This window comes from Barbus barbus (assembly GCF_936440315.1).
Source record: "Barbus barbus genome assembly, chromosome: 12".
NCBI classification, from domain to species: Eukaryota; Metazoa; Chordata; class Actinopteri; order Cypriniformes; family Cyprinidae; genus Barbus; species Barbus barbus.
Window position 1 is genome coordinate 5,659,508 of NC_136740.1, and position 72,089 is coordinate 5,731,596.

At 36.6% G+C, this 72,089-nt stretch overlaps 3 protein-coding genes across 4 annotated transcripts; 2 read left to right on the forward strand and 1 right to left on the reverse strand.

Moving 5' to 3' along the window:
* The first annotated feature begins 6,830 nt into the window (after window positions 1–6,830).
* LOC306877832 (PR domain zinc finger protein 1-like) lies at window positions 6,831–16,979 on the forward strand. Its single transcript, XM_079429817.1, has 7 exons — window positions 6,831–6,872; window positions 8,378–8,629; window positions 10,366–10,485; window positions 11,585–11,837; window positions 13,764–14,728; window positions 14,832–14,960; window positions 15,072–16,979. Exons 1-7 carry the CDS (start codon window positions 6,846–6,848, stop codon window positions 15,657–15,659), a joined length of 2,334 nt encoding a protein of 777 aa, XP_079285943.1. The 5' UTR covers window positions 6,831–6,845; the 3' UTR covers window positions 15,660–16,979.
* A 3,427-nt stretch (window positions 16,980–20,406) lies between these two features.
* LOC306877522 (autophagy protein 5-like) lies at window positions 20,407–54,515 on the reverse strand. The gene is made up of 8 exons (XM_079429315.1): window positions 54,435–54,515; window positions 53,229–53,382; window positions 53,012–53,139; window positions 52,267–52,345; window positions 52,031–52,193; window positions 47,290–47,384; window positions 44,236–44,353; window positions 20,407–22,387 (listed from the first exon to the last, which is right to left on the reverse strand). The coding sequence occupies exons 2-8, from the start codon at window positions 53,340–53,342 to the stop codon at window positions 22,251–22,253; spliced, it is 834 nt and encodes a 277-aa protein (XP_079285441.1). The 5' UTR covers window positions 53,343–53,382; window positions 54,435–54,515; the 3' UTR covers window positions 20,407–22,250.
* Window positions 54,516–61,427: 6,912 nt separating this feature from the next.
* LOC306877524 (mediator of RNA polymerase II transcription subunit 18) lies at window positions 61,428–68,766 on the forward strand. Of its 2 annotated transcripts, XM_079429326.1 has the most exons (3): window positions 61,428–61,491; window positions 61,579–61,733; window positions 68,059–68,766. In XM_079429326.1, exons 2-3 carry the CDS (start codon window positions 61,661–61,663, stop codon window positions 68,610–68,612), a joined length of 627 nt encoding a protein of 208 aa, XP_079285452.1. In that variant the 5' UTR covers window positions 61,428–61,491; window positions 61,579–61,660; the 3' UTR covers window positions 68,613–68,766. The 2 variants fall into 2 exon arrangements, with proteins under 2 accessions (XP_079285452.1, XP_079285453.1); XM_079429327.1 differs by having other exon boundaries at window positions 61,433–61,733; window positions 68,059–68,742.
* The last annotated feature ends 3,323 nt before the right edge of the window (window positions 68,767–72,089 follow it).

The following is a 72,089-nucleotide window of genomic DNA, read 5'->3' on the forward strand; positions in this document are numbered from 1 at the left end:
TACTCAGCTCAATATTTCTTTGCGGCCCAGTGAAACGCACCAAATTGAGAAACTAACGGAATGCATAGCCGATATAAAAAACTGGATGACGAGTAACTTCTTACTGCTAAATTCTGAAAAAACAGAGGTGTTAATTATCAGACCTAAAAACCCCACATGTAATAACCTAGAACACTATCTAGCACTTGACGGCTGCTCTGTCAATTCTTCTTCATCAGCCTAGGTGTGCTGTTCGATAGCAATCTTTCATTTGAAAGCCATGTTTCTAGCATCTGTAAAACTGTGTTTTTCCATCTCAAAAACATATCTAAATTGCGACCTATGCTCTCAACGTCAAATGCAGAAATACTAATTCATGCGTTTATGACCTCAAGGTTAGACTATTGTAATGCTTTATTGGGTGGTTGTTCTGCACGCTTGATCAACAAATTACAAAATGCAGTAGCTAGAGTTCTTACTAGAACCAGGATGTATGACCATATTAGCCCGGTTCTGTCAACACTGCATTGGCTCCCCATCAAACATTTAAAATCTTGTTAATTACTTATAAAGCCCTGAATGGCTTAGCTCCTCAGTACTTGAGCGAGCTCTTATCACATTATAGTCCTCCACGTCTGCGGCGTTCTCAAAACTCTGGCCATTTGATAATACCTAGAATATCAAAATCGACTGCGGGTGGCAGATCATTTTCCTATTTAGCACCCAAACTCTGGAACAATCTACCTAATACTGTTCGAAAGGCAGACACACTCTGTCAGTTTAAATCTAGATTAAAGACACATTTCTTTAACCTGGTTTACACATAACTTAACACACTAATACACTTCTATTATTCAAATCCGTTAAAGGATTGTTAGGCTGCATTAATTAGATCAACCGGAACCGGAAACAGTCCCCATAACACATGATGTACTCGTTACATCATAAGAAGAATGGCATCTACGCTAATATTTGTCTGTTTCTATTCTGTTTCTCAGTCCGTGTCCGGATCAGATGGTGGATCGGCGCCGGGAGATGATGTATGTGGCCCTAATCGTCGGCGGAGGCCGGACACCTGGATGAGCCCCGGGGACATATCCCCAGTCACCGTAGCCACCCAATCCTGTCCGTATCCAGCCCAGATGGTCACTGCAGTCACCAGATCCAGTCCGTATCCAGATCAGATGGTGGATCAGCACCCAGAGACGACCTCTACAGCCCTGAACGTCAGAGGAGACCAGCACACTGAGATGAGCGCCAGAGACAGATCCCCAGTGAGGACCCCGCCACTTAGACAGCCATCGGGAAAGACCACTGGAACCAGTTGAGCCTTTACAATCAGACTTTGCTGCAGTTGGAATTGAACTGCTGGTTCGTTTGGCCAGAGGAGAACTGGCCCCCCAGACTGAGCCTGGTTTCTCCCAAGGTTTTTTTCTCCATTCTGTCACCGATGGAGTTTTGGTTTCTTGCCGCTGTCGCCTCTGGCTTGCTTAGTTGGGGACACTTCATTTCCAGCGATATCGTCGACCTGATTGCACAGATACTATTTAAACTGAACTGAGCTGGATGATGACATCACTGAATTCAATAATGAAATGCTGAAAACTGAAAATCTTTTTTTTTTATCTTTTCATTTTACATTATTGACACACTATTTTCCTTTTTTTGATATTGTGCAGTTGCTTTGGCACATTTTACATTGTTAAAAGCGCTATATAAATAAAGGTGACTTGACTTGACTAACACACAATTCTGATCCCAAAAACTCATCATATGTCATTTTAAGGTGATTAAGGCTATCCACACCACTATCTACACCAGAAGAGTTATGTCAACAGTTATAAGCGTGAAAAAAAGAAGAAGGTACGCATCAGGTGCAAGATCAAAAAGTCGGATCAGAAGAAGTAGAAGAAAGATCTGCACACTGTTAATCCCTTTATTTTAAATGTTTAAAAAGCAACGTTTCGGTCAGAAGACCGTCATCAGGCAAACACATACAAACAGTTATAAACGTGACATTTATCATTAAACAGTCAGCATATTGAACGCAACACAATGCTAGGAGTTTCATTCAGAACATGTAGAGCTATTTTGCACTATACAACGTATTTGTGACAGTTTCTAAAATTAAAACTGTCTGGTAAGCAGGAATACTCAAATAATCATAAGTATGAAAACTGCAGTACTTTAAAAACCTTTACTGATTTGTAACCATAATCCATCATATTTGGTTATCATGAGGATTTGTCTCAAGGCACCCGATCCATATAATAAGTGATGTGTGTTTTCTCACACATGGATCTATTATTTGAGCTACAATAAACAGTCAGTGACCCTGAATCTTTTAAAAGTCAAATAGCTTCATTATAGTTACTGTACCTCGCCCTGATGTCCTATCTGATGCTCTCGTTTTCATATATCCAATACAGGTCACTTCACAATACTTCCTGTAATACACCTGTTATTATATTTATTTTAGATTAATTCTGTTGTTCTTAATTGCTATTTTTAATAGATTGCATATGTTTCTTTTTTTTTTTTGAGAATTAATTTCACTGCATGTCGCAGGTGGAGGTGTGCAGACTTCTGGCAGTTTTTTGCGAGACTCAAACTAGAGACTGTGAGATTCAAACTAAATATTTCCTAACATTCTCATACACACATTCACAGTACTTCACAGCATGCTGATGGGCCAAAGGGCTCCCCTACTCACTGTATGTGTGTGTTGAGATAAATAATAGGAGATAACAGCAGTTCTTTTTCTGATCATCTTTTGCAAATCAGGTTAAATGTTTTTCTTAAAGCATTTTCCCCTGAATGCTGATGAAGCCACTGGAGAGTAAAGAGAAGAGCATATGTGTCTGACTTTGTTCATCCTACACACTTTTCTCTGCTGCTTTGATGGTAAGATGTTTGAGTGTGTGTGTGTGTCAGGGGGTGGTCAGGAACACTATGTCTGTTTTGTGTAAAGATCTGAGATGCAGAGAGGAGGGGAACTGTGCCGGTGGGGCAAACTCATTCAACATGGACACTATTATCAGCTCAGCATAACGCTGCAGTTAATGCCTGTGCGAATGTTTGTGTGTCTACAACAAACTAATTTCAGTTAACTACAGTCAAACCCAAATGTCTGGCCGGATTTAAATAAGCTCTCATCATAACAACGATAAAATTGAAAATGTATGCAAAAGTTGAGGCAAAAATGTAACATTATATAATGTTTAATTCATTATACCAAGTATTGATGAGATTTTGATTATTGTTTTCTCTGGAGCTGAATGGGAAGTTAAATACTTCAAACTTTTGCTTTATCTTGAATTTTGTTCTCCTGCTGAATTGTTTGCTTTCTTAATGTCTTCAGTTAATCCTAATGAGGCTGCTTTGGGTGGAGGTGTGTGTGTGTGTGTGTGAACAGAGATGTCTGAACCTGTGTGTATATCTGTAGGATTAAACCATCGCTATCATTCACAGACGTTTATGGAAGCCAGCAGGTAAAACAAACAGATTGTCATTTATTATAAATGTACTTAAAATGTATATATCTATATTTCATTTAATTATTGTATCTAGTCAACAAACTAATCATATTAAATTTAATCTTCAGTAAGTCATGATATGGACACTTTTTATTTTCTTGATTTGTTAGCACCAAAACTGATCATATTTTCATCACTTAAGATGTCTATAACAAGTCTATGGTCTATAACAAGTTTTTCACAAGTGTGGACACAATTCTAATACATTATTAATTTGTTTTAATACATTATTGTATTTCTTGCTGAAAATATTTTGATATAAATGTCACTAAATAAGTGAATGTCCAGTCTTAATTTTGTAATGATTCTTGATGCATGGTATTTATGACTTTTAAAACTTTAGCAATTTCTTTGAATTTTCAATTCAGTTTAAATTTTTCAGTAAAAGAAGAAAAAAGAAGTTGACAATTTATTTTAAGGTGTCCTTGTAAGAGTGTAATTATGCATTTAAGTACTGAGTAATATTAATAAACTACATGTACTTACTATATGGTTAAGGTTAGGGTTAGGGTTTGGCTTAGGGTTACTTGCAATTATGCATAATTTATTGTTATTATAATAGTACGTACATGTAACATGTGTAACAAGGACACCTTAAAATAAAGTGTTACCAGAAAAAAATATCAGTTTAAATTTGTTGTACTTTGTCAAATAAATTAATCAACTGCAATGATATAAAATATTGCAATTTCCATGTATATATTGCAATTGTATTAAGTGCAATAATCCTTATAGAATGAACAATATGATCAATATAAATTTAGTCATTGTCAGTTTTTGTGGAGCTGATTTCTCTCTCTCTCTCTCTCTCTCTCTCTCTCTCTCTTAAAAGCAGTAACATTTCCCTGAATTTTCATTCTTAGGTCAGAACTCTTTTCTACCTAAATGGCGTGTCATGTCAGCAAACCCTCAAGCCACTGTCACTGTAAAGGGTTTAGGTAATATAGATGAATCTTGAGAATTAATATAAACAGTTTAATAACACATGCGCCACATTTAGCATGGTCCTCTTTTAGTTTAGATAGTCTCTGTCTGTATTAATCACCTCGCCGCCCCCACTGTGGTAAATGTTGTAAGGAGACAGACATATCTCCAGATGGCTGGTTTGAGGAAGTGGAGTTGAAGCGGAGGGATTAGAGCTCTGTTGCCCCGTTACCCCACATGCAAAGGGTTGGGAGGGGTGTCATCTGCAGAACAAGCGGCACACGTGCAGATCAGCTTCTCTAACACGTGTGTACACACACACACTCGAACCTTCAGACTCGGTTCAATCCAGGTGCCATGGCTCAATATGCTTTGCTTAATATTTCAGTTGTGGTGGGATGTTCTTAGAATAACAGCCACACACACAAGCAAAGGAAATGTACACTAGCTTTCTTTTAACTAAGTATTCATTCTATTTAGAGAGAGAGAGAGCCCTGATTAAACGATTTTAAAGAAGATAACAGTGTTTACACTGTTTTAGAAGGGCTGTGTTGTTGGTTGAGAGAAAGAAATTAGATTAAAAAAACACACTGGTTTCACGTATCAGTCTCTGGCTGCAGAGGACTAGCGGCAGATTGGATGTGGTTGTCAGCAACTTCTATGTTTGCAGTTTTAAGGATGTAAGCAATTACGCTGCACAAATTTGTCTTTCCTTATTTCAAATCGGAGCATTTCTATTTATGCCGCAATAAGTTTTTGCACTGCGTATCTTCCTCTGCGGTGTAGGGATGTTATGAGCTGTCTGTAAAACTAACAGCGCTGTTGATGTTCTTCTGCCCGCTATTGTTTAACTGGTTTTCTTTCAGGCCACATTAAACCCTTTACATAGACAGTAAAAAAGTCCATTTGAATTTGACTTCAGAGTTGAGAGAGTCCTCCCTGCCCCCTGGCCTCAGCTTGTCCAGAGAAAGAGAAGGTGTCTGATCAAGCCCTTGAGGGTTCAGCCCTTTTATGGGTTTGAAGTCTCTTAAAGTGGATCTTATTGGGAATGGCCTTGGCTGAGACAAACTCTCTTCTCTCGAATCCAGCTTGCTGGCAGGTCCCAGTTTCAGCTCTTTCGTTTGAAGGTGAATTTCAGTGGTTTGGTGCTGGTGCTTCCTGGACTTCTTATTGAGTGGGTTCCAGTGGAAACAGCTGTGGACCAGATTGGGGTGGGTTGTGGGCTGAGCGGGTTCTGGGTAGCCCTTGGGGCTACAACAATCTTCTGGGTAGTCTGCTGCCAGGAAATAGTAGGCTGCGACTGATGTGGTCAGCACTTTGTCACCAGCTGAATTTCGGGTGGGTGAGAGTGTTTTTGTGTGTAATGACTGTTTTTGAGTATGTCTGCAGAGGGGCAGGCAAGAATCCTTCATTACTACTTCATATTCTCCTACTGAAAGGGAAGTGTTTACAAGAGAAGTTTCTCTGATTTTAAGATTTTGAATGATCAACATGTAAGAACCCAGAATTTGAGTTTGTAGAAGTGCTCTTAAGAATGAATAATGCACCAGAGAGGGTAAGTATTGTGGGAAAGAATGCAAAATGGGGGATAAAAGAGGAACAGGGACGTCAGTAAGCTCCCAGTAAACGGCAATAGTCATTGAGTCACCGTCACAGGACGTCCTTCCTTCACAGGATGAGAGCGAGGGGAAGACGCATCAACATGTTCACTTTCCTCTTCAAACAAGAACGTACCTCTGGGGGTTTGGGTCAAAACAGTCTTGTGTTGTGCGTCTCAATAATTCAAAGACTATTTTGTTCACTTTCTTCTTTTGTCAGAGTCTGTGTTTTGTGTATATATATATATACAAGAACATTGCATAAATTGAAATGAAATTAAAATATAGTATTATTTTTGGATTTCTGTTTTGATCATAAAAAAAAAATTATATAATATAATGAAAAAAGAAAATGCACACTGATTAAAATTTATATTTATAATATAATTATTTAAAAAGTACATTTTACTACAGTATAAACTTTTTAATAGAAGTATATTTAAAGACAAAAAGGGCACAAAAAAAGGTCAAAAGAAAGGAAATTTCAGGTGGTTAGTGCACAAGTTTTTTTATTGTTTGTTAATTATTTTCTCTTCAATAATGTGTGTGTGTAGCAGTGGAGTAATTGTTAGATCATGTACTCTGGAGGTGGAGTCAGTGACACTGAGGTGGGAGGAGATAGTGGGCAGGGCCAAAGTACCTTCAACAAGTCAGACAAACATGCTCAAGCAGTCAGTCAATCTCAGGCACTTGCAGGAGAAGTCACTTACCATCTGGACTAGCAGTGGGACAAGACAGGAGAACTGTGAGCTGCACCTGTCCCAAACATATACACACACACTCAGGGGAGAGATCACACACAGCCTCTATGTGTGGCTGGGACCAGAGCGTCCTGGTAAGTGACATTTCTCTAAACTGTGTTCTTGTGTGTTCTGCATTTATTTCTGTGTAAAGCAGAGGGTGTGTTTTACAATGGAACTGATTGTTTCTATTATTTCATAAATGAAATATTTAGTGCTTATTCAGTTATTTAGTGGTTGTTAATTCTATGTGGTGTGATTGTTTTGAGGTATAGAAAAAACGTTTTAATGGGGCTTTCTAGTTCATTATTATTATTTTTTTAAAGGTACAATTCTTGACTGTGATAATTTAGGCATTTTCATTTATTTTAGTATTTAAAATAAAAATTCGTAGAAAATAATTTCTGTATTTAATTCTTAGAAAAATATTTCTCTGTTTAACAATAGTTTATAGTTTTATTAAATTGAAACTAAACATTTAAGGATTTCACTTAAAAGTAGTATATATTTTTTTCTTATCAAACATAATATATAGTTTTATATTGTGCGTGCATATTTAGTATGCATAAATCTGATTTCCATGTTTGTTAATGTAGAGTTTTTCAGTTTCGTTATGAGTTTTGGGTCTACAGCTGTCCTACGCACAATTCTTTCTAACAAAAAAAACATAAGTATTTTCTGATCTTCTTGAAAAAAAATATAAAATGTTAGTATACTAGACAATGCTCAACTACAATTTATTTTCATCACAAATCAACTTTTATGCAAATCACTTGCAGTTTTGTACATTTCACATTACTGTCTGTTTTGAAACATAAAATGTATTAATTCTGTAAACTTTAAATTCAAATGAACTACAAACATTTGTAATTATAAGAACAAATAGTTTTAAATTAAGTTTTTAGTTTAATTTAAAATGCACTTTTAAAAATACATGAAAATAATTTTAAGAGATTTAATAAAACATTCTCAGAGAAGTTTATTTTTAGTCCTGAACAGGTAACTACATGTTTTGCCTTTTGAATTTTCGTTGAAGATTGGTTGGATCACTTTGCGTCAAAGTTTTTCCTCTTTTGTTTCCATTTCTCACACACACATTCTCTGGGATGGATTGATGGTTTCGTTGCTCTGCCACTCTGATTCCAATTTTAGCTACATTCAGATGCAGACGGGACTTCCTTCCTCTGTTTTCCTCCATTTGTGCCTATTTTTTCACTCAGGGAAGAAAACAGGGAGAGGGTAAGACGCATGTTGATAGACAGAAATGAAGAGTAGGACATGAGAAGAGAGACTGAGATCAGTTCTGACCTTACGAGCGGGTCGGGACGGCTGTTGTCTTTAATTTACTTTAAGAGCACTTCTGTTCTACGTGTAGAAAGAAACTTATTAGTTTTAATGTTGTGTAAACAATTAAGCTCTAATTTAGGCAAAAATATTTAAATTATAATTAATTATATTTTTTTACTATAAACAAATATTTGTGCATCACCGAAGTTTTAAAGAAACTAGATAATTTACGTAGTTTTACTAAGATAATATTTAGTTCTCTGGTTCTCTGATCTGACCAGTCATTTAATTCTAATGCTTTTTCCTTTCTCAGGCTGCTTCTCATCACAGCTCGGCCATGTTGACTACTGAGGGAGGACCCTACACCGTGGACAATGAGGAGCTCAAGATGGATGTAGAGGATGTAGACATGTCAAAATGGACGGAGGAAGAGTTTGAGGAGAAATGCACGTACATCGTAAAAGACCACACCTGGGAGGGTCCTCTGGAGAACACAGAACTCACCCGGGCCGAAGCGTCCTTACCCAGAAACCTGGCCTTCAAACACCCAGCAGACTCTAAAGAGGTATGACACAATGCTCACACACCATCTCATATGCATCGGCATTACGCATGATGAACTCATGGCCTCGAGGTTTCCTTTTTGAAATGTGCCACGCTATTCATCGGGTTACAACAGCAGTACTGCATGCCATCTGCTAATAATTGTTGTCTGCTTGTATGAGTGTACTGACAGTAAATCTGCAAACCTGGCTGAGAGTGTCACATTATCAAACTGCAAGGAGCGGGTTTCAGCAGAACTTCAGATGGTTGTGATTCTTGTTTAAACAGCATCTCCATAAAGCCGCACCTACTGATCACATAACTGGCATTAATCTTCTTTATCAGCACTGTCAGGCCAGTTTTTAAACTTTTGTTGAACTAAAAACGTCCCTGTCTATGTCTGTGTGCTTAATAATTTCTAGCTCACATTGTTACTCAGCTAACACAAACATCCATACATCAGAGCACCACATGACAAGCTCCTCAAGCACCCGAGTGCCATCTATCAAACCTGTTTTATCTGCAGCAGACTGCCATGTCTGTGTCCATGACAATCCACAAACACACTACTTTCCACCTTTCTAGCGCTAATGACGGCAGAAACTTTGAATAGGATTAAGCCTCTCTTATTTTGAAAGTGATTATAGATCAATAGGAACAGGGTTATAGATTTTTTCATCAGTCGCTCTGTCTGTCTTATCTCTTCCTGTGAGGTTCACGTACTTATGAGGTGATAAAGAGTTAACCCTCTTTCTTCAAGAAACACCTGAGATTCAAACAGGAAGAGAGTGAGTGAAGTCATGTGTTTCACAGAGGAAGATTATGATGATGAAAGAGTATTGATGGAGAGAACGATTAATAAGTTGAAAAGTAGAAGTTTGGGTGAGGAGATCTTTAGGTAGGAGAATGGTCGAGTTGTAGTTAAAAAAAAAAATTAATATTTTGGCTTTGATTTTAAAATTCCCATCTCTGTTTAGTACATTTACTTATGTGAATCCATTTTGCCGAATCAATTTAAACTATAAATTCAGTGTGGCCCTAAATATATTAATATTGCTATCAAATAAAGCACCTGTATGATTAAATGGTTAAGCTTTGGTGATCACCTCCTCAGAAGTGTCTGTGCGGATAATAAGAGGTGAAACGGGACAAACGAATAGTCTCTCTCAGCCTTAGGACACAACCTTGATGACCTTTAGCTTCCTGTGGCTGTCAGGAGAGGTGACGGGTGAAGAGAGGCATGGCTCCATGTCTTTCAAGTGTGCACATCTGGCTGACTGTCAATTAATTACCCCTCTCTCTCTCTCTCACACACACACACACACATGTTGGTTTCTGTGGTTTATGGGGACTCTCCATAGGCGTAATGGTTTTTATACTGAACAAACTGTGTGTGCTATTGCCTTACACCAACCCTACAGCTAAACTTAGCCCTCACAGGAGGCTTTGTGCATTTTTAGATTTTCAAAAAAACACCATTTAGTATGTTTTTTTAAGCCTTTTGAATTACGGGGACATAGGCAGTGTCCTCATAAACCACCTTCATATTGTAATACCTCTGTCATACCCATGTCATTATACAAATTTGTGTCCTCATAAACCACATAAACACACACACACACACAGTCTTGCTAATGCTGTCAAGATAATTTAATGAATTATTTTTCAGAAAATGATTGAATTGTGAACCTAAGATACTGTGCTTTCAACTTCATCTACCTCTTTTTTAACCACCTGTTTTCCTACTTTTTTAACCAGGTTATTGGTGTAGTAAGCGGAGAATACATCCCCAAAGGCACACGGTTTGGCCCCCTTGTGGGAGAAAGTTACACTGCAGAAAATGTCCCCAAAGATGCAAACAGGAAGTACTTCTGGCGGGTGAGATGTTTTGTTTCAGAATCTTTCAGTAAATTAGGAGTGGACAAGAAAAAAAAAATACCGGGTCACTTCCTGTTCCACTGACTGACTTCCTATGTGACATCATGGGCTAGATGTAGAAGCAGTGCCTTTATGTTCTTAGAGCGATCAGAAACTGCTGAGTAAAGATCTGCTGTTTTGGGAACTGCATTGCTGCACTGGTGCTGAATGACTGAGAGAGCACTGATACGTTCCATGTAGTGTAATCTTTATTTGACTGTGCAGCGCTCTGAGCGTGTGGGACAGGAAGTGCTGAATGACTCTGCAGTTCTGCTCCTGTGAATGTCTTTCTTAAGAATATGTCCGCTTTACAGATCATCTGTTTCACTGCAGTTATTTGACCAGTGAAAAAAAAGTAATCCCATTGCAACAGTTGACACTACCATTAAATGCCACTAACAATTCAAACAAAACATTTCTCTCACTCCTCTGTGACTTGCAGCTGTCGTCTACAGCTGTCGTCACGGAGAAAGTGCAAAGTCAACCCGCGCTGGTTTTGTGTTGACTTATTTTCTGTCAATTCCATATTGTTGCCAAATCGAAGATCCCCAAGTGGAACAACTCTGGTCTTTACCTACTAGACACAGCACTGATATCATTGTTTCCTGTGTTACTGTCAGCCCTTTACCATATGGTGCAGGGCAGGTGATTACAGAGTCACTGGTTAGCGTTTCAAAGCATAGAGAAAAAGGGCTATAGAGGAAGTGTGGTGTTGACGTTTCAGAGGGAAACCTTGTTTGTGACGTCTTGAAAGTGTTCCTGGAACTTGCAAGCTTAGTATAAATAACATACAGAGACAGGCGTCCCCCTACCATACTTCAGACGAGACCTAAGAATGCATCAGAGAGCTGGATGGAGATACTCTGAGACTGTGAATATTAGTGTGGGGGCGTCTGCTGACTCACTGTGAGACTTTATAAGAGCAAACCCCACTCGTCTGTCTCAAAGACACGAGAACCACACTGGAGGACTAGAGAATAGAGAATTGTAATAAAGACAAAGGAAGTTATTGTAATTTAAAAAAAGGCCTGGTTTTAAATGTCTTTATTGTATTTTCTAGATATATTCAAATGGAGAGTTCCATCATTTTGTGGACGGACTGGACGAGGAGAAGAGTAACTGGATGCGTTATGTGAATCCAGCTCATTCCCAGCAGGAACAGAACCTTGCTGCCTGCCAAAACGGCATGAACATCTATTTCTACACCGTGAAGGCCATTCCTGCAGATCAGGAGCTACTGGTCTGGTACTGCCCTGAGTTTGCCCGCCGTCTCAACTACCCTGCCTCTGGAGAGATCATGATGCAAAAACTCAGTAAGTTCACCAAAAATACATATATGTGACATCTCTCTGTTTGCCATAGACCTGGACAGATATTTGTTCCTTGTTATCTCAGTTTAAGTCAAGAAAAACATGCCCTTCCCACTATAGAGATAGATCCTGTAAGCATTGTGCAAACTCACCAGCTTCTTCCCTTTCATCTCTGTTAAGATCGGAATTCTTTGAACTACTCTGTTTCTCTCCTTTCTTCCTCCACAATGTTTTTGTTCAGACTAATTACAAAGAATAGGAGTGTAATGTTGTAGCCATTGGTGTTTGAGGAAGTTCTTTAAACATGAAAGTGCAGACTAAGGTTTGTTTTGCCCAACATACTAAATCAGCAATAAAAGTCTCTAAGCTAAAAAAAAACGAGACAGAGGGAAAGATTGATATGGAGGAGAGGGGGAGATTATAGGTAGGTGAACAGGCCAGTCAGTGTGACTCCTCTCCCCAGAGTCATGCGCATACCCTGGGGCCACTGGATGTAGCCGACCCCTTGAGCTCAACACACACACATAGACAAGTCTGTAATTACACCTACTCACTCATGTCTGCTGCCCCTGCATCTATAGCCCCTGATAGAATAATAGCCCCTGCATCTATAGCCCCTGATAGAATAATAGCCCCTGCATCTAAAAGCGGAGCAGTAGCAACCCTAAAGAAACCTGGTGTTTTTTTAAACCTCAATCTAATAGAATGGGCTGATCTGACTGACACATCCTCCCACATGAAACTGATTTAGACACTGACTTTCTATTTCACTAGTCCTGTCTGGTGTAAAATGACAGCACATTCAGCCAACATGTATCTTGAGGCCCTTCATTCCTTTGTCATCCTGCCTCAGGAGGTGTGGGAGGAACTTCTTCATTTGTTTGCCACTTTAAGAGTAAGGAGAGGCTAGTAAGAGTGCGCACGAGAGAAAAAAAAACTCCATTGACTAGTTGAACTTCCTGGCGGCAGGGCTGTGCTGACAGATTGATATCTCTGTGATCGCCGGCTGTTTGTTTTTGGCAAGCTCTCTAGGGAGGAACAGAACTGGTATCTGTGGAAGAGAGGTGGGAGGGGAAAACTGATAACCTCTCAGTTTGTTTACACGTAGCTGCCGGGACAGAAGGATAGGGGAGTAGAGAGTCTGGTACATCTTTTAAGGGATACTTATCATACACACACTCATATTCACACTTGAATTGTACACAATTAACCCTGTGAAAGTTCAGTGAACAGGAAGCAGGAAGTTATTTAATTGTTTACATCCTTTTGAAGGAGATTAACAGTGAAGTAGCCTATTTAAGATATATGGGAAAGTAATTTTCTAATTAGCATTTTTCTAATCCTTTTTTCAAATGTGAGTGGGTGGAAGGGTCAGGGTGGTTTATAATGGGTATATTTAGCCTAAATTTGAGAATTATATTACTCTATTTATCTTTTATTCATAATTCACTCTTCATCTGTTTTATTATTGTGAATTCTGCAAAAGCTTTTAAGTTTGGTGCTCTGCAGAAATTTGGGAACTCTTGTAATATCAGTCACTAAATAAAATCCATCCCTGGTCTCTGTGGACTCTAAAAGGGAGAGATCTAGGCATGTAGATCCCTATTAGTAGGATGCCATCAGTCCCCCCACACCCACTCATTGAACCCCATTAGATAGTATCAGTGCATCCATCCCACCCTGACCGGGGCGGCTGTCAGGCCTCACATCCTGTCTGTAGACCCTAACATGGGATAATTTGTCAAACTGCCACACTAAGTGAACCACTGGGGTGCTTTGTTGAAATTTACTTTAAGAAGAGCTGTGTCCTCTGGGACAATCGAACTGCTGAGTCCCTCAAAAAAAAAAACCTATCCCAAATGGACCTGTATCAGTGAATGTAAATGAGTTAGAAAATTATTAACATATTGTTTTTGTATGTGTAAACAGAGCAGAGCCTGATTGAAGCCACACAGCAAGCGACTGAAGTCAAGCACCCAGTGAAAAGAGAGCACAGCGTTTCAGAGATTTTGAAAGACGTACTGCAAGTACCCAGCAGACCACTTCCCACCCGTCCCCGCTGCCCCAACAGCCCAGACCGACCTCTTTACCCCAGTGCTGTCTATCCGCTCCGCCCTTCCCTAAACGAAGACTTTTTAAAGACTACCACAGTATTTGGCCTCCCAAACCGCTCCCGCAGACAGTGTTCAGTGAAACCCAGCCCTTCAGCACACAGCAGTCCGGAGAGCAGTCCAGAAAGCAGTCCCGCACCAGCATGCCTTGAGCCAAGAGACACCCTTCTCTCCTTTTCTCCAGCACTCTACAGTCATGGCCTGAACCACTACCCAGGCTACTCACCAGCAGGCTCCATGCCATTCTATCCTAACCCGCACTACTCACGCTACCTCATTCCCCACTACCCTGTTAGTAGTCTGAGTGGGCCACCTACTTTGGGCGGTATATTTCCACACATGTACCCCTTTTATAGCAGCTTGGTACCCCCTCATGTACCCTTCCCACCTGGCATGCTTCCGTCCGAGGGTAGTCGACAATTTCTGCTTCCACCTGACTCTCCGGCTCCCAGGGACATCCTGCTCCCAGCGGCCACCAGTGCCTTTTCTGCAGCCACCTCTCTGAAAGATAAACCAGTGCATGGGCATGGGCACCCCTACACTCCCGCTGGTGGGTCTCCAACAGCCGGCTCTGCAGCCTCTACAGGACGTGTCCCTACCAAGCCTACCTCAGCAATCCTAAATACCAGCCGCTCAGAGGATAAGGCGATCAATCTCAGCAAGATGAAACAAGGTTCTGCAGGCTACAAAAGTCTAGATTACCCACTTAAGAAGCAGAACGGGAAGATCAAGTATGAGTGCAATGTCTGCACCAAGACTTTTGGTCAACTTTCCAATCTCAAGGTAAGCAAGAAAACTGTGCCTCCTTTTTGATGAATAGCATATGTGTGCTAAACATCTGTTAGAAACTCTTGGTAGTATCTAGCTTACCTGTCTTTATTTTCAGGTGCACCTGCGAGTCCATAGTGGTGAACGACCCTTTAAGTGTCAGACCTGCAATAAAGGTTTCACTCAGCTGGCCCACCTGCAGAAACACTATTTGGTCCACACAGGAGAGAAACCCCACGAGTGCCAGGTAAATAATACCAACAGTTTCAGTAGTAACCAGTCATTTCCTTTTCTGTGTACATTTGTAAGGTGTCTGCTCCAATAAGAATGAGATCCTAAAACTGCTTTCACCTCACAGGTGTGTCACAAACGTTTCAGCAGCACTAGCAACTTGAAGACCCATTTGCGACTGCACTCTGGTGAAAAGCCCTACCAGTGCAAGATCTGCCCAGCCAAGTTTACACAGTTTGTCCACCTCAAGCTGCACAAACGGCTGCACACACGAGAACGTCCACACCAGTGCCCGCATTGCCACCACAACTACATTCACCTCAGCAGCCTGCGGCTCCATCTCAAAGGCTACTGCTTAGCGGTCTCTCCTTCTCCCAGCTGCAGCCTAGATGAACTCAACCGCATGAATGAGGAAATTGAACGCTTTGACATCAGCGATAATGCAGACAGACTGGAAGAAATGGAAGGGTTTGACGTGGAGAGCATGGTAGAGAAACAGATCTTTGGCCTGCTCTGGCAGGAAATGGATTTTAAGGCTTCTTATCACAAAGGTAGCACTGGAGGAGACCTGCACCCCCCACCACCTTCATTATCTACATATCGTCTGAACGAGCATGGCAGTGAGGCCTCTGTCATCAAGGTTCATTGCAGCAGCCCTATCCAGCTTCTACCTGTCAAGGTTAAAAAGGAGACAGAGGAGGCCATGGAAACCTAGCAAACTAGAGGCTTGCTGACCATTTGCCTGACTAGCTCTCTAGGCCAGGTTATGGACAGCCACAAGTATACATAATTCTTCTCTAAGAATCAGGCTATGACCTTTATGTTCAGGGACTTGAGTACTCAGGGCTAACAGACATCGTTCCAGTCCATCAGTGGTCCAGTATGTCCTACACAAATTAAAAAGACAATCATATTCTTTTATTAATATTATTATTGTTGTTATTAATATTATTTGCTCTTCTTGGTGTTTATTTTAGTTTGTTACGTAATCTATTTAATTTATTGTTCAATGCGTCATCCTTCACAATCAACAAGTGGAAATAATGTTTACAATGACTGGTTAAATCATTGTAATTTACTGTTTTATATATTTTCTTTTGCTTTATTCTTTTGTGGATAGTAACTGTAAATAGTGTCCCAGTTGACTGTGATTTCATGTGTGACTGCAAAGAGCTCTCCAAATTCAGGTTGATTTTTAATGTGGGCTTTGAAGTCAGAGGTAGACCTTTTTGCTGAAGGCATTTTTTTTAACTATAAGAGAGGTCAGATGTTACATATCTATGTGTACGTGTTTTACATAACATTTATTCTCTTCATGTTGAGCTCTACACAATATAATGAATACAAAAAGGGCATATTATCAACAACTGTTACCTCAAATGTCAGAGTGTGTGTGTGTGTGTGTGTGTGTGTGTGTGTGTGTATGGTCTGTGCTTGAATTGAGAGACGTCAGAGGCATATGTGATGTTTGTTTTGCTACTTGAAGAGGAAATCAAATGTCCCAATGTGCAGGTCTACATGTGGTCCAAAGAATAGCAGTCTGTCTAGCTGACACTGCATTTTCTTACTTATGTGTGGCACATTACTGAAACCAAAACGATAAAGAAATGAGAATGTGGAAATGATAACCAAAGTGAACTCTTTCATTTACTTTCAGAGATGTGTGCAAGTGCAGTGTGAGCTGCTGCAACTGTCTGCTCTGCAGGTCTGTGATGATGTTTATGGACACTCCACATCACTTTGGCCTTTGTATGCACTGATTCTTTTTTCTTTTGTCTTATGTTTGTACTTTTTTCTTTGTTTTTAATATGATTTTGTGCAGCGATATTAGTAGGACAGTTTATCAGCAACATGTGCTGTGAGGTAGTAGTAGGCTATCTCATACACTTTCTGTCCTAAAGTATGACCAAAGTCTACACCTCATCTTCAGCTTTAAATTAACGAAAAAAATACTGTCTTTGTTTACATACTGGTTTATGTAGCTATTTAAGTACATTTGACAAAATGTAAATTATAATATAAATCTTCACTGATCTTAAGCATTTTTGTCACTTGTGGGTTTTTTTTTCATATAAAACAGGGCTCATTCTTCTCTAAACCACTATATGGCACATAAACTCACCGCAGCACTTTCCTAAACATCTGAGATTCATAATTCATGTGAATATTTGTAGGATTCTTGATGTGATTGCAGGCAGCAACACAGAGATGGTTCTATGCTAATTTTACCTAATTTAAATGTTATAGATTTATAGCAGATGTGAATAGATACAATTACAGAATATATTTAGCAGCAAAGGTCCTGTTAATTATTTTCAGTTTTGTATAAAAAGTATAAGTATAAAAATGATATTTGGCAATCTTTCAATCTTCATAGAGTTTTTTTTTTTCATTATGACTTAATTTTGACAATTTTCTTTCCTCATTCATTTATATAATAATTAGCAAAAATAAAAATGTGTAAAATGTATTTACAATTAAGTGAAATAAAAAACAGCCACAAATAAATTTAATTTAGAAAATACAGAATGGTTCTAATTTTTAGGTACTTCAAAATACAACAAACTATCCTTTACGGTGCATTAAAGACTTTGGGTCTTTAGTTAGTATCACAGCAACCCAGCAATTACAAGATGCTTCAGTTGCACTTCCGATGAATAGATCCATGACTAGGCAGACAAAAGAAGCAGTCACCAAATCCAAAGTGTAAAATTCCACACCACACAAATCATGACACTGTTGGTAATACCAGCCACAACAGGCCTTTAAAATATCACACTATACACACACACACACACGCTATGGCACTACAATAATGAAATGCATATGAATATCAGCCAATTAAAATTATTCTGATTGGCTGTTAATGTGTCATGTCTTAGAAGTTTGTTGATGATTATATAAGCAAGTACTGTACAGCAGTATACTTTTCTCAAAAGAGATCAAAATCTATCATCAGTGTAAACCAGGGGTGCCCAAACTCTGTCCTGGAGGGCCGGTGTCCTGCAGAGTTTAGCTCCAACTTGCCTCAACACACCTGCCGGGACGTTTCCAGTATGCCTAGTAAGACCTTGATTAGCTGCTTCAGGTGTGTCTAATTGGGGTTGGATCTAAACTCTGCAGGACACTGGCCCTCCAGGACCGAGTCTGGGCACCCCTGGTGCAAGCGATCGTGTATGACCGTGTAGGTTAAAAAAAGGAGTCCATTTCAAAATGTTTTCGATTTAATGTAACATTTAGCCTACTAATGTAACTTTTGCTCTAAATGATCACTTCAAAAGAAATCCAGAGAGTAATACAAATGTAAAAGAAACAGTCTTGGCTGTGAAACCTGACCGTCAGAATTTGATGTTTACACTGTGTTTTCCTTGTTAAGCAGATGTGGTAATACATTGCTTATGCAGTTCTGGCTCATGCGTGTCCTCTTCCTAATCCAGTTCTGAGAACGCTGACTATATCAAATGGAATTTGATATAGTACCAAATTGTAAATTTATAGGCCCCATGTGAGCATGTGGATTATATGATAATTGGCTTTCTTCATTTCCTGCAGTAAGATGATGTCTGAATCACTGAAGCTAAAAGGAGAAACAAGCTTGTTGTCAGAACATCGACAAAAGTGAATGGACAGAAAAGCAAGTCGGAATCTACTGACGTGGTAATACTGTTTAAACCTATAAACGGATACAAATAAAAAGTAAATATGCTTATTGGAAAACTAAGCATCTACCTAATTGTTTGGGAAAAACTCCAAAAACTTATTCCACCTTAAATGAATGATAGTGGCAGGGTGCAGAAAATATTAATAAAGACTTAAAACGTGCTAACCTTCACAATATGACTACAAAACACTTTCATCATGCACGATTTGTAAACTAATACATTTTGATGTCTGCATCACGTAACTATGCTGTGTATATGCGGCTTTTCTGATGTAGAAAACTTGCTCAGTAGCTCACCCTGTACAGCAGTGCGATGTGTAGCGCTCGGCTGCGAATCCCATGACACACGAGTCACATTAAAAGAGCTAAAAAATAAACTTGTAGAAGCAAGCTAAAACGGCATGTCTTCAGTACTTGTTTTATCTCATATTTTCATTTAACAAAATGGTTCCTTATTTTCAAACACGATTGAATATTAGCCTTTTAGCGTCGCTCACCAGACATTTCATTTTCAAACTGCCGTGGAGCATAAAATTTATGTAATAAAATGTTGAACTGAACATGCTTTTAACGCCACAGTTCACTTTGAGTGTCGCAAAGCCTGCAACAAGCAAAGTAACGTCATTTTGTAGAAATGTCACCATAGATGTTTTCCCAATAAGCCTTTTTAAGTTTAAAAAATCTATAAGAAGTTTGATTGATGCTTTCAAATGGATTTTGCTTTTTTGTCAATGTGGTTTCAGTGACAATTGGAAAACAAAAACATTAATAAATGGATAAAAACATGTCAGCTAAATGTTAAGAAAAGTCTTTTGTAAAACAAATTACCATATTTTCCTTTACATAACCAGTGTGAACAAAAAACATGTAGTACATGTACCAAAAAAGTAATAGAAAAGAATTATGTGGTGGTGTGGGGGGTCATCATCATTGTCCCTTAAATGATCACATCACCTTCGGGTCCATCAGCACCTGTCCATTAGGAGCCGAGGTTAATGACAGGTTGGCTCTATGTGAGCGAGAGGGTGAAGGGGGTCTGAAGAAAATGAGAGGGCAGCTCATGTTAGAGAAGAGAGAGTTTTGTTGTCTGTTCCTCGGAGATCACACCCCTCCCTCCACTCAGTTCCAGGTGTATTCTGAGTACGACAAGGCCGTTCTGATCGGACAGAGGGGAAAGTTGTCTTCTGACACCTCATATAACTTAACAGGGCCTGACTGAGTTATGGCCTTCGAGTGGACGACACAAGAGTAATGTGGATAAAGTCTGTAAAACTGGGTGAACACATAAGAGAGAGCTGAAAGAGACATGAACCCTGTCCACTTCCTCATTAAATTAACTTCAAAGAGGGCTCACTACCTAAAACGGTCAAGTCTGCACCTACGTCCCATGGAGGAAACCAAGAAATTAAGGAAATTAAGAAATTAGTTTAAAAAAAAATCAGTACTGTTTTTACTGCTCTTAAGACATGCATCAGAACAAATGTCTGAAGGAGAGATGACAGAGGAAGACGTAGAGGAGGAGAGTGGCTCCTCTGATCTTTTAAGTGACGGGTTTACTGGAATCAGCGAGCGGGCCTAGGATAGTTCTTTATTTAATGAACACATGAAGAGTGCTCGGCTTCACTTTGATGTCCACTCTGCCGCCTACCCAGCCTTCTTCCTGTGCCTGAGAAAACTAATGGCACTCAGCCCTGCCCCCAGCTGAAGACCACGACACTGAATGAGACTGAATTCTAGGTTTAAAAAAACACGGGAGAAACTAGATACACAGGAGATTATGAACAATACAAAAAAATGATCAATTCAGAGCTATTGTTTTGCAACCCTTTAGATCTTGAGTATTATTATCATACATTTTGGTAATCTACAGACTCAAATTTCAGCATCAGTATCACAAACAATCTGGAATGCAAAGAATCAAACCTCTGTAGAACAGCATGTAGAACAACATTTGTCAAACAGTGAAGTATACAACAGTGTACAAGCATCCCACAATACAAGGCACTCAGCCAAACTGTCCATTTTCACTGTGACTAATGAACAGGATGTATGTGGAAACAAGATATTGTGCATGCAAGTTAAACATAATTAAAAACTAATCTGAATTTGGGCTTGTTGTCAATTGTAGGGGTGGGATTTAAGCAGACTAAATGATTGGATAAGTGACATATTACTGGACGATTATCACATTTTGATACAAAATTATGAGGTAGAAGTAAAAAAAAAAAAAACAGCTGAATTGTTTACAATAATATGAATTTTACAGAATACATACTGTAGCGTGAATTTTCATTTCATTCTGAAAAATGAAAGAACAACCAAACACTGCATTGCTATAAAATATTATTTTAATTAAATGCATTTTGAATTAATCTAGCAAAGACCGAAAAGCAATCACCGGAATTAAAATAACGCAAGAAAATGCACATTTGAACCATATTATTATCATTTTAACCGTGTTATTAGTAGTGAGGAGTTGCAGCATCTTTATTTCTGTAATTATTCAGTCAAACAAGGAATGATATAAACATCTGAAAGTTTGTACAGAAACAGCATTGTCTCAAGAACAGTCTGCCGAGAAGTCGCCTGGTGGTGGCGTAAGCTCTGCGGTTTTGCCCGCTGTCTCTCTGTCTCGGTCTGGGGTTAAACACTCACCGATTCCTCTAAACGAATAATGACTCTCAGCTGTGTGTCGTCTGCAGCACTGATCTACAGTCCCCACTACCCCCTAAACACAGACAGCCAGTCTGCCTACAGGTTGTAAATAAGTGAGGGAAAAAAATACTGTAAGGTTAATTTGTTGGAAACAGTGCGATATGATAATGCATTTATATGGCCTCTGACTTATGTTTTATATGATACATACCATTTCAAAGATCAAATATGTGTTTTAAAGGGATTAAAAAAACGAAAATTAGAAAGTAAACCATATCTTTAACAGTGTCCGGGAAAGAGAGCTTCGTTTGTGCTATATCCCACTAACATGTGACTGTGGGACTGTGACTAATCAGCTTGGGCATCATCACCTCCACTGAGCTGTGTGACCTCCTACACAGCTGCCAAAACCAGACATTGACGCATATAATCCAGTGAATGAAGTCACCGATATTTTTCCCTCGAATCCCATAGTCATCGTTTTTTCTGCTTTAGTTTTTATGCAAGAATTCCATCTTCATTTTACACCTCATCTGACCTGGATGCATCCATAAAACGTTGATAATCAAGCCCCATGGCGGTCGTGTAGTACGTACAGCAGTTTAGTGGCCTCATTAAACACCAAACAGGATTCCTCCTAATAATTAACAGATCTGAGAGTCTAAGCATATGTTACTCACAAATTAGAGAGTTGGAACGGGAGTGTCAAGGAGTTAACGTGGGAGTACAATCACATCAAGCTTGTGCAAATGTATGAATTTTAAAGGCAGTAAGAACACGGGACCCATCTGAGAGCTCGAAATAAACCAAGTCGCTTCGAGAGCGTCTTCATGTGAAGTGCACAGGATTCTGTTGTTTGATGACCATCACTCGATAAGGCCACTGCAGGGATGAGAATGAGAAAACAGGAAGAAATGGTGTGCCATCAGAACGTCTCTGCAGATCTTTTATCCCTAATTCTCCATCAACGGACAACTGGATCCTCTGGAATCAGTCACTTGGTGCTGGGATGATGCTGATGTGGAGAAAGTTGTCTGGGTGGCTCAAGTGTTCGCTCAACCACTGGATGGGTGTTTCCAGCAGTGGTTCAATGCCGTGAATCATAACCTGGAATCGCTTTGGCTCATCTGGAATGAGAGTGAAAGAGAGAAAAGGTCACAACTGAGCATCAAGGGAAGTACTATTTAAGTCACGTAAAAAAAATAAAAAAGTTATGTTTTATGGTACATGTTAAAACTTGTCACACAGTGGCGCTTTCTTGTGGTCTAATGGTCTAAACACACAACCGTTGCCCAAAAGTGCAGAAACTGTGTCGTTCCAAACATGTTGGTTTAACAACACAACTGTTAATGATGAAATGTAGGTGGTGAAATAACTTCTCAATTAATCAACTCGACAATCAATGTCAGATTATTGCTTTAAATAACAACATGGCAACTGAGAATAACTTTGATATTTTGTTTTTCATTGTTTTTTTATATTTACAGATATTTCATTCAATCGCACGATCCCTCTTATGTCATACTCCCAGGTTCCACCACCTTTTATTTTCTTGACAAACTAAAAGACACAATGAAATCTGCATGTACAGTATATAGAATGAAAGATATACTGTAATCTAGTTTGCTTATTTTGCTCAAGAGCATGATCTCTTTAGGTCTGCATGTCATACGAACGACATGCTTCTAAACACAGATCACATATCAGGTCTTTCTAAGTGATCAGCTGTGTCCTGTTGCATTAATTCTTCAGATATTAAAAGCAGAGAATGTGTCGTATCAGTTATATCCATTACTTCTGTATTCTGAATCTTGCATTCGATGATGACACACACAAACCAGGATGAAGATGAGGGAGCTGACTTTGAGAGAAAAGCAAGCAATTTGGATGCTAAAAAAAAAGAGGAAGTCAATTAGAGCTCTCGCAAAAACAAAGGGCATGGAGAAATCAAGAGTTTGGAAACCACCAGCAACCAACAACGACCTGATCGGCTGAGAAAACAACAGTAGCTGATGACAGACAAATCATAAAAGCTGTGAAAATGAATCCTAAAAGACGTGTCTGTTAAATCACCAACAACTTCCAGAAAGCTGGGGTGATGCTCTGACAATCTACTGTCCTCAGGAGACTTTGACATAGAATTACAGAAGCTACACAGCAAGATGCAAACCTCTGACCAGCACCGAAAATAGAAAGGCAAGATTAGAGTTTGCAAAAAAGCACAAAGGTGAGCCAGAAGAGTTCTGCAACTGTGTTTATGGACGGATGAGACAAAGATGAACCTTTAGCTAAGTGATGGGAAAGCAAAAATGCAGAGAAAAAAAAAGGGAACTGCAATGATCCCAAGCATACAGCCTCATCTGTAAAGCATGGTGGAGGTGGTGTCATGGCATGGGTATGCATGGCTGTCTCTGGAACAAGCCCACTCAACTTTACTGATGACTTAATGTATGATCACAGTAGCAGAATGAATTTGGAAGGGTACAAAACCATCTTGCCTACCAATATTCAAGAAAATGCCACCAGAGTCATTGGGAAGTGCTTCATATTGCATCAGGACAATGACCCAAAACACCCTGCAGTTCAGTCAAGGAATTTATAAGGGCTAAGAAATGGAAAGTCTTAGATTGCCCAAGTCAATCTCCAGATTTAAATCTGATTGAACATTAATTTCACCAGCTGGAGAGGAGAGTAAAGGCAGAAACTCCCCAAAACAAGCAACAATTGGAACTGGCTGCATTAAAGGCTGGGAAAAGTATTTCAAAGGATGAGACCAAGAGTCTGGTGATGTCTATGGGTCACAGACTCACTGCTGTGATTGTGTGCAAGGGATCTGCAACTAAATAATAGCTTTTAATGTTTTATATCTGCCTTATGTTCAACTGTCCCAATACTTATGCTCGTCGATGAGTGGGATGAACTCTAAAAGTGCTGTTCTTTTTATTTGGTAAAACATGTATGTGTTGAAACGGCTAATAATAAAATGTGACATTCTGTAGTTTTGTCTCATATTCATCTTTTAATCATATTTGCACATGTCTTGACTCCACAGCCAACAGAGCAATTTTGTCTTTACTGTTCCAATACTTATGGAGTGCACTGTATATGCCCACGTTCTGTTAAATTCTGCAAAATGTAAATGCTTGCATTATGACAACATAACTGTAAAAGTATTTTTTTTTTTTGTTTGTGGAATAAATCTTTGTTAACATTTATACTGATCAATGGTATTCAAGAAAATGTTAAAGGGATAGTTAACCCAAAATGAAAATTCTGTCATTAATTACTCACCCTCATGTCGTTCCAAACCTGTAAGACCTTCATTCATCTTTGGAAGACAAATTAAGATATTTTTGATGAAATCCAAGAGCTTTCTGACCCTCCATACACAGTAAAGCAACTACCACATTCAAGACTCAGAAAGGTAGTAAGGACATTGTTAAAATAGTCCATGTAACATCAGTGGTTCAGCAGTAATGTTATGAAGCTACGAGAATACTTATGCGCAAAGTAAACAAAAATATTGACTTTATTCAACAATTTCTTCTCTTCCATGTCAGTCTCCTTTTTTTCCTACCTTTCTGGGACTTGAACAAGGTAGTTGTGTTGCTGTCTATAAAGGGGCAAAAAGCTCTGTGATTTGATCAAAAACATCTTTATTTGTGTTCTGAAGATGAACAAAGGTCTTACAGGTTTAGAACGACATGAGGGTGAGTAATGAAAGAATTTTCATTTTTAGGTGAACTATCCCTTTAAAATGAAACCCAGTCACCATAATTTATAATACACCCTAGAAAATGAACATAAAACATTTTGATGGGAGACTTGTGCCCAAGAAGTGGTCAAAGGCACGAAACATCGCTGGTATGTGTAACATCTAATCGCTATTGGCACTAATTACATGATTGGATACTCCAGGAGCATTACAAAGCCACGCAAACATAATATATGTATATTAATATATGTTAAGTATTAAATTTTATTACTTACACAGCAAGTGCAAAATGATCTTGGTTTTGGACTGGTACGTTTGGAATGTCTAGTTCCTAAGATGTTACAGTATTTGAAAGATTCATAACCAGTCAAAAGTTTGGGCACACCTACTGAAACTTTTTTTTTTTTTTTTTAGATATCCATGAAATATGGCAATTTTAGATATGAGGAGAAATGTTTCTTTAAAGTAGCCACCCTTTCCATAGACTGCAGCTCTTCAGACTCAATCAAAGAGTTCCCATGTATTTTGAAGACTTTTTCTTCACATTCCACAGTTCCATTTAATTTTTGGATGGATGGATGGATGGATGGATGGATGGATGGATGGATGGATGGATGGATGGATGGATGGATGGATGGATGGATGGATGGATGGATGGATGGATGGATGGATGGATGGATGGATGGATGGATGGATGGATGGATGGATGGATGGATGGATGGATGGATGGATGGATGGATGGATGGATGGAATGGATGGATTGGATGGATGGATGGATGGATGGATGGATGGATGGATGGATGGATGGATGGATGGATGGATGGATGGATGGATGGATGGAAAAATTATAGATTTTTCTTTTATGCTAAAGACCATTAGGATATTAAGTAAAGATCATGTTCCATGAAAATATTTTGTAAACTTCCTACCGTAAATATATCAAAACTTAATTTTTGATTAGTAATATGCATTGCTAAGAACTTCATTTGGACAACTTTAAAGGCGATTTTCTCAGTATTTAGATTTTTTTTTTTTTACACCCTCAGATTCCAGATTTTCAAATAGTTGCATCTCGGCCAAATATTGTCCTATCATAACAAACCATACATCAATGGAAAGATGATGTATAAATCTCGATTTTAAAAAATGTACACTTATGACTGGTTTTATGGTCCGGGGTCACAAATATATCCAAGTATTTATTTATTTATTTTACTTTATTTTAATTTATTTATTTATTTTTGACATTTTAAAATTGTTATTCCATGAAATGTGGAAAATACATGACCAGATCTTGTGAGAGGTTCTATTGTTAGAGGAAACACAGCATGATAATTAGTTCTATTCTCCACTACTTTATCATCTCCTGCACAGAACAAATTGACCAAGTTCACGCTGTGTAGCTAGTTACATACGACTGGAAAATTGAAGGAAACGCTACAGGCAGTAACATTACCCTGTTGACCCAAGGAGGTTAAATGGCTAATGCAGTTGGAGGGAAGGAGTTTCAGTTTGACAGCAAGTGATGGTTCAGCCATCAGCATGTGCGCTTGATGACCTTCTCACACTACTGCACTGCATCATGACCTACCAGATCATTTGCATAAAAGCACATACAGAAAGCAGTTGCTTTTTGGCCTTTAAAAACTTTCAGATAAACAACACCGTATCTCCCTGAATGAATCTCCCCATGAAGAATCCTAAAGTTTCACAGTAGGACACAAAACGCACCAGTAAACTCGCTCTCAAACTCACACAAAAGCAATTCATCATGTCTACTCAACTTATTCCATTTATCATGCGTCTGATGAGCTGTAGCTCAGGGCTGGAGAGGTTGGGGACACAGAAAACATGGGCGCAGGAAGGAACTTCTCATAATAATGCATTCTTTTGTTTATTAAATGAGTGCTCAAAAAGGCATGGCCTCAGCTTTCCCTCTGACCGCTGTCAGCTCAATTATCTTTAACTAGATTCATGCATCATTTGCGCTTTCATTAGGCATAGCTGTCAATAAGGTCAAAAATACAAGTATTTTTCTATTGCTGCATGAAACAAGTAAATCTCTGAACCTTCACCTAAACTAAAGAAAATGCTTGGAGAAAATGCTTAAACTTAACTACATATCCTGTTTTTATATATATATATATATATATATATATATATATATATATACACATACACACACAGTGCCCTCCATAAGTATTGGAACAGTAAAGACAAAATTGCTCTGTTGGCTGTGGAGTCAAGACATTTACAAATAAGATTAAAAGATGAATATGAGACAAAACTACAGAATGTCACATTTTATTATTAGCCATTTCAACACACAGATGTTTTACCAGCTAATAAGAAGTTCAGCACTTTTAGAGTTTCATCCCTCTATCTGATGTGAGCATAAGTATTGGAGCAGTTGCCTCACAGGTCTTTCTAAGTGATCAGCTGTGTCCTGTTGCATTAATTCTTCAGATATTAAAAACAGGGAATGTGTCGTATCAGTTATATCCATTATCTTGAAAACCATAAATATTGAATTGGGAGGGGGGGGGGGGGGGGGTTATTATGAATGTATTTCTGAGGAGAACTGTCTTCAGAAAAGTTTTGATGGCATTTTCTTTTCCTCTTACCTCTGTAAAATACATACAGTATTAAAAAAGTGTTTATAAGCGCGGAGCTGTTTACAGCAGTGGAAACGACATATTGCTATTGCTGTTCTATAAGCGCCACCTGCTGTCAGAAAGAGAATTTGTCTTTTCATCAGAAAGAGCTTTATTGCCAAGTGTGTTTACACACACAAGGAATTTGTCGTGGTGTCAGGAGCTTCAGTGGAGAAAATATAGACATAGTGCAGACATATATAATTAAGGTAATACAACACTAATCATTTATTTGTGTATAGTCATAATAACAACAAAATTATGTGCTTTTTAAAAAATAGAGAAAATAAACAGGGTGCGTTCTCTGCCGGCTCTGTCTCTGTCACCTCTCTTCACAGACACGTAAATAAAACAACATTAATCACCGCGAATACTCGCCTCAAATACATGAGAAATATATGAATAGAAAGCTTGAAATGTCTACTTTTAAATGAAGTAAGTCACGTCCAAAACACATATTCTATGTTAAAGTGATCCGTATGAAAACAACGCGATGTCCAGTTTTCCCGTCTCAACTCATATGTATTGCGGTCACGCCCATGCGCCGCTCGCACCTTTCACATACAAACATCCACGTGAGGCGCGCGCAAATGTAAACGCTCACATCGCCTCTGCGTAAACAAACAAGTTCATCCCGGCTACTTTCTGTTTCTGGAAGAAGATCTGCTGAGAGAAGTAACCCAGAATTTCAAAATGTGTGTTTGTTTGTTTTTCCCCTTCAGAGCACATAAACTATATACACTTTGAAAATGCCCGTTTCGAAAGCTTGGAGTTAGTATATATAGAAATTAAAACTTTTATTTAATTTAGCACACAAGTGATGATAAAGACATGTATCATGTTACAAACGATGCTGTTCTTCTGAACTTTCTATTCATCAAATTTTTTTTAACTTTTCAACATAATAATAATAATAATAATAAAAAATGTTTTGATTTGTTTTTTAGCAGCAAATCAGAATATTAGAATGATTTCTGAAGCATTGTGTGACTGGAGTAATGATGCTAAAAAGTCAGCTTTGATTGATCCTAATAAAATGTTTAACTGCACTCACAAGTGAATCTCAAGTTATTTTGTGTGATAGCTAAATATATTCTTAATAAACTACAAACAAAAAAAATATTTAAATTTATTTTGTCCTCATATTCTTTCTTGTAACTCTTCCCTCTCAGTCACATACCTGCCTGAATGGCTCATTATGAAGCTCATTATGAAGCTCATTATGCGGGCCTTTGTCTCAGGTGTGAATGTGAAGGTTGACGCCTTCTCGCATAGACCCTTTTTACTCAAAAAGTGACTTAGAACATTTAAAATTGGGTTTGTTTGTTTGTTGAAGCTCAATTCCGGCTGCAGTTAAATGCACTTGCATTTTCGAATACTTTTGTACAAAATTGATGAACACACAGTCAGTTATGTTTTCAGAGCAGGACAAAACATCTGATATATCGAAATAGATCTGGGCATTAGTCTGAATGCAACCTGTTAAAGCTGCCACGGTCTATGATCTCATCAGCAATAGTCAAACGGCATAATATAATAATAGTAATATTATTGAAAACTGAGAATGTGACGCACCGTGATACTGAGTTGATGATAATCGTAATTGAATTGAATAATGAAACCAAGATTTACACCCCTACTTTTAAAATGGCAGTACTGACACACAGAGATTCCAACTATAAACAAAAAGCACAGAAACTAGTGATCGACCGATATTGATTTTTTTTTATAACCGATACCGGTACCAATTATTTGCATGTTTATGTGCCCGATAACCGATATGCAGAGCCGATATTTATTTACTGTTATAAAGTAAATAAATGACTGCGTGAAGTAAGTCCATACTTCACTTTGGTTTTTCCTCCTTTCAGTCATCTTAACAAAAAATGTTTTGAGAATTAGCAGTCTTTCATGCAGGGCTCTAGACTCATTCTTCCCACTGATCTCACTTTTGCGACTAACTTTCTCAGTTGGTCTCACGAGCACATCATTTGGTTGCAATTTGTTTGTTTTTTGGGTTGTTTTTTTTTTTTTTTTGCTACAACATTTGATTAATCAATGCATGCTGATGAACTTTTATCATAGTTTATTTATATCGTTCTTTTTTTATCAGTATTATTTGTGATTTAAATTTTGTGATCAGGAATTCCTTTTTTCGTGCGCTTTCACTTTCAAATTTGCGATCTTGGTGTCACATTTTACAAGAAAAGATCATTGTCTGTTTTGCTTATATCTACACCTTTCACTTTTTAAGACTAAAACAAAAGATGGATTCATTGTTATTCTTAATTAAAAAGCACAACAACAATAAAACAGTACGCTGACAATGACAAACTAGCTTACATAACATTTATCAACAAAAACGAATAAGACGAGGCATGGCAGGACACATCACATGCTGTATTATATACGTCTAATAAATTACAGAATGCTTAGCAAACACTGAGGAATCAAATAATAAAAATATAAAAAAATTAAGGAAAGCCTCCATAGCATAACGTGGGGTAAACAGCAAAGATAACAAGCTTTTCAAAACGAAAACAAAAAGAAAAGTAAAACTAAACTGGCTGTCGCTGACAGGACTTGCATGTTTTTTCTACAAGAACACCAGCATGTTCACCTTCTCTGGTTTAAGAAGCGGTCTTTTACAGTTTGAAAACAAAATCCTCCGTTGCGCTCCGTCCGCGACGCGCACCTTCACGCTGACGCGGCGAGTATAAACCAGGCTCTACCCTCGACGCGCTCGCGCTGAAAGCACCTCTCTTCACGTGATCAGTGAAATCTGACTCCTGCTATAATGTGCTGCGGCTGGCAGCGCGCGCTGTATGAAGCAGAGGCGTTGGAGCAGCGCAGACCATGCACTCGTACAAATGCGACCACGTCAAATTTTAACTCGCAAAAAAATACCATTTTGGTCGCAGTCTAGAGCCCTGTCATAGTAAATTTAATCTTCGTATTACAACAATAAAAAACATTTTATTTATAAAAAGCTTTAGCAGCAACACTAATATTAGCAGTAAGCTAAATAAACGTAGAATGTCTAATGTTTTCAAATGGAGAAAATAAATAAAGGACCGGAGTCATATCAACTTCATTTTTAACTACAGTTTTAGTAGGTTTATAAGCTGTTTAATAGGCTAAAGAGTGAAGAATAATTCACTGGATAATGTTAATTCACTGAATAATATTCTCTGGAATATTGGAATATAACAAGCATTGTATTTTATTGCATTTCTCAACTGGCATGCTCTAAATTATGCTGCTGACAGCGCGGTTTATCTATGCATTTACACACAACTATAGGCTACTCAAACTGCGATCGATTGCAGAGAATTTCCATAGAGTTGTATTAATTTAGATGTTTATAAACTAAATAATGGTTATATAGTAATCGTTAATACAATTTAGGGTGCTTCAAAAAAGTGAATCTTGTTAAAAGTTACATGCAGTGGCCGTGCTGAGCATTTCTTGAGCATCAACCGCTGAGTGAACTGCAATCGTCTTCACGAGACTAATGATGAGCATATAGACAACAGAGAGAGAATTAAATTCAATGCTTTTATTTCCAACATGCAATCATTCATGGCTGTATTATTTAATTCATGCAAAGTTACGTCTTTATTTGGAGAGGACTTGACGGATTATCTACGTGACTCCGACTTCACGAGACTAATAGACCACAGAGAGATAATTCAATTCAGCGCTTTTATTTCCAACATGTGCTAATTCATGGCTGTGTTATTTCAGGCAAAGTTATATCTTTATAGGGACAGGGCTTGACAGAGTATCTTATTTATCATATTTCTTAGAGCCAAGTTGCATAAACTACATATCAGGCATTTATGTAATACATCTAATTTGTGCATTAATGACTGTAATATTAAATAGTTTACTAACTACAGCAAATCAAGTACTTGCACGCCGTTGTTGTTGTCTCGTCTCCCCTCAGATGCGCTGCAATTGCGATCCTGCGCACAATTCTCAAAACACCCACAAGATGGCGGTGTTTATCGGTGAATCCGATATTACAAAACCGATATCCGATTATGGAAAGTGCTTAAATATCGGGAAAAATATCGGTAAATCAATATATCGTTCGATCTCTAACAGAAACTCCAATTTTGGTTAAAATGTAAAGTTGTAAAGATGTATTTGCACAGCAGAAGAATTAATTGGGGAAAAAATGTAGATCAAGAATCGTTTTGGAATCGGATCGTGACTCCCAGAATCGCGATCGGATCGGATCATGAAGTGCCTGAAGATTCCCACCCCTAATATATATATATATTTACTTTACTTTTAGTCATTTAGCAGACACTTTTATCCAAAGCGACTTACAAATAAGAAAAAGTAACTAAAAGTTAACACTCTGTAAATACTCTATACACACCCATTTAAGAAAATACAGAAATTAAATAAAATTGACAAATGCATTTTAAAATTAAATAAATACAAATGCCGCGGTATAATAACCTTTTTTATACCTAACAAATCACTGCTAGAATTCAGCTGAACCCACTTTCCTATTAATCACTAAAAATGGCCAAGCAAGTGCACACACTGACAAGATACGCAAAACAGTACAATACTGAGACAAGTAAATACACTTACGAGCTGATTTTAACTTCCGCTGATAGACTGCTTCTCTTAAAGACTATTTTATTACACTGCCTTCTGCTACATACACTGTAAAACTTTACTGTAAATTTACAGGCATTTTCTAACAGTATTATACTGTATTTTTATAAAACAGTAGCATTCTGTATATTTTACAGAATGTCTGTAAATATACAGAAGTTTTCTGTTTTCAGCCCGCTAAATTTGTAATACAGTACCATACTGTAAACGCATTGCATTGTGGGATATATTTATTTCGCGCTCAATTCAAATGTGATGTGATCTCCAAAGAAGACGAAATGTGAACAGTGTATTACAGGCAAACTAGATTCGTCCGCGGGAATTAATTGAACAAAATAATTATTCGCGTTATTAAGATAAGCCAGTGGTTTGTGAATCTGTGCGTAGATTTTAAGCTTTGTGAGCTTCGTTTCGTGTTTCAAGCGTTAGTGCCTGTGACGCAGCAAACAATGGACGACGCTGCCTGAGCAGACGCGGAGATAATTTGTCATCTGAATCATCTAACCTGTGCCTGAGATGATGCTAATCGACTGGAGCATGAGAAGATGGATTAATGTTCGACTAAGTATCGATACGGTAAGCTTGTCTTTTTTTCATTCACATTTCTACATTGTTTCCACGCATGGTTTGATTTTGGGAACGTTAAACTTAACTTAAATCCCGAGTTAGCAATTCACTTGGGTAAAATTGGTTTTATATTCGCACATTCACAACATTCACATATTTCCGCGTTCAATAACTTTCTAATTATCTGTGCAATAAAGTTATTTTTGCGGACTAAGCCAGAGCGCGCACACACACGTCACACACCGGATGCGTGCGCGCACTCAGATCACTTGGACATGGTTGTGTACAAGAGGTAAAAAACTGTATAAATACTGTTCATTTTCTCACACAAACCGCTCGTTTCGTGTCTTAGGCCATCAATGTGTGGTTACGATGGGGAATTGTTTAATTTGGATTTCTCTGTGCATGTTCTTTTTCCCTCTTATAGAGACCGTGACCTATACCTGCCATTATATGACTGACAAGCTAGAACGATTTGACCTAAACATATCAAAATTGGATCTACTGAAGAAAAAAAAGACACCTACATCTTGGATGCCCTTGGGGTAAGCTGATAGATACCAAATTTTAATTTCAAAGTGAACTATCCCTTTTAAGATGTTTATGCACACCTTCCTTTAATCCAACAATCAAAAACAACTTAAATAGCAAATAAGACACACATTCACATGACCTGCTTCTGATTATTATTTTTTTATTATTATTATTATTTTTCAGGCTGAACAATCTGATGACGATCCGGTGCTAATGTAAGTGATTCCCATTTGTAGTCCATGTTAAAAAATGTCAGTTCTATGATCGTGCTTTTTAATGTGTTATAATTTTGCCAGCACATGAAAATCCATAGTCATGTTCCTAATGCTTATTTCAAAAGTAGTATTCCTGATTGCTTCCATGTCTTCCATGGTCCTACAGCTGCTCCCACACTTGCAGAAATTAGATGGTCTTACCCTTCAAGCAGATGTAAGTAGAGATTACTTAAATATAAATGTTGCAAATAAATGTGATTTGTTATGTCTTGGTTCTGTTAGTGATGGTTGTGCTGTCGTCTTAAAAATTGTTTCAGGTATTCACCACTCAATCTGATGTCCAGCAGTGTCTACATTTGCCAGAGAACACAACCTATAATTCTTGGTAAGTAAACAGTAAAGGTTTAGTACACCCTAAAATGAACATTAAGTCATCATTAACGCTATGGAAGCATATGGGTAGCAAAATTCAGTTTGAAATAATTTCAAATTCAGTTAGTAATATGCAAAATGGCAATGCATTTCTGTATTTTAATTGACATTTTACCCTAAATATGTGCAAAGTTTAGTGCAAAATGAAAATGGAAATTCAGTTATATAATTTACATATGATATTTTCTACAATTGTGCATCCTGTTGCCAAGCCCAGCCTTGATGTAGCCTAAAGATTGACAGGTCGGGGGTGTGTTGCAAATACATTTCGAATGCATTTTCAAATCCACATTGACTTTATATTCATCATGGGGTATTAAATGAAAATGCAATTGAAACGTCTTATATATGTGTCAATGCATTTAAGAAAAATAAAAGATATTTTAAATTACAATTTTTCTACCTTTTTACTGCACCTTTGGATCAGAATGCATTCTGAAATTACAATTATCATGTGGTATTATGATGTAAAAACAGTTTTTGCTTGGACATGTTAAACATCTAATCAATTTGGGTAATACATTTTAATTTCCATTTTGCAACTTATAAAGCATTAAAATATGTTTCTAATTTGTGTATTAAAACTAGTGTAGGAAATGGCAAATGTAAATTTTATAATTTAAATAAAATTTATGTCATATACAATAAAATACATATGTGCACTAAATATTGCACATATGTATAAGAAAATGTAAATTGAAATATATCACCATTTTACGTATTGCATTTCAATTGAATTTTGCTACCCATATGCTTCCATGCACCCTGGTGTTGTTCTAATGCCCTATGACCTTCTTTGTTTTTTGGACCACTAAAGGAGAATAATACAAATTTAAAAAAAAAAAGCCTGCTCACGCTTGTCCATATAATGGCAGTGATAGTGACCAGCATCAAGATACAATAGTATCACAGAATGTTCATATGCAACATGTCATGTATTCCAAGTGTTCCGAGGGAATGCAATATTGTTTAATGAAAATCCTGACACTGACATTGGTCTTTTGTGCTCGACTGTGCATTCATGAGATACTATTATTATGCAGTTCACAGCTATAGTTGTGAACCCTGTAAATGGGATTTCCCTGCACATATTTCAGATTTAGTTTAACAGTTATGTTGAGTTGAACTATGTATAGACAACTAAACAGAACTGCAATGGAACCCACAATAGTTTATTTGAAGTATTTTCTTTCTTTTTTTATTTTCAGGTCAATCTCTAAGCAACCAGCGGTAAATGTTGAGCAGCCCAACTTTGTCTCTGGCCTTGCAGTGCTGTTTGTATTATTGTATGATTTCAACCTCCAGTATCAGGAAGAGGTGGCATGCACCCTTGCGACTGAGGTTAGCATATTTGCCATTGATATATATATGATAGAGTGAATTGTCACTAACTTGTTTTGACAGTATTTGTAAAGTACTTAAGTATATTTTAACAAATATTTTATACAGTTGATTAAAGAGCTGAATGACATATTGCATATTTAACATTATCATGTAGTCATGTAATCACATCGCAAGTGTTGCAATTCTCTGTGCTGTCTCACAGAACTCACTTCTGTGAGATGCTGTGTGTGTATATATATATACACATAATGTTCACTTTTTTTCTTTTCTGTCTTTTAGATGCTTTCTCAACATCAACCCTGCATGTGCATCAAAAACCAAGAAAGGAAAAGTGACTTACAAGAAGACTGGACATGTTGTGTAAAAAAAGAACAGTACTGTAAACCCACAGGTTTCCTCTCTTCTGAAAGACTTTTAAAAAATATATTTCTGAAAAACCTTTCCATTCTTTAAAAGTAAATAAGATTACTGTATTTTGAATTACTTGCTAATTGTTAATTGCATTTTACATGTTTTATATTTAAAAGAAAAAGGAAAAAAAAAACTACAGCTGGCATTTCAGCCAGTAAATTCATATAAGGCAATTGCCTGGTCTTTTCTTCAAAATAAATAAAATGTTTTAAAACTCAGAAAATATTATTTTCTCTATTTTTTTGTGAATACTGTTATGAAAAAGTATATTTTTAATTTTGTAAATCCAAGAGTACTGAAATAAAAGCAGGATTTACAGTATTCCCTGTAAAGAGCACAGTGTAATACTGTAAAAAAAAGTTATATAACAGTATAATACTGTATTTCGTAAATACAGTACAGAACTGTAAATGTTGTGTACAGTAGTAGTACTGTAAAAATACAGTATGTGGCTGGCAACCCAGCTGCCAGTATTTTACTGTAAATTTACAACGAAAAGTTTTACAGTGTACATACATACACACACATACGTATATATATATATATATATATATATATATATATATATATATATATATATATATATATATATATATATGTAAAACAAATATACATACGTATATAATATGAAGAGTTCTTTTGCAAAAACCGATAAACGCCACTTTCCAAAAAATTGCCGCACATTATTCTCCACATATAGCACGATCTGAACCCTAAACACATTTTGTCAAAAAAGCCTGTATTGTCCACTTTCAAGGCATCATGTTTTACTGCAGAAGCCAACAAGCGAGATGTCCATTTTAGTGAATCAGTGCACTGTATTCAGGTCAGGTGACAAGGCTACTTTCACTTTGAAAAGACGTGCTAGCTGAGAGGAGTTTTGTCAAAGCTGACAAAGTGATCAAGGATGGATAATTTTGACGAACTTGATGAACCTGTGATATCTTCTTTAGGGCGTAAAAGGAAAATAAAAGCTGAAACGTTTTCATGGAACCTTGAAAAAGCAGTGCGTTACAATGGTGAGGGAAAAGCTATGTGTATTGCGTGTAATCACATCCATAAATCTATGATCACAACAACAACGTTTGTCTGGCATCTACATTGTCATCTGAGGAGATTACAAAGATTAAACAAGTGTGTTTTGTTTTTTTTTACTCTAAAACATGAAATGTGGAGTTATCTGCTTTTGATAACTTCATTCAAAAACTGCATGTTGTGTTTACTTGTGTTATCTTTGATTAATATTTAAATTCGTTTGATGATCTGAAACATTAAAGTGTGACAAACATGCAATAAAATAAAAATCAGGAAGGGGCCAACACTTTTTCACACCACTGTATGTATGTATGTATGTATATATATATATATACATATATGTATATATGTATACGTATATATATATACACACATATATATATATATATATATATATATATATATATATATATATATATATATATACACACACACACACAAAACCTATATATAAAAACCTAGTGGTTTAAAGGATAGTGGCAAAGACTGATAAAGATTAATTTGCAATTGATTACTTTTTGGGGTTACACCGTGATCCTTAAATAAAGTCTTTTAATGTCGTGATGTAATGTAATGATTCTTGTTCTAAATGTACCTGACAAGACATTTTGGTTCATAAATGGTTACACTGAATATCATTTTAATAGGTGTCTTCAGTAAGACATGGTAAAAATGTATGGTAGTCATTCATTTTTGCACAGAAAAAAATTAAACTAGACTGGACACATTCTAATGTATGTGGGAAAAAAATAAAGCTGTATTAAGCTGCATGACTGAAAACCCCTTTTCGTCTCTGACCCATATATATAACAATCACTATATGAATCATCACATTATATATTTACAATAGCAAATTGCATCTGCCACTATAGGACCATCTATATTTCCTGTACTTTGTTATTAGTGCTTTTTATTTATTTATTTTTCGTTCTGAAATTACTTATAGATTTTTTTCTTTTGCATTTTTGTATGTATTTTTGGTATTTGTATAAATATGTTGCTGTTGTCTGTTAAAGATAAGTGGTGGTCATTAATAATAATAATAATTTATTGTTGTTGTTTTCTTGTTCTTATTATTGTTATAAGACACAAAGTTTCCATGAACCATATGGTCAATAATAGCCCATTTAATAAAATCAACAAAATGAGCGTTTTGGCAGATGTTCATTGTACGTGTTCTTCATAGCTGGCAACAGTTGTGAATTAGTTTTTTGGGTAAGTCAACATGGTCTTTTGCTCAACAGGAAAAAAAGTTGAAATCCATTCCTCCCACAAATACCAAGAACATGGAAGCAACAAGCAAGGGCGAAGCTTCGGTAAGCTAATGACTAAACACGATGACCATTTCAAACACAAGCACACATCCTTCCATGAACAAAGCATCCACGTAATAACGGAACTGACTTGAAGCCAGTTTAAGCTGCAGGGCTATTGGAATATATATATTTAAATCCTTTGCATGATAGGGTTTGATGATATCTAAAATCCTGAACACAGCTCTGACCTTGACTTTTTTAATTGTTAAATGGTCAACCTGGACAAAAACCAACTCAAAGAGAGGACTAAACGATCAACTGACCCTGATTCTGAAGTCACAGTAATAGTGTGATGAGCAGAAATAGTAACTTATTCCTTGAAGTCCTGTGTGTGTGTGTGTCTGCCCCCGTGGAGTTTGTAAGGGTGCAAGGTGGGTGCGTCCCCAGTGTAATTCTCAGAATGATGCGAGGGGAATTCAAACAACACAAACTCATATAGTAATCGAACACAGTTGCTTTCTTCTGGCAGTTATGACAAACGCCCACAGAAAACCCTTGCATGGGTCGGCTCTGGACCTCTGCCACCTTGGAGTGTTTCACTCAACCAAGACCAACTTCTTTCAAAGCTGGTAATGAAAAAATTTAGTCAATTCTCATATTATCTTCTGTGCTACACGATTGTTAATAAAAGCCATTGCTAGCGCTATACTCTACTCTTTGAGCTAGATCAGAGTTCCCCAACCACCGGGTTGCAACCCAGTACCAGGCCATGAAAGAGTTGCTACCAGGTCGCAAGAATGTTCTGGGAAAAATGTCTATAGATCTGACACTGTTATTTATTGCATGCTAATGATTGCTCTAATTATTCTTTATCTTCATTTGTTGTATGCAATTTCATCTAAATGACATGTTTGATTAGTAAATGAATGATTGTTCTGACTCACAGAGACGCGTTTCAGACAGCGCGAGAATACAGAGTTGATTTCTATTTTACGTCTCCCTGCATTTGAGATACATGCACATGAAATTATGTCTTCTCGGCATTCTCATTCTCTGTGCTTTAAATACTTTTTTTCTTGCTTATCCCAAAAAAAGTCTCAAAAACCACAACATGATCCACTGAACCACTAATATATATCTTGCGGACCCTTCAGCCAGTCCATAAGAACATTTTCAAAACATAACCGTCTATGGTGTAAAAATGGTTGGAGATTCCTGAGCTAGAGGGTTGCACTTGGTGCCTATGCAAGATTATACATGGCCCAACTGGGCTTCAGATAACAGTCGGAGGTAAGTGGGAGAAAACATTTTAGTACAGGGAGCTGCTTGGAAAAAGTTGCCCCAGCACTAAGACACCATTCATTTTAATTATGTGGCCGTAAAAAACTGCCGATTAAAACTTTTAAAGGGATAGTTCACCTAAGTAAAGGAAGATATTTTGTATATTGTTGTGTTGAGTCCAATATTCTGTGAAATACCTTTTATGTGTTTGACAGAAGTATGAAATGCATACAGGGTTGGAACGACATGAGTGTTAGTGAATGAAAGAATTTGAAATATCCCTTTAATAATACTATCACATGACTTTTGACACAGGTTTCTACAACAACATCCTGTGCAGTTTGTGCAGCCCACCCCCCACCCCCAATTATCATATAGGGACAGAATACGTAACCTGACATCACATGAAAACAAAGGGCTGTCAAATCAATTAATTGTGATTAATCACATCCTAAAAAAAAGTACAATATGCTTACATAATGTGTGTGCGCTGTGTAAATTTATATTATATAAATACACACACTTACATGTATATTCTTAAGAAAAATATGTAATATATATTTATACACAAGTCATATTTAAATATGAAGTATTTGTGTGTGTGTGTGTGTAATATATCACACTCGTAGCAGTACGATATGTCTGTGTTTTTGGCCACTGGCCGAGTGTCGCTGGTAATCATAGAGTGCCGACATACAGCCATATTGCACTGCTACGAGTGAGATGTTGCATTTATACAACAGTTTGATGGCATGAATGTGTAAATAAATAAGAAAGAACAATGGAGTGTCTTTAAAATCCCTATTTTTGTGCAGACCTACTTCCTTCAGCCATGGATTCAATTTTCAGTTTGACAATTTAACAGCTGAGCCTCAGAGAAGGAATGCGAGTTGCTTCATTGAAAACTTATCACTGTATTAAAAGCTCACTGTATTATGTAGTGTTACGAGAGAGAGAGATGGACTGAACGAGTGTGATTACCTGCATCTGATACAGCAGTCATTCTTCATTTCAATCTAATATTCACAATAAAACATTAGTTTTAATATCCAAAAAAGTATAAATAAATAAACTAGTTTACAGCGAGATGAAACAGCGCTGAGAAACAGGAGAAACATTGTGCAAATGATACAGTTAGAAGGCTTTTCAATCTACAAATCACCATCATTTACCATTTACCATGGACATACTGTAGTAACACTAACTGCACCATGGTATTGTGTCAGAAATGTGAGATATTCATAGCAAATTTTATTATATTACTTATGTAAACATGTTTTAAATGCATTAAAGGTTATAGTTTCTACAACATGGGAGCAAAAGTCTGCCTTTAAACTTGAAAGAAAAAAATTAAAGCAAACCTGAAATCTTTTCTGGTAAAAGTCCCTGAGTGTGCGTACTTCATAAAAAGGTTTTCTACATGCATTCATGTGGTAAACAGATGCCTGATCTGCAAGAACTTATCAAATTTGTTTTTGTGCCACATAAGAACAGTTGAGCTTCCTTTTACCATATCTGATGTGCTCCATCTACGTGCATTGATCAATGTTTATATGCAAGCATAATTTACATCTGTTCAGAATATAAATCAATCAGGTCTCCTCAGAAGACTTGGATTAAACGGCTCATTTTTTAAGCATTACTTTTACAATGTCTTTATGAACGCAAAGTTTTGGATGAATGGACTTTCCATGGATAACACAAATCTCTCAGGTTTGATTAAAATATCTCAATTTGTGTTTCAAAGATGAACAAATGTTTTATTGGTTTGGAATGACATGAGTAAGTAAATTATGACAATTTTCATTTTTGGGTGAAGGATCTCTTTAAGGTAAGAGTAAAGTTTAAAAATATTGCAAAACCTGACCTAATGTACATGCATTTCCTTATACATTCATATATAGTTTATAAAAAAAAATATATATACATAAAACAAATCCATGAACACATTGTGTAAACTACCTAGAAACACATAAGCCTGTATTCAGAGTTCATCATTTTTGAGTCACTGACCCTTTTTCTTTTACCAGGGTAAGACAGCAACTGAAAGTGCTATTTCAGTGCCTTGTCATAGGTTGAGTAGTGAGACGGAGGTGGGAGGGCCAGCTGGAGGTTTCCCCACTCGCAGCGTGGGTTGACATGAAGGGCTGCTGGGCGGGGGTTTTCTGTGCAATTCATTTTTTGAAATAATACCACCACACACCCTCTTATTCACTATAAAACCTCTCACTATTCTGACCAACTTCTTAAGCAGAACATGGGGAAATTTTTAGAGTATCATGTATTGCGTTTCGATTTATAAAATCTTTATCTTATTGTGAAAAGCGTAGGAGAGACTGCACCGTTTGAGCATGTCTCCATTTTTACCCTCAAAGGGGTGAATATCTAGCGATAGATTCCAATCCGCTGGGTGTTTGAGACATACAGATGGCTATAACATGGCACGGACATTACATGTCACTCTGGCTAAAGCATATGCCTTTTATTTGTGGGAATTCCCAATACATTGCAATCATAACAGTACTGTAAATAATCAGTGGCATTAAGACATCATCAAAGCCTTTCATAAAACAGAAAACCTCATCTGCTGATAAAAGAACACGTTTAAAGCCACAAAATGCAGATTTAAACTCGTGTAATTGATATGAATCAAGCCAAGACTGTGATAAACAAAAATGATTTGAGACCATCCTGAGACAGAAAAGGTATTTCCCAGGTTGAGTAAGTAGTAGTGTTGTCAAAAATATCGATATTTCGATAAATATCGATACTAAAATATCTGAACGGTACCAATATTAATTAGTACACCGATACTAGCCGAGCTGTCACTTTCACTTCTCTCCAAAGGCGCGTGGACCAGCACCAGACGTGACCGCACTCGTCTCCTTCGCTCTGGTTAAATAGCAAACGTGAAGTGAATAGAAAGATGACTGCTCTGGTTGTTAAAGAACACAGCAGGAGCGCTATCTGTAGGGATCTATGATCTCCGCGATGCAGAGAACGCGCACGGAATCCAGTCATAAAAACGGAATTTACAGTTGAACGCGGAATGTCACGGAATTTGTCAAAGTTTGGATGAATTAATCAAAAGTAGGTCATTACACTTAAATCAAATCGCGATGTGGACTAGTATCTGTAAATATTAAGCTGCAAAAGTCGATTTAAATATGAATCCTGCATGTTCTGCGCGTCTCTGTGTGAATGTGCTGCACGTGCGGTTGTGTTTACTAATGTGGCGCTCGCGGTGATTTCAGCGTCTGCCGTCTCAATGAGGACATAAATTCATCAACAATATCTCCAGAACTGATCTGAAAGGCACTTTACGAGCATTTTACCATTTAATTTGAGTAAAACTAGCGTCATATCATACACACACAGAACTTTAAAAGTATTCACGGCAACCCGTCAAAATAAAAGTTCGGTTTAACTTAGCCTATTAAAGACCGTGTGCCAGAAATAGGCTATATTACTATTATTTAGTAGAATGTACATAATACTACTACTTACTACTACTGTTCATTTTTTTTAAAGAAATAATCACAAAATATTTAATTTTAATAGTAAATCCCCTTCATTTGCCAAAAATGTAAAAATGTTTAATTTTCATTCATTCAAATATAAATTAATTAAAATAGTTTTATGCCTTCATCTGATATCCAGTCAAATTTAAATACACAACACAGAATTTCTGAGGGGGAAAACACATTTCATAAGGCTACTGTAAGAATAAATAAAAATAGTTTGTATGCATTCAAATAATAGACATGCTAAAACACAGAATTTGGTAACAATAAAAAAAATAGAAAATGAGGAAAAAAATAAAACATTTCATACGGCCCTAAACGTGTCATTTTTGTTACACTTTTAATAAATTAAATGTTAAATTGTATAATTTTCATGATTTTAATGAATTAGACATGATTTTAGATTAATAGCATTTAATTTGACCAAAAAAAAAAAAAAAGAGTCCAGAAAAATTCAAATGGAAAAAATTGAATGAAAAAAAATATATAACGGAATTTGGGGAAAAATTAAACGGATTTCATAGGGCCCTATATCTGGAAATATTTTGGTTATGAAGCAAATGAGAATATCAACAAATAGAACTTTGGATTTTAATTAGTACGTGTATTAGTAAACGTTAGTTTCAATTAACATTTAACTAAGATTAATAAATAAATCAACAAATGCAGTACCTCAAGACATTTTTTGTTCATGTAAAATATACCGCATGTTCTCGACTTGTTACATTTATCTTTAAATTAAAAAAATTACCCCCTTAATATTGTGGCAGTTTTTTCTCCATGGTATCGAAAATGGTATCGAATATCAATATTTTTCAAGGTATCGTATCGAAATTAGAAATTCCAGTATCGTGACAACACTAGTAAGTAGACACGTATTTCCCTGTAATCTCAACACTTTGCTCTGCACCGTTATCAAAGCAAATCCCACATATCTGGAAGAGGCAGAACGATAACAAAAAGAGAAGCACAAAGTGCCACTTTCTCTTCAACCAAACCACCAGCCCGTTCAGACAAAGCAAGCAGGTCTTGAATTGGGCTGGAAGCAGCACAGATGTGCTCCGTCATGCAGGCATCTCCGCCAGCAGGTGCTCCGTTTGTCACTGCTATTGTCTGCTTATCTACTTCCTCTCAGGAGAAACCAAGACCGCCCCTGTTTTGGCTGTGGATTTCATTCATGCAACCCTGATTTGTCCTTTTCTTTCTTTTCCTAATTCTCATCTCTTCTGCAAATCTCAAGATGTTAAAGATTTGTTTTCCTCTAATGTCTTTGCCTCTCATCTTTGATTCCAACCTCCTGTGAGAGATAAGTCTAAACTGCAAACACGTTTTTATCAAATAGTATGTGTGTGAATTATTTTCAGCTCACCTTCCGCACATATGGCAGCAGGAAACAGCTCCTTCAGCAGGTCTCCCAACGTAAGCACGTGGCCTTCACGAGACACTGGTCGGAAGAGCTTTTGGATGAACGGTCTGTCACTCATGGTCTAAAATGCAACAAATAATGAAATAATGAAACCCATTAGACTGATTATGATAGCAGAATCACAGTGTAAAGTTCTCAAAAAATGCAGAATCTGAATTGTGTCACTGAAGAATGTTGAAGAATGCCTATTCACTACCGAAAAAAAACAAATCACTTTTATTTTGGTGGACAGTTTTCACGGCATCTGTTTGTATTAGTGATGTGTGGATCGGGGTTATATCTACAGACATTGTGGATAATCCACAGGTGAGCGTAATATTAATACAAATATTAAAAGAAATAACATTCTGATTAATTGCAGGTGGCTCATGGGTGGACGAGACAAAATGCTAATAAAGTAAATATTAACTACATCCTCTAAAATGTGAACATGTTTAAAACTTAATTATTAACTATTGCAGCATAATTACCAAAAGTGTTAAAGTAATAAAGAAATTTCACATCACCATTTCACTTGTTTTTGACCTAACAGCCTACTCTTCACATAACATATTTCGGCAAACTATTTCCCCGTCTAAATACTGTAAAGCTGATATAAAGCCACCCAGCTTTATATCAAGCCGATTTGCACAATTTGCATTGTTAAAAGCGCTATACAAATAATATTGACTTGACTCATCTTTAGCCAGTCAGCATACATGACTACAGTTGGGAGAAATGGCACCTTCAGGGTACCTGCTTTTCACACCCATTACGGCGCACTAACAACAAATAATTCATTTGTTAATATCATGTCAGTTAGCAGCTGTTTTAACCCCCACTAGTTGGGTATAATGTTGTGAAATGCTGAATAAGATATTGAGCGGATTAACAGCCGGCAGTCACGGCTTAGTCTTTCCTTTGGCCTTGAGCGAGCGCGCGAGGTGTCGAATGCTGGACAGGATCCAGTTTTCACACACAACTTGCATGCGGTCAGTGATAGAGGATATCATTCTGTAAGATCTGGACCTGTGGTGACAAACAGCGGCCTGACAAACAATAGGAGTCAATCTTGGTGCTGTGAAAAGGAAACTGGTGACACAACGGCTCAGGTAGTCCAGCTGACACCGACACCCCCAGGTCTCAGGAAGAGAAGGTGTCTCAGGATGCTACGGCCTCGATCAAGTTACCAGAAAAACTGACTCACTGCTCACTTGCACCAAGATCATCTCCAGAGTCAGAGAAGAGAGAGTGTGAGAAGTGACAGCTACTTCGTTGCATTTTTAAACGGCAGCATTAATTATTGACCCCAGTATTATCCAAAAGGCTCCTGATACCGATGAGAAGTGTGATACTCTGGGTGCCGACACTTTCTTTTCAACTCCCCTGACACCCTAGCTGGCAAACCAGCACATGAACCACACAACAGACATCATTAGCCTTTCTCCAAAAGCAAGAGGCCAGAGAAAAGAGATGCTCTCAGGTCTCAGAGCTCATGATCAGAGGCGAACTCTATTCTTTAGAGTATGCAGATAATTGTAGGTTCTTTAATCAATAATCGGAGTATAAAATATAAAGAAAGTCTCTCAGGGAAGCAGGTACCCCTGGGCCTTGCCTTAATGAGTGGTAATAGTAAATTAAAACAACCATGTCACTTGAATATTCAAACTGTCAATTAAAAGTCCAAACAATATTAATATAGTCAAATAAAATAACTGCTGAAACATTTGAATATAAAAAAAAAATACATATTCAAACATGAAAATTTTACTTAAACTTAAATATTCAAACTGTCAATTCAGTCAATACAATCAATCAATCAATAATTAAATAAATAAAAAAATACATATATTAATTCAAATATTCAATTAAAAATGTGAAAATGTCAACCAAACTGTCTTTCAAATATTCAAATGGCGAATTCAAATAATCAAATAAACATTCAAATGACTGTTTCAATACAAATAGTTAGACAAACATTTGCATTGTGAATTTAAAACATTCAAACTGTCAATACAAATATTCAAATACTGAAATACTGCAGATTTAAAGTAAGGAATTAGCTTGAATGTAGCATTCTGGAGCAATTAATGTAACTACAATTTCAAGTATTATTTAAAAACAGCTGCTTTTAACATTTGACCAACAGGTGGTAATGTCACGAAATACATATGGCATTATGGATATCAGTCATTATCTTTTCTTTCTTTTTTTAGTTAGTATAATGGAAATTGGAAATGGGAATATGGACAGACTTCACCCTGAAAAAAACATACATCATTTATGCATTTCGTAAAAATAATACTGTCGTTTATATTCATGAAGGGTTGTGTCAGATGATTTTTTTTTAACATCTTGCCATCATATTTATCGATGCATTACACTAGATCAAAAGCAATAATCAAAAGCATCTGAAAACATTTTGATCATTAGGTGGTGCTGCCCCAAAATGTCTCAGGTACTTTCAAAGAATGATGACACCTATAACAAGTTTCAACATCATGATTTTAGGCCAAACTATCCAGACATATTTCTTGATCAGTAGGTGATGATTTGCCAGTAATCTGCTTAGTTACCATCAAGGAATGGTCACAATGAGTTTCATTTCAACAGGCCAAAGTGTTATGAAGACAGATCCTCACTTTTTATTCAACAAATTTACTGATGCATTATAGAAGCATGTTTTTTTTTTATGGTTTACATTAAGGCTGTTCTATCCACATACTGCTATTTATTAGGGAGCTCATTGTAATTTCCTGGTTTCTTGTAGCCAAGATTCAGATCATTAAAAAAAAATCAAGCCTTTTAGAACCCAAATATAATTTATAAATAATAAACAAAACCAAAAATTGTATCACTCTTCTAAATGTTTTTGAATGTTAAACTGTTAAAAAAAAAAAAAGTCATAAAATGTCATATAGAGTCATAAACAAAAATATTTCTGCTATTCTCTAAGTCAAATCCTTTACCGTACTGTATAGTACATAACTGTAGAAAGTAAATAAATGAGGAAAATACCTGATATATTCTAAAGGGAATGTAGCGGAAGCCTCCCTCTTCGGTAGGATACTCCATGAGTTTACGATTCATGGCCCAGAACTGGTCGAATTTATCTGAGAAAAGAAAGAAATTGTTTTAATCAATGACAATCATTTTGATTCGCTCTCTGAAATTATCCAGCACGGTATTGTACCAACAATTTGAATTTTTTTCTTCCGTGGGGCAGCCTCAGTCACCATTTACTTTCACTGTACGGAACAAAAATTAAATGAAAGTGAATAATGACTAAGGCAGTCAGTCCCTAACATCTGTTTAGCATCTGTGCTGCACAGAAGAAAGAAAACCATTTAGGTCTGGAACCAAACTATTCCAAATAAAGGTCCATTCACACCAAGAACAATAAATACAAAATAACTACAACTATATTAGCCTCCACAGCAACGGACAATAACATTCTGTTTATTATGAGTGCATGATGCTGTTTTGTTGTCTGCCGCTTTAAATGCTTGAGCACTGTAAAGTCGGACAGATTCTGCCTGGCTGCCATTTATATGGCAAATGTATTTATTGTTATTCAGCTGGAAAAAAACATTTTGAAAGTCATTCCAATGATACCATGCCATTATCATTACAGAATTATAGTTGTGAATTTCCCTACTCTAATACAATTATAATGATTATTCAAATTTGATGATAACTTTGGAACAAACAGGCATGAGTTCTGAGCTAAATGTGTTCCGTCACGCTGGCTGTTCTCTCACATGTGCAGGTGAAAATCAACATCCGCTTAGAAATGGTTACTTTCTCTGCTCACACACACTCATCAGAGAACAAGACAGCTGTGACAGTGTGTTATCAAAACATCTATGCTTCTGAAACTTACACCTCTCTCAGTTTATCTGCAGAGCTTCACATTTTCACCTTTAAATTAACTACTGAAACCACTGCCTGCATCGCACACACTAATTCTCAGATGAAAGTATGGGTTTGAAGTTACCGAGGACATTATGTGTAAACCTTAAAGCTGGAATGCACCACACAGCTGTTAAACCATTCTAACTATTTCACCCCAAAAAATAAAAAATTGTTGAAAATTTCCTCAGGACATCCATGATGTAAATGAATTTGTTCCTTCATTTAAGCAGATTCGTACAAAATTTGCATTACATCATTTGCTCACTTCACAGAAAGTGATGTAGTGCTAAATTTCTCAAAATCTGTTCAAATGAAGACAAAAACTCATCTAAATCTTGGATGGCCATAGGGTGAATACATTTTCAGGATTTTTTCCACTTTTGGGTAAACTATTCCTTTAAAATCAGAACAGATTTTCAAATTATTCATACACTTTCCAACTTTGTAAATGGTTACAGAAAAAAACTGGACTTCATACACTAAACAACTAAGGATCACACAAACACAACTAACTCAAGCAGAAACATGCATCTCCTTGCTAGCAGACACATGAAAAATTAAAACAATATTTGTTCGAAAATCATCTCAAAATAGCGAACATTTTATATCCTCCGACTGGACGGAATCATAGTCTTAATATCTGAATCTGTGCCCATCATACACTGTCATTTTCTATGAAATCTGTCAATTATGACAACTAAAAATCTTTTCAGCAACTAACTCGTTCAGACTGCAAACTGGGGGGAAAATATGGACAAAAGTGGAGTAGTGTATCTCAGCTTTAAAGGCATTGTTCACCCAAAAATGAAAATCCTGTCATCATTTACTCACACTCAAGTTGCTCTAAACCTGTAAAAGTGTATTTCTTCTGTTGAACATATAAGAAGATATTTTGAAGATTGTGGGTTACCAAACAGTTGCTGGTATAGACTTCCATAGAATGGAAGAAAAAAATATGGGGACCAAAAACTGTTTTGTTACCCACTTCAAAACAAGCCTATTTTTTTGGTGATGATGATGACATAATTAGAATTTTTGGGTAACTTATCTCTATCAAGACACAACAAGTAAAACTATTGTATTGTTTTGTTTGTTTTTATCAGCCACGGGGCAATTTTGAGCTATTTTTCTTGTCTTCTTCAAGACTCGTGGGAAAAAAACATCCAAAATGCACATTTCAGTGTTTCTTTTATTACATTTTATGGTCATTCCATGAAATCGGTGCCTTTTGCGTCCCTAAGAAATAATCAAACATAGATTTAATACAACTACAAATAAATATGCAATTTAAAAACATAATACTATGTATGCTTTCATCAATATTAAAAAAAAAAGTAAATTAAATATTATTTGAAATAATTTAAATAGCAATTATGCTATTAAGGTTTTTGGCCTGTTTTTGACTTTTAATTAGCAAAATTATATAAAAAAATCACATTTGCATATTGTTCTAAATACAGTCTCATTGTTAAACAATGTTTTGTCATAAGTATGCATTTTTCTATTTCATGTCATCCCTGTTACCCTCATCAAAAAACCCTTGTAAAATAATGTACATTCAAGAGACATCACTTCTAGGAGGTTACACCATCTCTCAACGTGTATTCCTACACTTAAAACACAAGCATGTTTCTCTCACTCCTCTATAATGTTCTATTATTGATGATTTATGAGCCTTGACTGAGGAGGGGGGGGGGGGCATCATGCAATGTCAATACTGTTACCATTTTTAAAATGTGAATTTAAACAATTATTTTTTACATTTATTACAATCAATATCTGCAAGTAAAATCCTTTCAAAGTGGACAATATGTGCTTTTGTGAACTTGACCATTAGCTAGCAATTAGCAAATTTGTTTGAAATCATCAAACCTGTTATTGTCAACTTGCTACGTTTCAGGGTAACAGGTTTTGACATGAGTAACAGAGATGACATAGATTAGATGTCACCCTGTATTTAAGGATCGCCTATGTAAAATGCAAACATGTTTAAAGGTCACCCTGGCTCTGGCTGTATTATTGAGATAATGCCTATATCATTCAGTGCCATAGGAGTATGAGTTACATTTTAGTTAGTATTATTGGTATTTTTACTATTACTATTGTTGTTCATGACCAGATAGGATGATCAGTCTCAATAAAACTAATTTTTCCATAACTCATTGTCAATAATGCGCTGTGTAAATTCAATTACAAACAAGAGCAGCAAAGTGAGTTCAGACCTTCACCCTAGTTTTGCAATGTTCAAGAAAGTCAAGATCTGATCATATTCCTTGCCTAATAATTGAACCAGATCAGTATATTTGAAGTTCTGTGAGGGGACACAGACAAACAGGTGGGCACAGTACCCCTAAAACATTATATCTCCTAGAAATATAATGTGCTAAATCAACAATGAACTGACTTAAACTGAAAAAATTGACTGTTTACTATTGTCATACAAAGTAAGTGCAAAACAATATGATGCCATTTAAAATGGTAAAACTGTACATTAAACATGTATGTGCAGTGTGCTGAAGAATGTGTCCTGTCATTCCTCTGGTTTTCCCTGTAACTATGATGTTAATCCTGTTACTGTTATTAATTTCATAAAACATATATGTTATACAGCCTTCCAGGTGTTTCCGTTGTAACTTTAATTATATTTTATTTAGATCAAAGCCCTTTTTTAAATATCTCTCTTGTAAAAAAAATATATTTTTCTTAATTGACATGTGGCCACCCTCCAAAATTAGGACGTTCTTGGTCATCTGAATGACAAATATAAAAATATTTGTAAAAATCCAAACTTTGAAACAATCCCAGTGAAAAGAGGGACTAAAATGCTGCTCACTTGTGTGAAATCTATCACAGTTTTAATTAAACTATAATCTATAGTAATGCTTGTGTCGGTAACAGGGTTGAGATGGCACAATACAACAATTTCTTGTCATTTTAAGGTGTCTTCATTTCATGGATATTTAAAAAAAAATGTTAATTAAACATTTTCTTTTTGTAACTTTTCCAAGTGGAAAAGGCAATACTTTCGTAGAATGACCCTATTTATTTAGATCTGTAGGTTTCTATCACAATTCATATTTTTAAAGGCAGTTTCCTCAAAATTTGCATTTTCTCCTGCACTAAGCCAGAAATCTCTACTTCATTAGCACTAACTTACACCAAACTCTACAGCTTTATCAATATCATGAAGGTTTCTAAAGATTTCTATTCTTAACAAGATAAAAGTAAAAAGTTATTTTTTTTTCCTAGCTGTTGACAATATTTTCTGATTTATGGAGCAATAAAAATATTAAATTGTCATTTTTTTTTTTTTTTTTAAACATAACATTTCAAAACACTTTTAATAAAAATGTATTGTTTTAATCTACAGTGATTTCCAACTGGGGAAAGTATGGAGTTATATTTTAGTTAAAATATTCCCAGCTGTATTGTCTTGCCTTCAAACAAAGTATGCACATAAAGAGTGCAAGCAAAACAGGAGATATGAACGTCCTACATGCCTTCTGTCATTTGATTGGCAGTTTATGTCTTTCGCAAGTAAAAAGCCTTTTAGTACCACCTACAGGTTGCAGTACAAGTGCCTTTTGCTGTGAAATCTTTACAGATCTTTATAAAGTAAACATAAGAATAAATTTAATATTTGTTGTAATATTTCAAGATGAACACTTACTGAACTTGAACAACTTATGTTTACTTAACTATCCATTCATGATTTTCAGCAGGTTTTTGTATATTTATTGTATTATCCATGTATCATTTTAGTAGGTTTTATTAGGTTAACTTATCCATACATCTTTTTTTGTTTTTTTTAGAATAGAGTATCAAATATGTCAGCAGTTCTTACCGTTCTGCAGACCCATCCACAGTTGTTTATGGTCTTTTTTCTGCATGTCGTTGATGACTTGGCCTTTGTGTTTGAGTGCATCTGCCTCTTTAATGCATGACATGAAATGCGCTTCTATCACAGAGTTCAATGGGCAGTGAAGCAAGTCATGTTCTGGGAAGTTCTACAAAATAAAAGAAATTACTACTGTGGAATATTAATAACTTCATGAGAAATAAATGAATGAGCCTACACACCTTAAAGCGCACTGTGACATTCCAGGGCAGAGCTGCGTTAGATGCAAGGAGATCAAACAAAACGCCAATGGGATAGTGCCTTAAAACAATGAAAATAACACGTTTATAGTCCATACAAGGCATTAGCAAAATCAATCACCGAGTTGCTCAAAATATGGCAAAAATCAAACAGCTGTCATTCCTCAAGCAAGCAGAGATCTCATCCATAAACCTTGTTTTATCCTGTCACCTAGTGGTACAAGACAAAAGTACACCTATAACACAGACCTTTAACAGACTTAACAGATACAAAGCTGCCAGGATTTGAGAGCATACAAATCTATAAAAAGGAGTAAATCAGATCAAAGTACAAGTGCTGGACGTGAATATATGGATAAGTTGCCCTACTCATACATTTTGTTTTTTATATATATATATATTTTCAGGCTTTTGAGTACCAAATATTTGCACATCTCTCAATCATCAATGTATTGTGTTGCATTATTTGTTTTGAAACTACAGACCTCTGATCATAAAACGAAGCATTTAATATTTTGCTATTATTGGGAGAAATAGTGACAACTGATATGCATTTTGGCCTGCATTCAGCCTTAATTGCTTCTGTACCTCAATTAGCTGAGTACCTGTGAGAGAGTGACTTTGTATAAAAGCATCTGCAAAATTCATGAATGTGAAAATGAGAGTCATGTGCAAAAGTTAGTTTAGATTAAACAAGGTTTGACAACACATTGTCAACTCAACATACCACTTAAGAGGCGTTCCCTCATATTCAAACCACATCTCCTCCACGTCGTCTGCCTTCATGGCTTTGAGAAAATGTTTCTTGACTTTATCAGTGACTAGCGTCAGGTAACTGACCCGTGGGAGGAGCAGCTGACAGATTGACAGAGAAAAACAGTACAGGTCAGGTGACATGAAACTAACCATATACAGCAGGAAGAAAGTCTGTCATCTTAACTTACATAGTAGGGTTCTGCCTCTCTCTCTGTGGTTTCCTCTGGAAACAGTGTGAAACAGGCCGGTATCCTTCCGAACCAAACATCTCGGAGCACATCCTTGTCATCTGCCATTATCATCTTTCTCCAGGTGACACATATAATGTCTTCAGTAACCGAGCTGTTTAGAACACAGAACTTCAATATTTCATAACACCAAGCGGTTCTGGCACTAACTTTAGTGATTTTAAGTAAGTGTTTGAATAAGATCTATCTTAACAACTGCAGAAACAACTCAAAGTAAGACAGACCCCAACACAGCAACACTGGCTCAACTAGTGACCGGAGTTCAGCGAGGGACTATTTGTTTGTCTGATTAATAGCAGATAACAGTGATTATTTTTGCACTTCAGAAAGTAAACAATTCACATTTCAAATAAACAGACAATATCAAGAAGTAACCTAAGAAACCCAATCAGCATCTGAAAATGCATATTTATATGCCCACGAATGTGTGTGCTTGATAATTAACTTCACTACTGATGGAACAGTTGAGATGATAAAATGATTTTATAAAAACTAAATTCTAGGGTTGTCAGAGTTGTTCATTTGAGATATTTATTAAAAAAAATTTTTTTTTTTTTTTTACTGAAGTTAATACTAACTTACTCCTGTTTCGTACTGATTGAAAAACATGACATAATCAGTTGTTTTATTCGGTTGACAACCCAAGTTTATACGCCAAACAATTTTCTCAGAATGAGATCAACATATTAAACACCTTTCTGAGACAGAAACTGATTTGGGGACGAGCCATAAACACAAATACATATAAAACCTCTCATCAAGTGCTCTAACGAACACAGAAAACAAATGACTGCAGAAATAATAATTAATAGAGGATAAATGTAAACAAGTAAAATGTTAGCTCTGCTAAGACTGGGCTAGTGTTAGCATTTAACATTGTTTATGGCATACAGAAGTCCCATGACAATCTTTAAATCGACACATTGTAAAGCCACCTACTAAAACCAGATATTAGTGATATTTAGTCGCGTTTCTGAGGCTGTAACTATGATAATGTTTGTAAATACAGCTAAGTTAGCACTGACAGAACAACATTACACACGGCGAGACACCTTTGGAGCAATTGACGATACCAAAATTGCCTCGAACTCAAAAACTACTGTATCCAAACATTAATAAGAGTCAGAAAACAGAATAATAAATTACATTAATTAGATGTCTACAGGAAGCATTGGAGTAGAGCTCATCTTTAACACCAAGCGACGTCACGCATCCCTAAAATGGCACGTACCTTCAAAATAAAAGTCTCTACATGACATTGTTTTTCACAATAAGAACACATTCCACAGTTCTGCATACAGTAATTAATTAGTTTTTCTTTTTTATTCAGTTTCACTGTTTAATGATTGATTTATTATATTCCGATTTGGACGGTTTTTTTTTTTTTTTAATTTTTAATTAATTTTTGATGGCATTTCAGACAAACACATACCTGTATCCTTAAAATTGTACAGTCAGCCTCTTGAGCAAATGAAGATTATTAGGTTTCTTGGGATGTGGTTTGATGAAAAATTGACATGGAAGATTAATTTGGAAAAAATGGTTAATAAATGTAAAAAGATTGTTAATATCCTACGCTGTCTATCAGGACGAGCATGGGGAGCAAGCAGGGCATCTTTACAAAATATATATTGGGCACTAATGAGGTCTGTCTTTGATTATGGGTGTATAGCATATATGTCATCAGCAGAGTCTAATATCAAAGCTTTGGATGTCATGCAAGCTCAGGCTCTAAGGATATGTAGTGGATCTTATTTAACGAACAAAAAAATGCTCCCAAACGTTTTTCTAAGTTAACTTAATAAAAAAAACGAAACTAAATATAATCAGCTTGCCATTACATACAAAACTGAACTGCAACAGTATAATCTGATTTGGGAGAAGGGGGGAAAAAGACTGGCTCTACCGGGAACGCGCCACCTTAAATACCATATGTTTAAATATGTTTTCAAATTTTACTTTTGAACATGAAACATTTACGGAGGTCTGGACCTCATAGCTGGCTATGGGCCTGGATGTGTAAAGTGAATGAGTGTAAGCTAGCCTATATGAATGAAATGAGCGCAAGCCGTGTTGGGGTCTATGCGCGTCTCTCAGAAATGAGAGCTTTGTCTGGAGTTATATCAACTGACTTGACACAAATATCCTAAAAACGGTCCTAACGTTTAATTATACAAGACGAAGAAAAGCGATGTTTGGTTAAGGCTTTTGGAGGGTCCAAATAATTTGTTGTGCTCTGTTGATAAAATACTCATAAATTGTACACAAAGTTTCACTGGAAAACAAGAAGAATAAAGTTATTGTTCTCTTTTGATCAACATTTTCTGTAGTTTTAAATAGAACATATTTACAAAGTCATAATTATAATAAAAAATAACACTTTCTTTAGTTAGCCTATACAAGGCATATTTGTTAAATGAAAACTACGAATCAAACAGATTTGCTTTTAAAATGGCATTTCCATGTAATTTGACGAACTTCCGGTTTAACCCACACCCACTTCCGGATCCATCCGAATACAGATACAAATAATTCTGAGATTGTCACAGATACAAATACAGATACAAATAACGGCTCAGCTGCACACCCCTAGTTTCAGTCTATGGTTGCCACAGTTTTGTTAGTGCCTTTTTCTGTTCTAAAGAAGGGGGTGTCCCAACACTTTTGTCCTTATAGTGTCTATACAAGTCATTGGTGTTTGGTGATGAGTTTTTGGCTCAAGGTCTGCATTTAAAGTCAATTTGCATTTAGAGTTCAGCTGGGATCAGGACTTTGCTTTCTGCAGACCAGTCAAGTTCTTCCACACTGACTGAATCAATCATGTCTTTTTGAACCGTGTCTTATACACAGAGACACTGTCATGTTAGAATAGAAAAGGGTTCTGTCCAAACTGTTGCTATAAAATTAGAAGCACACAATTCCCTAGAATATCATTATATGCTTAAACATTAAGATTTGTACTCATAGAAATTACTAAAGTAGTCAAACATGTTTATTAGAAGGGGGTGACCCAATACTTTTGGCAATATAGTGTGTATATATAGTGTTTGTGTCTGTGTATATATATCTCTCTATCTACAGTGGCATGCAAAAGTTTGTGAACCCCTTGCAGAATCTGTGAAAATGTGGATAATTTTACCAAAATAAGAGAGATCATACAAAATGCATGTTATTTTTTTATTTAGTACTGTCCGGAGTAAGATATTTTCCATAAAAGATGTTTACATATAGTCCACAAGACAAAAAAATGAAATTATTAAAATAACCACATTCAAAAGTTTGGGAACCCTTGGTTCTTAATACTGTGTGTGGTTACCTGGATGATCTACGACTGTTTTTATTTTGTTTTGTGATGGTTGTTCATGAGTCCCTTGTTTGTTCTGAACAGTTCAACTGAGCACTGTTCTTCAGAAAAAATCCTCCAGGTTCTGCAGAATCTTCAGTTTTCCAGCATCTTTTGCATATTTGAACCCTTTCCAGCAGTAACTGTATGATTTTGAGATCCACCTTTTCACGCTGAGGATGATTGAGGGACTCAAACACAACAATTAAAAAAGGTTCAAACATTCACTGATGTTCCTGAAGGAAACACGATGCATTAAGAGCCGGGGGGTGAAAACTTTTTGAATTTGAAGATCAAGGTAAATTGTACTTCATTTGTCTTCCAGGCAACATGCAAGTATCTTCTGTCGCGTCAGAAGGGCAGTACTAAATGGAAAAATATGATATTTCAACAAAATAAGAAACATTTGGACATCTTCATCCTGTTCAAAAGTTTTCACCCCCCGGCTCTTAATGCATCGTGTTTCCTTCTGGAGCATCAGTGAATGTTTGAACCTTTTTTAATTGTTGTTTTTTTATTTTATGGAAAAATATCTTACACAGGACAGTACTAAATAAAAAATAACATGCATTTTGTATGATCTCTCTTATTTTGGTAAAATTATCCACATTTTCACAGATTCTGCAAGGGGTTCCCAAACTTTCGATCCCCACTGTATCTATCAGATCAGTCTGGCGAGTAAACAAAAAAATTTACTACCCAATGGCAACTCAGTTGCCAAGGTTTCCGTAGAGGGTTGGACTTACCTGTGCATCAAACGATTAAGTAGGGATGCACTGATACTGGTATCGGGTCGATACTGAGCTCATGTACTCGTATTCGTTAAAATGCCCCGATACTAAACGCCGATACCACGCATGTGATCAGTGCCATATTCAGACAAAGAAACACCAACAACAGAAAAACAGACAGCAGAATGTAGTTATTAGAGATTAAGGATGTCTAAAAATGTACATGCAATGAATATAATGTTAAACATTCAGTATTAATGCCTGTATAGCTGATGTGAGCAAGCTGATAAGCAAAACACGCTGAGTGGATCCAGCGTGCGGCGGCGCAGATGCGTGAGCTTGTCGAGTAAATATCCCTTTCTCACAGATATCACTGGAAAGTTTGTACTTCGGTCGGAAATGTCAAAAACGAGTACCGTATGATTGATTTATAACGAGTGGTTCCCTGCATAATTACAGCAAAAAGCGTGGTTACAGCACTGAGCCGCTGCAATGGAGCAGCTCTAATGCTATTTAAGATGATGTACCATAGAGCAAATAAATAAATAAAAAATTAACAGTGAAAGTAACAAAAAATGGTAAATTACATTTTAATGGGCATAATTACGTGTGAAAAATAACCGAAGGATATACAGTCAAACCAAAAATTATTCAGAGACCAGATATAATTTTTTTTTTTACTAGTGGGTGCAGGACACTATAGTTAATTTAAGTAACTGAGGATAGCAAAATAAAGTAAACTGTGACAAATTATACCCAAAAATTCTTCATACAGTGGACTACCAGTAAAATGGATACAAAAGTGAGACCAAAAATTATTCAGACCAAGTAATGGAAAAAATGTAAATTCAGGCTTTCATGAAGCTGGTTGACAGCATGCCCAGGAGACTACAGGCTGCCATTAAGGCTAAGGGTGGCCCGACAAAGTATTGATAGTTGTGTAAATATTGTCATACCAACAGCTGTCTGAATAATTTTGATTGATTGATAGAAAGGTATTATCAAGCTAAATTTGTTCTGACACAGTTTAACTTGGAGTTCTTGTAATATTTTATTAGCATTTTCTAAACTATAGCGAATAAAATGTGAGATGTTGAAGGTGTCTGAATAAATTTTGGTTTGACAGTATCTATTTGATAAATGAAGTTAATCAACTAACATTTTACATACTCATTTGTTTTCTTTACCCAATATTTAAAAAATGTAAAAATATTGGTATCGGTACTCGGTATCGGCAAGTACCAAAAATTAAAGTATCGGTATCGGGCGAGTACTGCAAAAAGTGGTATCGGTGCATCCCTAATATAAAGGGAAGGGGGTGTCATAGTTTTCGTCCTAATTACCCTTGATTGTATAGACTTGTCAAAGACTATTTATGAATCAAAACAATGTCTAATAACAGTTTCTTTTTATTTAAATATAGGACAGTCAAAGAGGTGACTTCTTGAAAGACCTGGAAAACATCACCATAGGCATATGTGTCATTAAAAAGGAAGGAAGTGTTCTTGGAGACTACGACGATATTGGAATCGCTGTTGATGGAGTAATGATTCTTGAGCAGATCAAATCTGTGGCACAAGCCTGTGCATTGATGCTGGGTACAATCTATGTGCTTAATTTGGCATACCCAAAAGAACTGAAATACTATTATGAATTTGTTCAGAAATTCCTTATGCAGATGGATTTTGAAAGGCTCTCACCCAAAATTCAAGGACTGAAAAACTGTTTAGTGCTGTAATTTTGTAGCAGGCATGTGTGTGCAGGCTCTGCATGAAATGTTAGAAACTTTTTAAAATTCCCTTACAAATTGCAATTTGTTACATGACACTTTGTTGTGCAGTTTTAGCACTATTGTTATGATTCACAACTGTACTGTTGCCTGTTTCCACATTATATTTTTATTAATTGGGCAATATTAAGGCAGCACTCCTGCTTTAAGTTCGATTCAAGTGGGGAGTCAGCAAACACGTCTACCCCAGGGGGCACCATACTTTGTGCAGTTTTAGCACAGTTTTAATGATTCACAAACAATATGGCCTCTTTCCACCTGTGAATTTTTAGTTTTTTATTTTGTGACTGTGCAATGTTAAATAAACACTTGTACTTTGTACTTGTAATTACCTTACCCACACAAAAAACTTACTGAACATGCATTTGATGACATTAAAGATAAGCTTAAAACATTAAACTTACTGCTGTGTGTATTTGCAAAGCCATTTAAGGAGCTCCTCAGAAAAATAAAATTATATTTAAGTTAAGTGGTTGCAAACAATTTATTTAAAAATGTTGAAGGTTAGTCAAGCTGTTTATTTAAATGTAGCTAAAATAAATTGATTGCAACCACTTACCTTAAAAATGTTTTAGTAAATTCAATGAATCATTTTGTATCAGTAATAAATAAATCATTTAAGAGAAAGTAACATAATTAAATAGGGCTGAAATTACTAATTTTTTTTATACTAAGGTACCTAAATAAAACTGATTAAATTCAACTAAATTTGTTTACTTAAATGTAGCTAAAATAAATTGATTGCAACCACTTACCTTAAAAAAATTTAGTAAATTCAACGAATTATTTTTTTCAGTGTATCAGGACAAGCATGAGGAGCAAGCAGGGCATCTTTACAAAATATATATTGGGCACTAATGAGGTCTGTCTTTGATTATGGGTGTATAGCATATATGTCATCAGCAGAGTCTAATATCAAAGCTTTGGATGTCATGCAAGCTCAGGCTCTAAGGATATGTAGTGGATCTTTTAAAACATCCCCAGTGTCTTCTATGCAAGTGGAAATGGGTGAGATGCCTTTGAGGATCAGAAGGGTACAACTGATGTTAGCATACTGGATTAATGTGAAGGGACAAGTTGAAAGCCACCCATCTAAAGCTATCTTAAAAGACTGGGAACATAGTAAGTCCAATTACAGAAGTTTTGGGTGTATTGGCGATGTGAAAGCCGAGAATATAGGATTACATAAATTACAGTACTGTTCAACGGTTTCAGTCCCTCCTATTCCTCCATGGTTTTTCCCTATACCAGATTTAGGCATTCATAAGGAAATCAAAAATAAAACAAAGGAAGTAGCAGTGAGGGATATTGTTAAATATTATCTGGATATGCATTTATTCTGACTATACATTCATATTTACAGATGGTTCCAAGAATCCAAAGACAGGACACGCTGGGTCAGCAGTATATACTCCAAAGAATGGGGTAATATGTCAGGAAAGAATAACAGATAACTTATCAGTATACACAACAGAGCTGGTTGCAATTTTGTTGGCCTTGGAATGGGTAGAGGGAAATGATTTAAATAACTCAGTGATTATATCTGATAGTTATTCAGCCTTAGAAAGCATTCAATCTGGGAAATCTATAAGAAATGATATAATTCATCAAATGTGTGTGGTTTTGTATAAGTTAAATGCAAAGGATTTAAAAATCAGGTTTCTTTGGGTACCTGCACATGTTGGAGTGAAAGGGAATGAGGAGGTTGATAAACTTGCAAAACAAACACTGAAACACAATAGAATATTACAAGTTCCATATAGCAAATCTGAAGCTAAAGTGTTCATTAAAGCATATGCAAGATCAAAATGGCAGGAGTATTGGGTGGATCATGATAAAGGGAGACATTTATATAATATACAACCAGAAGTGGATATAGGAAGGACAGAAAGTAGGAGTAGAAGAGAGGAAAGTATAATTACGGTTAAGAATAGGACACACAGGGCTCAATTCTTCATTGAAGATAATAGGGAAATGCCAACATTGTAGTCATTTAGAAACTGCAGAGCATATTTTGTTTCATTGCACAAAGTACAGCCAAGAAAGAAACCAGCTTTTTCAGTCTCTCAGAACGGTCAATCAGAATAATTTTACAATGCAAGGTTTATTAGGGAAAACATCCAGTAACATTTATCACTTTATTATTAAGTTTCTAAGAGAGACCGATTTAGCCAAAAGGATTTAATTCTTTTTTGTTGTTGTTGTTCCAATATCTCTTGACTCACACTCCAGCCCAGTCGGTGGCGGTAATGCACCGTTACGTTGGTTTGCCAACCGCCATAAAAAACAAAAGAAGAAGACAAACACATAAGCCGTTTGGATTTTGCTTTCTTGTAACAAGTAAAATATATGTTATTTTGCATCTATTATTCAGAGTATTATACTGTCTGGCGGTGTTTTGTTGTTAATATCTCACTGTCTCTGCAGGTCTGTCTACAGTTCTGGTTTAACCAGCTATCATCTTGCTCTGGTAGTTGACTGTTGAATGTGTTAAAAGAGTTACAGAGAGATGGAGGCTCCGCCGGTGTCTGTGATGCCCGTAACGGGGGGGGCCATAAACATGATGGAGTACCTTCTGCAAGGTAAACACCATCAGTTCATAAATATAATCTCATTATTATCCCTCATGCATTATACTAATCTGGACGATAAACTTTGTTATATTAGCATGTGTCGTGTAATTGCTTCCTCATCATAAATCGCTCATTAGCTATTTCTCATTTGTACATCTTTTGGTTAAAAGCGTCTGCTAAATAAATGTAAATGTAATTCATTACAATAATTATATGCACCTAATAATACTTTTTTGAACGGTTATTAATTATTCTCCTTACATTTAAGCTCTTTATATTGAGATTATATAATACAAAAACGGTACAGTGCCCTCCAAAAGTATTGGAACATGTGACTGACAGGTGTGTTTTGTTGCCCTGATGTGTCCTATTAATTGATTATTCAAACAATAAATAGCACTGAATGCCTGCGCTCAGTTTCAGATCCATTTATAGTTAGTTAGACGTGTAACCAACATGAAAACCAGAGAGGTGTCTATGGGTGAAAAACGAGTAATTGTGAAGCTGAGAGAAGATGAAAAATCAATCAAACCAAGTACAAACATTTGGAATCTCCTGTGGAAGAAAGAACACACCTCAAACGGGTAGATCAAGAAAAAACATCTGCAGTTGACGACAGAAACATCGTGACAGCTGTAAAGAAAGACCCTAAAACAACTGTTAGTGACATCAGAAACAACCTCCAGAGGGCAGGAGTGAAGGTATCACGATCGACTGTTCGCAGAAGACTTCATGAACACAAGTACAGAGGCTACACCAGAAGATGCAAACCACTCATTAGCAAGAAGAATAGGAGACGAGCCTCAAAAATTCTGGGACAAGGTTTTATGGACTGATTGTATGGACCAAAGTGATGGAAAGGCTAAAGTTTGGAGAAAAAAGGATCTGGTCATGATCCCAAACATACAAGCTCATCTGAAACGCAGTATACACAGGTGTAGTGTTGTCACGATACTGGAATTTCTAACTTCGATACGATACCTTGAAAAATATCGATATTCGATACCATTTTCGATACCACGGAGAAAAAAACTGCCACAATATTAAGGGGGTAATTTTTTTAATTTAAAGATAAATGTAACAAGTCGAGAACATGCGGTATATTTTACATGAACAAAAAGATGTCTTGAGGTACTGCATTTGTTGATTTATTTATTAATCTTTTATTAATCTTAGTTAAATGTTAATTGAAACTAACGTTTACTAATACATGTACTAATTAAAATTAGGGCTGCAACTAACTATTATTTTAATAATCAATCAATCTGTCGATTATATTTTCGATTAATCGATGAATCGGATTAAAAAAACAAAAACAAGGCATTCATTTCCAACCCTTTATTCAAAAACAGAACTAAAATATTTAGAAAGTGCACAAACACGTTGCTCCTTGAACATCCCTGAGCTGTTATAATAATAATAAAATATAATAAAAATGGACTAACACAAAAAACATACACATGTATGCTTTACATCTGCCAAATATATAGACTTTTTTTTTTAAATAAAGTGCCACCTGAGCTGCCAGAACAACAGGGGCGTCTCTAGAGCATTTTAAATGGGGGGGCCAGTCTGGGGCACTGCCTCAAAAGAGGGTGGCCGGGGGGAGGGGTTGGATACACGATGTTAATAGGCCTATTGTCAGTCCTTGTCTTGTGTTTCCCCTCCTCCCGTGCCCATATTTGGCCTTCCTGTTCCTGTCCTCGTTTGTCTTCATTAGTTTAATTAGTCCCTAGCCCTGTGTTTGATTAGTCCACACCTGTTCCTTATTTCCCTGTGTTTATAAGCCCTGTGTTTCCTAGCCCCTGTGTCCGGTCTATCGTCAGTGATGTTCGTCTCTCCCCAAGCTCCTCGTCTCACTGTGTGTTCAATAAAAGGGATTATTGGAACTTCCACGTCTCCGCACCTCCTTGTATCCCGAGAGGGAACGTGACACCTATATTATATAGGCTATTAATTGCACAGTGTGAGATTCATTGGTACTCACAGAACTTTGTGAGATCGCGATGAACAAAGAGTGACAGCTTTATTGGTTATGAGCGCTCTTTGCAAGCTTTCTAGGCAATCCATTTAAAATGTAGAACTTTGTTTTTTGCCCACACACATGTTGCAAAGTTTTGGGAATGACATCTGCATATTTATGCAGGATTCGCTCTCGAAGTATCAGCATATTGATAGTAATAGAAGGGACTAAATATGTGAAAATGTGCATTAAGAGAGCACCCCCACTTATTTCAGAAGCAGCTTTGGTGATTATTTCTGGAACCTGGTTGATATGCTTCTATAACTATATACAAAAACAACAAAATACAAATGCACTACATAAAATAATTTAATAAATGCATATTTACAATTTAAGCACTTAACTAAAATAAGTATTAATAAAATTAATAACTAGAGAAGGCTAACTATATTCAGCTTGCTTCCATTTAGTGAGAAAAGCCTACTCTTCACTTGAATTAGAAAAAAAAAGGGTTTTCTGGTCTTCAGTGATGCGAGGATAACGTTTGAGCATACACACAATATCTGAGTAAGACCCGAGCCAATTCATAAAATAACAATGTATATTTAAAAGCACACGTCCAGTTTTGTGCGAGTGACGGAAATCCGCTTGCGAGTGGAGAGATTCGTGCTCGCGCATTACATGATCGCGTAACATTATGCGCTCTCGACATTTGTCATTTAGATCACGCTAAAATGTCTAAAATTAATCAAGAAGAGAAGTAAGCGGCCCTAGGCAGCTGACTACACATGCCAAGATACGCCAGATGCAGTTAGAAATTTACTAAAAACAAGCCTATCGCAAGACATCTGGTAGAGGGGGCACCTGGGGTGGCCAGCCAAATTTCAGGGGGGAGGGACGGGAGGGCGGTGCCACCCCTGGCCACCACGTAGATACGCACCTGCAGAACAATAAATAATTTATAAAAAATAAAGAACAATACAAATCAGAAAATTTAACAGGATTTGTTTGAATGTCAGAACTTGTTCTCTACTACACTACACTGCAGACGCACACACTCGCAGATGCACACACACACTCACAGACACACACACACACACACACTTACTTTGTTCAGACACTTTGCATTGCAGTTAACTCACTTTTTCTGTTTATTTAGTGTGAAATGCTCCCACACCTTGGATGACTTGGGTCGCACGGATTTCTCTGCCTCCGCCATGTATCTTTCCTCTACCTCCGCTCGTTTTTTATTTTAGCTCCGCCCTGTCTGTGAGGCGCCGAACTCTGCTAGCATCCGTGTGCGAGAGAGTGTGTTCGCTCCGCGCTCGTTTTTTTTTTTTTTTATAATCAAACGTCTCCGCGTCGCGCGACACAAAGAATCGATTATCAAATTCGTTGCCAACTCTTTTAGTAATCGATTTTTATCGATTTAATCGATTCGTTGTTGCAGCCCTAAAAATCCAAAGTTCTATTTGTTGATATTCTCATTTGCTTCATAACCAAAATATTTCCAGATATAGGGCCCTATGAAATTTTAGTTTTAGTTTTATTTTTCCCCAAATTCCGTTTTATTTTTTTCTACATTCAATTTTTTTCCATTTTAATTGTTCTGGATTCCGTTTGTTTCCATTTGTATTTTTCTGGACTCTTTTTTTTTTTAATGGTCAAATTAAATGCTATTAATCTAAAAGCATGTCTAATTCATTAAAATCATAAATTCTACAATTTAACATTTAATTTATTAAAAGTGTAACAAAAATGACACGTTTAGGGCCGTATGAAATGTTTTATTTTTTTCTCACCTTATGTTTTATTGTTACCAAATTCTGTGTTTTAGCATGTCTATTATTTGAATGCAAACAATTTTTATTTATTCTTACAGTAGCCTTATGAAATGTGTTTTCCCCCTCAGAAATTCTGTGTTGTGTATTTAAATTTTACTGGATATCAGATGAAGGCATAAAACTATTTTAATTAATTTATATTTGAATGAATGAAAATTAAACATTTACATGTTTGGCAAATGAAGGGGATTTACTATTAAAATTAAAATATTTTGTGATTATTTCTTTTTAAAAAATGAACAGTAGTAGTAAGTAGTAGTATTATGTACATTCTACTAAATAATAGTAATATAGCCTATTTCTGGCACACGGTCTTTAATAGGCTAAGTTAAACCGAACCCTTATTTTGACGGGTTGCCGTGAATACTTTTAAAGTTCTGTGTGTGTGATATGATGCTAGTTTTACTCAAATTAAATAGTAAAATGCTCGTAAAGTGCCTTTCAGATCAGTTCTGGAGATATTGTTGATGAATGTATGTCCTCATTGAGACGGCAGACGCTGAAATCACCGCGAGCGCCACATTATTAATAAACAAAACCGCAGGTGCAGCACATTCACACAGAGACGCGCAGAACATGCAGGATTCATATTTAAATCGACTTTTGCAGCTTAATATTTACAGATACTAGTCCATATCGCGATTTGATTTAAGTGTATTGACCTACTTTTGATTAATTCATCCAAACTTTGACAAATTCCGTGACATTCCGCGTTAAACTGTAAATTCCGTTTTTATGACTGGATTCCGTGCGCGTTCTCTGCATCGCGGAGATCATAGATCCCTACAGATAGCGCTCCTGCTGTGTTCTTTAACAACCAGAGCAGTCATCTTTCTATTCACTTCACGTTTGCTATTTAACCAGAGCGAAGGAGACGAGTGCGGTCACGTGTGGTGTTTGTCCACGCGCCTTTGGAGAGAAGTGAAAGTGACAGCTCGGCTAGTATCGGTGTATCGATACTTCGGGAAATTAATATTGGTACCGTTCAGATATTTCAGTATCGATATTTATTGAAATATCGATATTTTTGACAACACTACACAGGTGTACATTATAGTACACATTACACAGGTAATCTAATGGCTTGGGCTTTCATCGTTTCTTCTGGGACAGGCTCATTAATCTTCATTAATGATGTAACACATGATGGCAGCAGCAAAATTAACTCAGAAGTCTACAGAAATATTTTGTCTGACAATTTACAGAAAGATGCAACCAAACTGATTGGGAGATCCTTCATCATGCAGCAAGATAATGATCCAGAACATAGTGCCAAAACAACAAAGGAGTTCATCAGGGGCAAGAAGTGGCAGGTTTTAGACTGGCCAAGTCAATCTCCACACTTAAACCCTGTAGAGTATGGATGTTACCTGCTAAAGAACAGACTGAAGGGAGTAACCCCCAAAACTGAAAGAGGCTGCGGTGAAAGCCTGGAAAAGCATCACAAAAGAAGAATGCAAAAGTTTGGTGATGTCAATGGGTCACAGGCTTGATGCAGTTATTGAAAGCAAAGGATTTGCAACTAAATATTAAGTCTTTTTCACTTTAATCTATGTTAATTCTATCTGTTCCAATACTTTTGGTAACATGAAAAATAGGTGGGTTCAAACAAAAGGTGCTATCTTCTAAGTTGTTTATCAGATCCAGATGAAAATACCTGTAAATAAAAGCTGAAATGTTAATCTCTCATCTCATATTCATCTTTTGATGTCAAACCCAAATGTTTTCAGTCTACAGCAAAAATAAAGGAATTGGCCTCACTGTCCCAATACTTTTGGAGGGCACTGTATATGATGTCTTTTATGCTTGTGCCATGGTATTCTTTGTAGTTCTTTTGAATTCATTAAATTTAATGGTCAGAAGAGGTACAGTAGGATCCCTGCACTATTCTTTTTCTAAGTGACACCAACACTGTACCGTGGTATTACCACAAAAATATTTTTTTTTAGGTTATTTTTTGCTTTAACTCATGAACATATTTAAGGAATTATTGGTAATCATTCTATTGATTTGAATTTGATAATGAAACTTTGAATTGATTTGAACAGAAACATGTATGGAAGCCTGTTTCCATCATGGAAAAAATGTATAAGAAAATAAATTAAGCCTATTGCAACTTTTTATCTCACAGTTTTGAGTCTCATAATTTTGAATCTCCTAATTATGAGAAGAAAAGTCAGAATTGTAAGATATAAACTTGAATTTTTTTTTTTTTTTTTTAAAGTCACAATTACCTTTTAAAATTTTTATCCCGTGGCTGATTTTTTTTTTAGATATAGGCCTAAACTCAGAACTGTGAAATGTAAACTTGGAATTATGAGAAAAAAATTCAGAATTCTGAGTTGCAAGAAACACAGTCAGAATTGTAACACAGTTATAACACATAAACTGTAATTACCTTTTTATTTCTTAATTCCATGACAATAACAGGCTCCCATAAATGTGTCACTGGTTTTTAAATTCAAGTAATCTTTGTAAAGTTATATCTTCTAACTTTACTGTTTTGTTAATTTTTTTTTCGTCACAGGCAGTGTACTGGATCAGTCTCTGGAGAGTCTCCTACATCGACTCAGAGGTCTGTGTGATAACATGGAGCCTGAGAGCTTTGCTGATCATGAGCTGGTGTATCTCCTGAAGGGTCAACAGGGCAACCCGTTCATGCTGCGTGCGCGCCGCTCGCTTCTTCACCCCACTGCCCCTTGGCATCTGCGCTATCTAGGTCAGCCTGAGGTGGGCGACAAAAGCCGCCATGCCTTGGTGCGAAACTGTGTGGATGTGGCTGCCTCACACAGCTTACCGGATTTTCTCAACGAGATGGGTTTCCGCATGGACCATGAGTTTGTGGCCAAGGGTCAAGTGTTCCGGAAGGGTGTGATGAAGGTGGTAGTGAGCAAACTGTTACGTGTCCTGGCGACAGGAAACACGGAGAACACAGAGCCGATGTCTCTGTCGTATCTTGTTGAGCTGAGCGTACTGGCTCCTGCGGGACAGGACACTGTGTCTGAGGACATGAGAAGCTTCGCAGAACAGCTGAAACCTCTGGTGCACCTGGAGAAAATTGACCCTAAAAGACTTATGTAGTGTGACTTCATTTCATTGGAGACTTTTGCTTGTATTATTATTATGATGGGTATTTTATGCTAATTGATTGATAAACATTCAAAACGTGTATTTTTAGTAACTAAATAAAAGTCTGAAATAACTGAATGATAAAAAAGTGACAAATGAACCTCTCATTTGGGTAATTTCCTCCCTTTTTACCACTTAATGAATTCAGTTCTTAAACTATTATTTAAAAAATGCTTCATGAGACAGAAAGCCTTCTCAGCTTACCAGTAGGCTCAGCAGATCCCTTCTGGTCCATATCTGTGACCTGATAACCACTGATAACGGCCATTCAGTCGACTGACATCATTCGAAGCAGGTGTTATTACATGCAAAAGTTTTTGGTCCAATAATTAACACAGAATTTAGGCGTAAGAAATTGCTAGTCATCCCGTTTTTGATATCAACTATGCATTCCGTTAGTTTTGCAAATTGGTAAGTTTCATCGGGTCGCAAAGAAATGTAGAGCTGGGTATCATCAGCATAACAGTGAAAGCTAACACCATGTTTCCTAATGATATCTCCCAAGGGTAACATGTAAAGTGTGAAAAGTAAGGGGCCAAGTACTGAGCCTTGAGGTACTCCATACTGCACTTGTGATTGGCATGATACCTCTTCATTTACTGCCACGAATTGATGGCAGTAAGATAAGTACGATTTGAACCATGCCAGTGCACTTCCTCTAATGCCAACATAATTTTCTAGTTTATTTAAAAGAATGTTGTGGTCGATAGTGTCAAACACGGCGCTAATGTCCAGTAGCACTAATAGAGAGATATAACCACAATCAGATGATAAAAGCAGGTCGTTTGTAACTCTAATGAGAGCAGTCTCAGGACTATGATATGGTCTAAAACCTGACTGGAAATCCTCACAATAGCATTTTTCTCTAAGAAGGAACATAATTGTGATGATACTACCTTTTCTGACAGAAAAGGGAGATTGGAAATCGGTCTGTAATTAAATTATTTGGGGTCAAGTTGTTGTTGTTTTTTATGAGAGGCTTAATAACAGCCAGTTGAAGGTTTTTGGGACATATCCTAATGACAATGTTGAGTTAATAATAGTCAAAAGAGGATTTATTACTTCTGGAAGCACCTCTTTTAGGAGCTTAGATGGAACAGGGTCTAACATAGAGGTTGTTGGTTTAGATGATTTAACAAGTTTATACAATTCTTCATTTCCAATCGAAGAGAATGAGTGGAATTGTTCCTCAGAGGATCTATAGCATACTATCTGATGCAATACTGTGGCTGACAGCTGCATGATTACAATTTTTTCTCTTAATAGTTTCAATCTTGGAAGTAAAGTAGTTCATAAAGTCATTACTACTGTGCTGCTGGGTCATGTCTGTACCTGCTGATGTTATATATTTTTATTAATTTAGCCACTGTATTGAATAAATACTTGGGGTTGTCTTTGTTTTCTTCTAAAAGAGACGTAAAGTAAGCAGATCTAGCCGTTGTTAATGCTTTTCTGTAGGATAGGGTACTTTCCCGCCAAGCAATAAGAAATACCTCTAATTTAGTTTTTCTCCAGCTGTGCTCCATTTTCCGGGCTGCTCTCTTTAGGGCCCGAGTGTGCTCATTATACCACAGTGTTGGACTCTTTTCCTTAATCTTCCTTAAGCGTAACAGAGCAACCGTATCTAAAGTGCTAGAAAATAGAGAGTCCATAGTTTCTGTTACATCATCAAGTTGTTCTGAGCTATTGGATATGCTGAGGAATAGAGATAAATCAGTAAGATTATTTATAAAGCAGTCTTTTGTGGTAGAAGTGATGGTTCTAACATATTTGTAACAAGGAGTTGGCTTTACAGCTTTAGCTATATGCAATATACACGAAACTAGATAATAATCTGAGACATCATCGCTCTGCTGCAAAATTTCAACGCCACTGACTGACATCAATTCCATGCAACAGTATTAAATCTAGAGTATGATTTCGACAAAGAGTAGGTCCTGACACGTGTTGTTTATCACCAATAGAGTTTAGAATGTCTATTAATGCTGATCCCAACTAATATTTTTCATTATCAATGCGGATATTAAAATCACCAACAATTAGGACTTTATCTGCAGCCTAACACTAACTCAGATACGAAATCAGCAAATTCTTTAATAAAGTCTGTATGGTGCCCTTGTGGCCTGTATACCGTAGCCCAGGGGTCACCAACGTGGTGCCCGCGAGCACCTGGTAGCCCGCATGGAGTCTCTGAGTCGCCCGCCAGCCTGAATTAGCGCCGGGCGATAAACTATATCATATCGAGATTATGATAAAAATTATGTTAATAATGATAATAAGATGGACATTTTTACTCAATATGGATTAATGTAACATCATATCACACACCATAAATGAATGCTTCAGCAGCCAGTCAGTGCATGTCGCTAATAAGTCTGTTCTGTGTGTCTCTGTGTGAATGTGTGGAGTAGTTTCGTCTGATACACAAACTCAAACACACATGACTCGGTGTTTTCAGCATCTGTGTCTCAATATATGAGGACATGAACACACTTCATCTCCAGAGCTGCTCTGAGAATCACTTCACCAGCTTCATGCAGTTTCATTTGAGAAAAATTACCGTCAAATACATGCTGAAACTAAAACTGAAAGACCTTCACGACAATCCGCCAAAATAAAAGCCCAGTTTAACTTTTGTATAGATTATATATTATATATATATTTGACTTTTGTAATATATTTTGACCGATTATATTACTACTGTATACTAAAATGCAAGTAATAATAATAATATTAATAATATAATTTTAAGGAATATCATACAACCAAGTTATTTTTTTATTATTTTTAATTTATACAGTTCCGTTGTGCAGCATCTTATCTGATCAAATGAAAAAGCTTTTTTTTTGTACTGAATCATAAAGCACAGAATCCATAAAAAATCAAAAGGAAAACACATAATTTAGGGAAAAATTAAATGTATTTACTGGGGCCCTAAATTAAAAAGTAGGTCCTCTGTGGAATTTAATTGTGAACAAAGTTATGTTTACCTTCATTGTCAAGGTCTAACAAACGTGGAAAGCATTTCCTTCCCCATTAATGGTAAATTAATATCATGATTAATATTGTATTACATGGAAAAAAATGATTGTGATATCATTTTCACAATCATCAGGATAAATATTTTCCTGGATAAAAACATTGAAAATGCTTGTGAGAAAACAGTAATGTCATGTATGTATGTATGTGTGACAATGATAAAATGATATTTATTTATTTGGAGTATATTAAACAAGTAGCCCTTGAAACCATTTTATCCCTTCAGGGAGCCCTCACTCACAAAAAGGTTGGTGACCCCTGCCGTAGCCAGTACAAACATCACAGGGGATTTATCATTAACACTTGTTTCTTTGGATAAAGTTATATGAAGCACCATTACTTCGAATGAATTATACTTGAAACCCGACCTCTGAGAAATACTGAAAATAT

Coding starts and splice junctions, on each gene's coding strand:
- LOC306877832 (XM_079429817.1), top strand. CDS start 6,846: ATGTGTGGCTGGGACCAGAGCGTCCTG. Junction 6,873..8,377: donor GCTGGGACCAGAGCGTCCTG/GTAAGTGACATT, acceptor TTCCTTTCTCAG/GCTGCTTCTCATCACAGCTC. Junction 14,961..15,071: donor AGAAACCCCACGAGTGCCAG/GTAAATAATACC, acceptor TTCACCTCACAG/GTGTGTCACAAACGTTTCAG.
- LOC306877522 (XM_079429315.1), bottom strand. CDS start 53,342: ATGATAATGGCAGATGACAAGGATGTGCTCCGAGATGTTTGGTTCGGA. Junction 53,140..53,228: donor GAGAGGCAGAACCCTACTAT/GTAAGTTAAGAT, acceptor TCAATCTGTCAG/CTGCTCCTCCCACGGGTCAG. Junction 52,194..52,266: donor ATGTCACAGTGCGCTTTAAG/GTGTGTAGGCTC, acceptor TTTATTTTGTAG/AACTTCCCAGAACATGACTT.
- LOC306877524 (XM_079429326.1), top strand. CDS start 61,661: ATGGAGGCTCCGCCGGTGTCTGTGATGCCCGTAACGGGGGGGGCCATA. Junction 61,734..68,058: donor GATGGAGTACCTTCTGCAAG/GTAAACACCATC, acceptor TTTTCGTCACAG/GCAGTGTACTGGATCAGTCT.